Source organism: Nuphar pumila, chromosome 12 (assembly GCF_984573655.1).
Source record: "Nuphar pumila chromosome 12, dmNupPumi1.hap1.1, whole genome shotgun sequence".
Taxonomy (NCBI): Eukaryota; Viridiplantae; Streptophyta; class Magnoliopsida; order Nymphaeales; family Nymphaeaceae; genus Nuphar; species Nuphar pumila.
In genome coordinates, this window is record NC_143260.1 from 4,116,416 (window position 1) to 4,182,463 (window position 66,048).

Genomic DNA, 66,048 nt, shown 5'->3' on the forward strand with positions numbered 1-66,048 from the left:
TTGTTTATTTATTAGTCTTGATGGTGTACATGTTTTGACCAATCGGTTTCTGCAAGTGCACAGTGAATTATCTTGTCTTTTACTGTTATTGGTGGTCGGAGAGATGAATTTCTCTTGTTGGTTTCATTGTTTTAGTTTGAAGGGATGAGTTAAAGTTTTTTTAGCTTCAAACGACGTTGCAATTCTTGATTCATGATGTATGTTGTGTATGGTTTTTTTCTGTCAATTGGGAGGAAAATCAGACGGTGAGCTAAAATTGTTTTCTCTTATGCGCTTGTGATGGATGTTTTGCTTTGTTTCTTGAGCATGGTACTCTCTGCAAAACTTTTCTGTGCTTAGGAGATGGTTGTTCTTGTTCGCTATCATAATTGAGTATTTTGTCATGATGTTGGTGTCTGATTTTCTATATTGGTGTTTCTGTTTTGATAGTCCGATGCTTCCTTGTTCGACTCGTTGAGGAGGCTGCAATTGATGGAGCTCTCTGTTGACACCTTGAAGGTGGACATAGCATAATCTTTTGGTCCTTTTCTTCCTATTAGTTTGCTTTGGCAACCATGATTGAAGTGGAACTTTGGTGAATTCTGTGTCCTTTTCTCAGGCTACAGAGATTGGAAGAGCTGTTAGCAGATTGAAGAAGCATGTGTCTAAGCAGATACGAAATCTAGCAAAGACGCTTATCGGGTAAAACCAGTTATTCTTTTAGTTTGCGATGTTTCGAATTATTCCCACCTCGTTTCTGTGCTGATGCTGGGGATTGAGAAGACCTCCATTCGCTAACAAATCAATCAATTTCTTATTTTTCGTTGTTGCAGTTGTTGGAAGGATATGGTTGATGAGTGGGTTCGAACCGCTTCTACTGTGACAGGTAATTTTTTTTCTTCTTTTGTTCCTAAATTAAGTGTTTGTGAGTTCCAGTAACTCAGTTATGAAACAATCCCTCTTCTTTTGGTTAATCCTAGGTGACTCGCCAGACTCTGTTAATCCTTCCACCTTGGATGAAGAAGAAGGACTACCTTCTCCTCCACTGGATGAAGGATTTTTCCTGGCTACACAGACTACTTCAATTGAGCTCTCTCAGGTAGACTTGATCATTCTCACGCAGCATGTTGGCACTCTTTTTGTTTTCTTCTCTTTCTCCCTTTGTGATTCAAGTCGAATATTTGATTCTTCTTTCTGCTGAATCTGATTTTGCGTCTGTTTTTTGGGTTTTTGATTCTTCAAGTTCTTCGACGGGATGGATGATGATGGAAGTGAGTTCCTCACTTTCATAAAATTCTTAGTTTTTGCCATGTTTTTTGTAGCTTTCTCGGTACTAATATCTTTTTGTATATTATGTTGCAGATCCACGGAATGGTGGCGATCGTGACAAGGTCAAGGAAAATGGGAGAAAATGTGATGTAGAAAACAGTATTCAGAAGAGGAAAGTGAATGTGCCCGAGGGGAACGTTGTCAGGGAAGAAAAGGGGGTGGTTAGAAAAGAAGAGCCCATTGTAGACAACAGGCAAACGAAGGTAGCAAATTCCCATAATCTGGCGAGCAATTCAGCTCCAGGGAGGCCTCCAAAGCCTTTGACAGACAATAAACTCGTTACTAAACTGAAGCTACAGCAAAGGCCAGAGTCTGTCCAAACGACAGCATCGGCCAGCCTTCCCGATGTAAGTAAAATTCAAAATTCAAAATTGTGTTTGTCACCAAATTAGATTTCGAGGATTGAATCGTACTTATCATCTCTGGATTCTAGAATCCCAACTGTTCAGATGACATGTCGGTCAGAGTGAAGCTCGAGGCCGCCAAGAGAAAGCTTCATGAAGGGTACCAACAAGCTGAAAATGGTTCGTTCTTTAATTTCATCCACTTAATAATGTTGTGTCCAAGTTGCAGTTCTGGATTGCATTAACGAGTGCTTTCATAAAATTGCAGTTCAATATATGTAGTTGGCTTTGAGAAAATGATGCCTATTTGCATTAGTCTATTCAAGTTATAGTGGGCGTCTAGATTTATGATCTAGCGTTAGACTTTTGTAGCACCAATCAGATTTATTGAATTGTCGTGCAATTGCTGGTCTTTTTTTGGTGACAGCAAAGAAGCAACGAACAATTCAAGTCATGGAGTTGCATGATCTGCCCAAACAGGGGTTGATACAGAGACATCCCCACGTGAAACCTGGTTTTCACAATCGGCATTGGAACAATGGACGGCGCTAAACAATTGCAGTTGTCTTGAACAGATGTATACTCCAACTGATGGCTTCCATCTTCAAACAAATAATGAAGGGAAGCCTAAACCTGTTTGTCTGCAGCTATGAGATCGACAGATGCATGTCATCCATTACAGTCAAGCTCTGCAATGAAAGTGCAGCTCCTCTTCACCTCACGTGATAGATTTCTATCCAGAGAATGCCCGGACCGCGACCCTTCTTTTTCAAAATCAAGGTTGCAGGAGGTAAAAATCAAAATTACAATAGAATTGTGTATATGGAGAATTAAAATCTTATGACATTTCAATCACAACTATGGAACTGTCTTGAACTCCACATGAGTCGGGACTCAAATTTGTCAGCTCATTTCCGAGATAAATTTATCAGAAAATCCTATTATGCGGCTATTTGTTTCATAACCTGCAAAGAAATGCAATTTTCTCTGTTGCTTGATTTATTTCGAGTTTGGTGTACTTACATTGGCAACTACGAATGCATGGAGCGTATGCATGTCGTTCAACATTTTCTAGGGATCAACACATGGAGGGAAATGATAAAATGGGTTATTCCTAAATCATGGTAGGAGAGGGAATCACTTGTATGATTGTATCATCGGGGAAGGATCATGCTAGGATTTGACCTTTGGGTGAAGATTCTTATTTTCATAGATGAGCTGAAACTGAAATGTAAGGAGTGCCCGCATCAACGAGTGCTGTTTGTAGAATTCTACATTGCGGTTCAAGCATTAGTAATAGTAGCAATGTATTCTCTCTATGTTGGGGGCAGACATCAGCTGCAAAACAAGATATGTAGATTCATTACAAGGTAGAAACACTGAAACAAATATATGTAGAGAAACGGAAAGGGGAAAAGACATGAAATCCTCAATGTGTGGTAAAGTATAAAATGTAAGACAAACATACTGAAGAGCACTTACATCATTGGGATTCCTTTGAGGTCCATTTTCAGAGAGAGAGAGAGAGAGAGATCAATGGCTGATCTCTGTCTGTGTCTTTACTCAGGTCTTTTCTTAATTTGGCTGTTTTATCGTGGGTACAAAATGGTCCAAACGGTGTATGTGTATCTCGTCTATAATTCCACATTTCTAAAGCTTTCTTACAAAGGACTATTGGTGTTAAAACTGTTTAACCCATGGGATTTCCTAATTTTGCTAAAATGTTTTTCTTTTCTTCTTTCATATTCTTTTTTGAGGCAATTCTTCTTTCATAAGTTAAAGGAAAGTGATTCTCTGTTCCAAATTCGATGGGAGGATGAGAGCAGATTCTTTTAGCTGGTTTCATAAATATTTAACTTGTTTCAATCTATATCTAGATATGTTCCAATTGTATTCAGTGCCCAATCTTGTGGAATTTTATCTCAAGTGAAACTATGGTGTTATTGGCCGCTTATATGGTTAGGGCATATGGCTGTCAGCCTGTCCTGTTATTTTCAATAGAGAGATGTAAAGGGCCAAAAAAGTGTCATTCTCAATGTCAAAGGCTCAAAGCTTTCCACAACCACAAAGGCTGGTGGTGGGCACCCGTTTAGGGAAACGTGGGCCACTGTATATATAATAAATGCCAAGGATTTTGGTTGAAGATATTGGACCCATTTTTCAATAAAATAATTTCCATTTGCATATTGGTTGTAGTCCATTCAGTGGGGTCCTGTTTCATGGCCTGTCTGGTTCATTTGGCTAAGAAGAGTTGATCCAGGACAAACCCAAATCTACAACCCTTCTAATCAGGTGTCTTGCACTTGGTTCAGTCCAAGTTCTATCGAGTCTGTCCAAGTGTTGTTGCCCATGTGATCCACGAGCCCATAACTAAACATGGTGCAGTGTCATATACAGATATGTTGCTGCAATTTCTTTTGGACATTTGCATTCCCTAGTCTAAAATCATGGTTTGTTTGAAGAGGATGCAGGAAGGTTTAATATAAATCCTATCCTGCCCCATGAATTCAAGAAATTCATGTCCTCACCCATGTGCTGGTGCCCTAATCAGAAAGAACAAAATTATCATCCCTCTTTATGATTGGTTGCTTGTGTCTTAAAGCCACTTCACATTTTGGAAGAAAAAAAAAACGCTGGAGGATCCTCTTGCCTTGAAAAAAATGAAATCAAGATTCTGCAGAGAAAGAGAGAGAGAGATCCAAAATGCAATATCCCAGTTTATCCCCTTCATCTAGATAAACTTTTGTTTTCCTAGATAAACATGGATATATGGCCTCAGTTGACTCTCAAGATCTTTTAGCTAACAAGGTCAAAATGGTTTAAAGATCAAGGGGCCTAAAACTGGTCATCTTGTTAGGGCCACATTTATGCTGTTGAAGCAACTAATCATATTAATGTTTGGGGGGGGGGGGGGTTGGGTCACTTTGGGGTGTTTGGTGAAGTTGGGTAGTTGACTGACACCAAACCTCTCAAACAAGCGTTGGGCTCACGCGGCTTTGATCCACCCTTCACCCTCTATCCCTCATCGTTGTTGGGTGGGACCCCATGTTTACGTTTTCTCTTCCTTATATTTTAATGTCCCACTATTTTCTCCAATACTTTTTTCCTTTTTCATTTCTTTTATTTTCTAGTGCTTTCTAACGCTCACCCTTTTTGACCAGTGAAAAGGATGAAAAATGCAACGTAGCCTTTTCAATGGAATCAATAAAGATTGAAGGTTTCAATGGAATAAATAAATTCTGTGACAAAAAATAATATTAAATTACATAAGCACCAAGCTCATTTATGTGGAATAAGCCATGATGTAATGGGCATGGATCTTTGAAATACGTATCATTAGTTCTGGACCTGGATTTGGATACCTCTAAACCGTATCCAAATATGTTACCGTCCTATGCTCATCTGATCTGGAGTTACATTTAGAAACTAATAATTTGATCCGGACATCTTCATCGGGTTTGGATTTAAGAGCCCAATCCATCCATTTATGGAATTAGGGCTTACAAGATTAGCTTAAACATTCGAGCCAGTTGGATGCAATTTGATCTAGATATATTAATTGGATTTCGGTTTTAAAAGCCCGATTCGACAAGTTATCCAATTGAGGCTAACGAGGCCTGATTAAATATTTCAGTTCAATGTCCAATCCAAACCCATGTCAGTAGCAACAATATTCCACAGGTGCAGGAAGCTTTTAAAAAGCTCCAAAGCTTGCTTCCTACGAAATCCGCTTCAGGAGTATGAACTAGGGATGCAAACGGGTCGGATTAGAATGAGACCCGGAAGAACTAAAAATTGCAAAACCTCCATCCTGGATCCCACCCATTTGCATCCCTAGTATGAACCACAAGCTTTTTAACATTTTTGAAACTTTGTAAGAAGTTTGCTTTTTTTTATTGAAAAGCTTGCTTCTTTCATTATTAAGTTGAATTTTATTGATATTTGAAAATGCATTGTCTATACTAGGAAAACTACACTCTCATTTAAAAATTTATGTTTTTGTTAAAGCGCTTACAACAATGATGGATGGATTTTTTAATAAAAAAACTAAAAAAGATGCATTTAAGTAAGAGAAAATATATGGTGGTTTTGTACCATAATACTATTATGGTGGCACACACTCTTGTTTGTATAGTTCTATTGACCAAATACTAGATCTAACTTACAGATGCGTTTAACATGGTTTACTCCCAGTGGGCAGGGGTACCTTAAGGGTTTAATTTACCAACCTAGGCCAGCCAACGTGCAATCGGTGATGAGGGTTTTCCCTTGGATAATCTGATTTAGACCTAATTGATCGGTTTCTTTTTCTCATATTGCACCTATTTAGATTAATTATATTGTACCTATTTATATGAGCACATCCAACCTGGCCAATCAACATCATATTGGATCCACTAGGCGGTTGGGTCAAAATTGGATTGGAACTATCATGTATTAATATGTTAATTAAGGCTCACCCCATGAGGATGAGTATCACTCAACTAACCACACTAAATAAAGGCTCTTCAAAACTATTGATGATGATATCCTTCTATCACAGAATATTTAAGGTGAAATAAATGAAGATGGCTAAGCCCATCTTTCTTTCTGATTATATTATTTAGGAAATATTTCAAATATCCCCCAAACATTTGTGTCTAATTCATGTGTCCACACAAACTTTGCTTGTTTGCAAATGCCCACCAAAGTTTTCTTATTTTTTAATCAAATTACCTAATCATAACCTTGGATTGTTTGTGGGTTAACACTAACTCATGTTTTGAAGTTATCATTTTACCTCTATAACTGATGAAATAAAATTATTAGTTTACCCCTATTCTAAAAATATGAACAAAGTAAGTTTGAAAGTAGATGTATAAGGCTGTCAACTAAATTTATTTAATGTAAAAGGTTAATTAATTACATTGATACGTGAACTCTTGACCTCCCTAACAAGAAACAAGACACTAAGCGCTACCTCTGTAACAAATAGCGCGAGATTTATAAAAATCTCGTGATAATATCATGAGAAATTGCCTGAAAGTTTAAAACGGCAATTTCTCCCGAGATTTTCAATCCGTGAAAAATATCACGATATTTACCATTTTAGCAAATATTTATCGCAAGATTTTTATTTTTAATTGCGTTTTATTTATATTTTCTTATAATTTTCTTATAATTTTTTAATATTTTTAATTTTATTTTGTATTGCCGAGATTTTGCCAAAAAATTGCAAGATTTATGAAAAATTTCAAAATCTCCCTAGATTTTGCCCTTTTCAACTTTTGCCACTATGAGCACTACTACACCTCACAACTTGTAGTTGGCAAATTTAAAAAAAAAAAAATTATACAATTCAGTTTAAATTGCAATAAGCCAATCAACCCATAACAAATATTTGATGACTTTCAAAAGAAAAATACCAAAATGTGGCTTATCATACTATCCAATATGTTGTAAACTATGGAACCGCATCTCACAGTAGGGTCATAGCTCATGAATTGATGGGTTACACGGGTTGACTGTTACTATATTTTGACAAGTTGGGTTGTTAGCAAGGACATATAAAGGCCTTCTCTGTCATACTATGTGAAATGATTGTCAAGGTTGGGCAAGATTGGTAAGCAAGTACAGTTTGTTACCTTAAAACTAGGCCTCCTGGTATGAGAGAGAGATGAGAAATGATGCAAAAAAAAAAAAATCTTAAAAACTAGGCTTCCTCATGTGAGAATTAAACTGGAGTGATTATTAGAGGTAATTAAACTGGAGTGATTTGATCAAAGCAGGTAAAAAAATTTGGTGGGCATTTGCAAACTCTCAAACGTTTTGTGTGTGCATGAATTAGACCCAAACGTTTGAGAGGTAATTGAATTTTTTTATTTATTTATTGTCATTATAAACAATCAGTTAATGTGTTTTGTCAGCTAGCCAAGTCAAACGCATATACCATTTAATAGATTTTTTTATTTATCTCCTATTTTTTAACCCTTTATTAAGGTCGCTGACCAAGAATAATGAGGGCTAACTGGGCAATCCGTGTGTGCCAAGGCATAGACCTAAGGGGTATTTCATTATATAAAAGGATTTACTTAGACCTGACCAATCATCACATACTTATATTGGCTGGATGAGGGTGATGCCTTTGAGTCAAATGCATCTTGCATTCAAACAGCCAGAGTTTCTAAGATCCTGCCTTGAGTTTTCTTGTAGGATGGAAATATGGCAGTTGTAAAATGGATTGGATATTTGTGGTCCTGTATCCAGAACCAGGCTGACAAGATCTGGATATGGATGCACATTAACAGCCCAATTCTGGTAAGATCCGGATCAGACTAATAAGATTTATAGGATCCGGACCTTGACACACACATACATATCCCCAATTCATTTATAGTGCATGGAACAAATTAAGAAGAATGACCACCAACTCGATTTAGGTTTAAGCAAAAGCTCTGCAAGGCATGTCTGCTATTCGAATGGATCTAAATAACATAAGATCGAAGAGATTCGGGTTGGGTTTGGTTTGGACCCAGGTGAAACCAAACACGGACCTTATTTGAGATGATGGTATCAGGTATGGAATCGGGTCCAATCGGATCCACCATAAGAGAAACCATGCCCAGATCTTATAAGGATGACATGAACTAGACCGGGACAATATCCGGTAAAAGAATATTTTTTTATCTTTCTACATTGAAAATTTGTGGATCTTAGTTGGAACTCGGTTTGGGCCTGGATCTGGTATGAAATTTCACAAACCATACCCGTCTCCATATATTAATGGGACCCTTCGGTTTTCACCTAGATTTTGAATCGGACCTTCTTATTTGTCACCAAACCCTGCCCTGACCCTATAGGGTATGGTACGGGTCGGGTCCAGGTCAAACCCGACCCATTGACACCCCTAATCACAAGTCATGATCCAAAACTGCCGAATTCGTAGTCATTTATGGCTCTGCAGACAATCAAATGTATCCAACTCAGTATGTCTAGATTCTATGTCACAATGACACCAATAAGAACCGTGACTCGATAAAAGTTCGAGATGCTGCAAATTTTTTCAGAAACGGGACAAGAAGGCAAGGATTTGTCTTTCGTTATTTAATTGCTTAAATATATTTATCATTGTAAATATTACTGAAGATTATCAAAAGTATTAAACATAATAAGATATTGTCCGTGTGCCACGTCGTGTCGTGTCACTAGACACAAGGCCAATAATGGCGTGTCCTGCAACATGGTCCAAAACTAACTTAGGTCCTGTTGGTTTTCAGGTCTTGAGCATATTCACAAATATCGGCCATTTTCTTAAAAAGCTTGCAATTAATTTTATCATGAGATTATGCAATATTCAGAAACTAGGCAAGAAAATAACTTTTTTTTTTCGGGATTATGTCAGTTTTTTAAAATATCGACACGACACTTATATTTATATAGTTAAATGCTTTTATATTTTATATACTTTTTATATACACTTACATTTTGAAGATACCTATATGTTCCTGAGAAAAACGATTTTTTGAATTTCTTAAAATAATTTATTTGATGAGAAAATCTTGAATAACGAGATTTATGATCGTATGTTGTTGATTGGCAAATACCATCATTTGATGGGAGGGTTCACATTTAATCAATGGTGGAAATACATCAAGTACTTTAGCTCATTCAAACAGAAGCCTAGCTAGGTGTTAGTTTAGGCGATGAAATGTGCACAATAAGCTTATTCCATCTAAGACCAGACCAACCCAACTATCTTACTAATTAACTATGTCACCTTGGGTACAACAAAAATCTGGGTAGCTGAGATTGGTGAGTCCTTTTTGATAGATGGGCTTAAAATTTCAACCAAGAACTAACCTGCCATTCAGCATGTTGACCCATGTTTGGTTGGACAGAGGCCTCAAGGCTAGCCTAGGTGATAAAATCATATCCTTAGTTAAGGCATGGGGGGTCATATTTTTAACTTCATTTAAGATACAACCATAAGTTTATTTGTTAACTAACTGCATGAGTGGATGAGAGTCATGTGACTTGTGAGAATGAAAACAATCACACTAAATCAAGTGTCTTGGACTGGTTGTTAGCTGTTTGGTAAGTAGGGATGGGCAACGGGCCCGCCCGGCTCATCATGTTAATGAACCTAGGCTGTTAGGCAGGTGGTCTAGGTTTAAATCTCATGGATGTCACCCCTTGCGCAAGCCAAAGGGTGATGACTCTATGAGGGTAAAGGGTATGCCTACGGAGTTTTACACTGTCATGACAGTGACCGTAAGTACGACCGGCAAAGTCAGCATGGCTAGGTCTCTGATCTTGGGGATGGTTTCTTCGTGTAAATATAAAAAAAAAAAAAAACAGGTCCGGCCCATGGTGGGATGGGCTGGGCTGGCACAGCTCCCACCTCTAATGGTTAAGTGCAATTTAAAAAAATAGTAATAGTATTAAAAAAAAGAAGAAGCTAATATAAGATTTAATTAATCCACATCTTATATATGAAAATCATGCTATGCCAGCACAAGATTGCAACACCAACAGAGACAGCCCTTGTCAGTTTGTTGATTCACACAGCACCTCATCTTATTGAAATAGTTGAAACTTTGGTTTCATTTATTAACTTGTACAATAGGGCCAGTGGCCTTTCATTTCCATCACCTTGAATGGTCTCTTTCAGCCCCACACTATCACGTGCAACATATGGGGTGCTGTTTCTTAGAGTGATATACAATTACTTGACATAATATGAGACAAAAGACAACACAGAACCTGTTAAGCACAAGTATTGCACCTGCCAAGTCAATCATCAAATGGAGAAAGTGGCTTATTTTACAAAGCTAAATTAAAGATCTAACAATACCCTAATGCACTTGGACATGATGCATGTAGGACCAAGGGTACAAAGCAAAATACCTGATAGCAACTTTTTCAAACTAAATTTGACTGCAAAATCTTAAAACGTTTGGAAATTGCTCAGGAAAATGAAATCTGTTTAGAATATTAAACCAAAGATTAGTTGTAATGTAAAACGTTAACACTCAGGTACAGCCTTTGGAAGCAGCGGCAATCCAAACTTTCTGTTTGGATCCGGGTCTTGGATACTGACTAAAGTAATCGACCTCTAACTGGTTATGGTTCACCCCTTCTTTGTTATTATTGAGTAAACAATGGACAAAAGTTTCAAGAGCTTTGCAGACAAACTGAAGGTAATAGTTGCCTTCCCGCTAGGGCAGGTAAACGAGCCAAACTAACCCGACTAGGGATTGTTTAGGCTCAGCTCGTTTACCAGTGGATTGAGCTCATGACTCGGCTTGTGTTCATGTTTAGCTGAGCCAAGCTCGAGCTCGTGCCTAATGTAAAAACATTTCATGTTATTTATATATGAAATATATATATATATATATATATTTTATGCATTCTTTTTATATATCACACTTAAAATATATATTATATATATATTATTTATCAATATGGGCTTTCCCGAGCCAAACACACTGTTCGGGCTCAACTCGTTTAAGCTAAACCAGCTGCTCATGGCTCGGCTTGCCAGTTATAGGAACGAGTTTGTAATGAGCTGAACCAAGATGAGTCACGAGCTGATCGATTCATTTACTTCCCACTCATTGAACATGAATGATGCAGACAAGGATGTAAATGGGTCGGACTGGATTCAGATCTAGGCATTACTGAAGCTTACCTAATAGGATTTGATTTTGAAGTCAGATGGGAAAAGGTATTACTAAATCCAAATCCGATCAAATAATCGGATACATTTTATATGTAATCCAGTTGGATTATCCATCATAACGAGATTTGATGGAAAGCTGCATACTGAATCCAAAGCTGATCACTAACCAGATGGTACCAGATTTACCTAATTTGGCTAATTGGATTCAGATTAGGTCAGATAAGTAACCCAAACCCGATCCATTGCATCTCTAGGTGCAGAAAAGAGCTAAGGAAAGCTCATCTTCAAGATAGAACCAAGCCAGCCTTAACGCTCATCTGAATGAAGATTGAACACCCCATTTTAGGTTGAAGACGTGAACCAGATCAATCTTGTTTGCAAGAGGGTATAAAAAATGGCTACAATTATTAATACAAATCTATTTCATATGGACAAATCAAACTATTTGCTGCAGTCAGGGCTGGGCTACAAAAATGGATAAAAATCTATTTCATATGGAATCAGGGCTGGGCTACAAAAATGGATAAAAATCTATTTCATATGGAATCAGGGCTGGGCTTGGACTGGGCTTTTAAAAAAAAAAAAAAATTAACTGTTTCGGGAGGCAGGACTGGGCTACAGCCCAGTCCTGCCGCCCCCCCCCCCCCCCCCTAGCTACGCCTTTGTTTATAAGCAACTTAGCCATAACATGGAAGAATACAGTGAAAGTAAGGTCATTATCTTAATAGATTAGAAGAGTAACTTGTAATGTTAAGTAGATAACTGACTTACCCCATTCAGCATATAACTCGCATAATTGGACTCTTAAAATTTCTAACTGGATGCATGGGAACATGGTGCCCTTAAAGTCCAATATGCATATATATATTTTTTAAAGCAAGCTGGGGTTAGGCTGACCTCTAGCAGTTATACAACTATACCATTGGGTTTTGAAACTGCAACATCTCAACACAAGGTGTCTTTAAAGTCCACTGTGCATGTATAAGTTACATAGTAATGCATAACCTCAAGTTACAATGAGCATGCATTTGAACTGAAACTAAGATCCTTACATGGTTGATTAAAACTAAGATCAATCAAAGAACCAGGATCCAATTTAAGAACTTCAAAAGTAGGTGATCTGGTGCTGGCCCCAAACATGTTATAACGGGTTTGGGGCAGTCAATCAGGTGTTTGACACTTGCCCAACAAAATATATAAGATTTGCATTCTTAATTAAAGAACAGCTCTTTTTTGGCAAGACTAAAGAACCTAGAGACACAAGCACGTTTGATGTCCATGGAGCCAACACCAGACCCACTCCTCATAATGTGAGGGGGCTGGGGAGGGGCTGCAGAAATTGGAAGCAGATCAGGTCATGCTGAACATGCGCGTTTTTGCTCATGCCGACATCGTGGCCATCCGATTTGCATTTTAAAAAGCTCAAAAGTCAATAAAACCACGTGGCATTAATCCAAAATGCAAACAGACGGCCACGATGTCGGCATGAGCAAAAACGCTCATGTTCAGCATGACCTGATCTGCTTCCCGAAAATTGCCCAAGTCCTAATCTTTACAAACCCTACTCATATATGGAAAATATTGGTTATCCTATGGGTTCATAAAATTAAAGAAAATATTCAGAATCTCAATCATCAACCTTCCTAAAATAATCCCTATAATGAGTATTTATAGAGGAACACAAAAACCTTAAATCTAATTTGGGTTCGAGATGGATCCATTACATTAAAAATATCTAAATATAAATAAAACTCGAGTAAAACCCTTAAACTGGAACTAGATCCAAATGAATCTCTAGACCCGACTGCTCCTGCATCAGGGGTTCAAAAAACTGAGTCGGAAATCCAACTCTTTTGCATCCCTACTAGTTGATGCCTCAACCAAGCAGCTGGGTCCAACATATATTATGGTTTCACAACTTCCATAAGCAGCTAGTTAAGGGTAAAATGGACTGGGTTTGGTAGGTCCAACTCGGAACCATGATATTGTTCTTTCATTTTGGGCTCAAACTAGAATCGGGTTGACCATTCAGATCAGATTTGGACTCTTATGATTAGATCTAATTGGATTTGGGGGTTTAGATTCAGATCAATCTTTGCTCCAGAATTTGTGTTTTGGAGCCAGATTAGATCCATCCTTCCTCTACTTTTCACATAAAAGACCACGTTTTCAACCTTTTTAACTGGATCAAGAACTAACGTACAAAGATTGGATCAAGATCCGGCCTCATATCTTCAAATATTGATCACATCAAGATATATTTGGTTTGCGCCATTCATCTAGGATTGTCAACCAGATATGTATCAACCATTGTCCAGCATAAATCAGATCCATTTTCAGCTTTACCAATATAGTGTATCTATTTTATATTATAGGAACAAAGTCCTATTCATCATGTTTCTAGGATATGGATACTAGACCAGTTTTGCGTTGAAATTGGGTGCCCATGAATCTAACCTTAAACAGATTTGGCCCATCTAAATTGAAATTTATAGCAGATGTGGTTTTGGGCACTCCCCAAGTCTGACCTTTTGAGATCTTACCCCGCACTGGAGACTAGATCCGGATCAAGTTTGGGAACTCTATGCAGATTTGACAAAGCCAAACCTAGACTGACAGGAGCCAACCGATCAACTCAGCTCATATAGGCTCGTTAAAAGTCGCACACAATCTTAACAACGCCATCTTAGGAAGTTGATTGAGTTGTACACTTGAAACTGAATGGATTTGGGTTTGATTCGCACAAACGGGGCTCCGGCTCGAATTTGAGCTCAAGCAGGGCCTGAATCTAGACAAGCCATTCCCAAACAGCTTGAGCTCGGCTCGTTCACCTCATTTAACAGCTCCAATTCAAACCCATGTCATTGGTACATATCCAAACACAGACCTGAACTCAGATCAGATTGCTTAGAGCTGGTTTGGATCTCAGTTTCAATAATCATGAAGCCAACGACCCTCTGCTCTCCCCCACTCCCCAAACCTAATCCAAAGTTTAGAACTGAAAAAGAGAACTCAAACCCCTTCTTTTAGGGGGGATATGTTTTGTGTCCGAGTCCTCTGGATTTCCTGTGGAATTCGTGTTGGGTCTTGGATCCAACGGATCCCAATGACTCCAGTGGACTGCAGGTAATAAAGCCTTCTCTACAAGTTGAATGCTTAACCCACAACCACAAGAACCAATTGGTTCTAATGAAAACTTGATCAAACCGAAGCTAACTAGAACAAGGCTAATCAAAATGAACTTTGTGGTCACCAAATCAAAGACAAAAGGATCCAAACTGACTCTAAAGGTATGTGTGGTGATTTTAGACTTGGTGAATCATTTGTTTCACGGGAGGCCACAGGAAAGCCTTTTCGTGGGAAAGGCAAAAATCTCACTATGTTGCCACGTGGACTGACCACTTTTCCGTGGGACCAGTTTGATTCACATCTCGTGAACAAGGATCATTTTCCCGTGCAATAAATGGGCCCTTAAAGTCCAAACCCATACCTCATCGGTCAGTGGAGCTATTCACTATGCTCAAACTAGATCAAGGCATCTAAATTGGAACTTAAAAAAAACATGCTTTTTTGCCAGGAATATGTATTTTCAATAAAAATAAACGTCTGAAATTGTATGGATCCGGGTTTGAGATTTCATTTTTGTTACCCAACTAAACTCGAACTCAACAATTTGTTATCTGGGTGTGTTCCGGTATACCCGACCCATTGACAACCCTATGCACGCGAGCTAAGCAATGTAAATGCTTAGCAGTTTTATTATGAGACCAGTGATCAGGTCGGACTATCATAACGGAGCGATCTCTGGGATGCCTGGGCCTACTTCTTAGTACAATTCACAAAAATAAAAAAAAACCCAAACACTCGGACAAGAGAATAAGGCAGGATAGCCTACTTTATTTCACAAAAGCAACTAACAATGGGTGGTGCTGCCTAATTTCTGTCACAGGATTCACTAGACCAGGCATAGGGCCTTTTGTTAAGTTGCTTTTGTGTCACAAGATCCATTAACAAGGCGTTTGACGTAGTGGGAGGGAAGCCTTGGCCACTGGACGGGTAGTCAGGATTCCATCCCTGTGGGTAATCAGCCCTTTGCTTATAAGAAAGAGAAAGGGCATTATGTCCTTGCTTGTATTGAAGCGAGGCTATTCCCCAAGTGCAAGGGGTATGACACTGGTTAACACCGCCAGTAAAGCGATCGTAAGGCATGCAAGCTTAGCCAGCGTGATTAAGACTATGATTCAGGAGGTGAAAAATAAAAAACCACCAGACCAGAGATTGTTGTTACATTTAAAGACAACGACTGGTGAATTAAGCTAATGATTATTTTGCACTTACCTGTCACATTCTTGATCATTTGTCAAACTAACTTGTGTTTACAAGAAAAACTGAAATATCTAAACCAGCAAAACATGTAAACTAGTATGAACCCATATTTTCATAAGTTTTTTTGCAAATCTAACCCTGCAGATGCATTCGGCGTTGTCCATTTTACTTGGAATCGATTATTGGATCATCGTAATGGGATAAGAAATGTGATTTTGTATGCTTGAATATTTACAAAAATTTAGTCATTGGTTTTCAAGCCTTAAAAGATCTTTCGTATACATAGTAATGGGATCTAAGAGTCTGTTTTTATAAAATCAAACATCTAGATCTCATTAGTAAGGTAAAATTTTTAGGAAAAAATAAAATAAAATAAAATAATAACCTATAAAAATATGGGTGCATACCAATTTACATATGTTGCTGGTTTTACATATTCCAGTTATCCAATCATATTTTTTTAGATGTTGTAAATCACACTATCCATCTGAAGACGCAATGGATGGTGATGATACTACATGATATGCGGCATGTCAGATATGGATTTTATTTCCCCTTCCAGTTCGATGGGTTAGAGAAGCCGACTATCAGTTGGTATCTCATTGCACTGCCCAGTTCTTTGGCTACCATAACTCGCCCCTTTTTTTTTCTTGAACATCCAGATATGATATGTCTCACCATCATAACCAACGGGTCTCGGTTAGAATCCACGGGTCTGCCCTCAGCTTGACTATATGGGGGAGGAAAAACAAAAATAAAAACTGAATTGAACCGGTAGAACAAGTACGCAATTTTCTAACTATGTGCCCCTTCAGAGGGAGCCTAGTCAGTCGACGTGCTAGGGCGAGGATGTAGGTCGGCCAAGCACGTGCAGCACCGCCGAACGCAGGCCCACATGAATAACCAATTTGGACATACGCACAAAAGGCAGACAATACAAACAAGGCTTACAGTAAAGCCACACGATTAAAAGATTCCAACGGCACGGATGACCCTATAAATAAAAACTTCGGAATTCCAAGTCGACGCACAAAAAATTTAGTCAAAACAACAGAGCACATGAAAGTAATTTGTGATCAAGTTCTTGGTCATACTCTCAATAGGGACGACTGGGTTGACTGAGCTGAGCTAACAGGAATCGAGAGCACTGCAATTCAGAATTGTCAGAACAAGCATCTAAGCCGATGACATCTGCACCAATCATATCGTTCTAACTTCGGTGCTCTCCGGGTGATGACTGGCTCGTGGACTGACCAAATTTTGGAGAAATTTGTCCAAGCCCTCACGCTCAAACAGAGGCTCACACCCCAAAGTTTAAGCAAGTTGGCATCTTGTATGATACATGCAGGCACCCCCATAACCAACCATCAATTCGTCCACCGGACAAACCCTATCGAGTCTGAGTCTGACACTTGTAGACGACAGACTCTCTCTCTCTCTCTCTTTGTAGCCGGAAGACTCTCTCTCTCTCTTTATAGCTGCACCCCCATGTGGCTGTCATATGAGTGAGAGCACAAGTGAATGCGAATACGAACAAAAACTAGAGTCTAATATCCAACCATATATGAATTCCGAATACCAATGCAAGATGATAAACGATATTCTTGTTTAATAATCCCCAATGTATCTTATATACGGCTTAGCAATAGTTCAAACATTTTCAGATACTAACAAAACAACATCGGTACCAGTCTCAGATCTGTAATCTAGAAAATACCACGTCTACCATTCAAACGAAACACACAAAAAGGAAATGCAGATCTACAGAAAGAAAAGGAAATACTGGTTATTGATTCCCCAGTCAGGGCCAGGGAATCTATCACCGCACTGTAGAGTATAATATGATGAACACAAGGTAGAACATAAGATACTATAGGCCTCAACCTTCCCACCCATCATCTCATGCTCGCTTTCCGCTCACATTTCTGCCTCAGCTTCTTCCTCATCTTCATACTCCTCCTCATCGGCAGTGGCATCCTGATACTGCTGGTATTCAGAGACCAAGTCATTCATATTGCTCTCTGCCTCGGTGAACTCCATCTCGTCCATACCCTCGCCAGTGTACCAATGGAGAAAAGCCTTTCTCCGGAACATGGCAGTGAACTGCTCGCTTACCCTCCTGAACATTTCCTGGATTGAAGTCGAATTGCCAATAAAGGTGGAAGACATGGATAAACCTTTAGGTGGAATGTCACAGACGCTAGATTTCACATTGTTGGGAATCCATTCCACAAAGTAGGATGAGTTCTTGTTCTGGACATTGATAATCTGTTCATCCACCTCTTTTGTGCTCATTTTGCCCCTGAACATGGCTGAAGCAGTGAGGTAGCGCCCATGGCGAGGATCAGCTGCACACATCATGTTCTTGGCATCCCACATCTGCTGTGTCAGCTCAGGGACGGTGAGCGCCCTGTACTGCTGTGAGCCCCTTGAGGTAAGGGGAGCAAACCCCACCATGAAGAAATGCAGACGTGGGAAGGGGATGAGGTTCACAGCAAGCTTACGCAGGTCAGAGTTCAGTTGGCCAGGGAACCTCAAGCAGCAGGTCACCCCACTCATTGTGGCAGAGATCAAATGATTTAGATCACCAACTATACAAAAAAAAAAAAACAGAATAGATATCATAAGCAGAAATGAAATAATTTAGATGGACAACTAAAAGAAAAAAAGGAGCTTAGGTACCATAAGGAGTCATATAACATACAAGCATGGCAAATAACTATAAAAAGAAGCGTGAAATTCAAATCTCCAACTTCTTCAACCATTGGAAGATAATACTGCAAGGTTGTAAATACGGTATCGTAACCCATATCAGTCAGGCCCAAAATAAGATACGCATCAAATTGTTTCCCAAAATAAAATAACCATCAAATACTTTCATAAAAAATAGTAAATTTTAAAAAAAATAAAAGATCGGAAAAAATAGCAAAAATTATAAAAAATCATAACACATGAAACAATGACGAAATACACAAAATGTAACCATAAAAATACATATGAAATATGTATATCTCTATAAGATGCATAAGACATCATCAAACATCAATTATCTCACAAGAACAATTATTAAATATCTTACAATTAAGAACATACCATAAGACTCATACCTTCATATTATATGAACAAAAATATTATTACAATAGTTGCACTCGATTTTGAATCAGTTTTCACTCATTACTTGAGGTTCTCATTGCCATGCGGGATCATTTGATGCCATCTTTGTTGTTGAAGTATGAAGCCTGATTTCTACCTTTATATAAATCTTTACAACAACAACAACTACAACTACGCCTTCATCCCAAAACAATTGGGGTCGGCGATATGAACCAACAAAGAAAATCAGTATGGGTCTTCCACATGAATCCTTCTCCTCCATTCATTTCTATCCAATGCCATGTCCTTGGTGAGGTTCAAAGCATTCATATCCTTTCTTATCACCTCCATCCATGTCTTCCTAGGCCTACCCCGACCTCTTTTAACTAATATATTTTCCCATTTCTCCATCCTTCTAACTGGAGCATCATTAGGCCTTCGTCGAATATGTCCAAACCACCGTAAACGATTCTCTCTCATCTTATTTTCAATGGGTGCAACGCCTACCTTCTTACGTATCTCCTCGTTCCGAATCTTATCTTTTATTGTATTTCCACACATCCATCTCAGCATACGCATCTCAGCTACACTCATTAATTTTCGCAAATCCAACTTGGCAAGGTGGTTGTAGGAGGGCAGCGCTCCTCGAGGCATTTTTTTTTTGGAGAGTAGCTTTGTAATTTTACTCATAATAAAGATTTTTTACCATAAACTCATTTTTTTGAGTGAAAAAATTGTAGAAATCCACTTTTTTTTACCTTAACCCACCTTCTTTGAGTGAAAAAAGAGTGGAAATGCATGCTTACTCGATGAAATCACAAATGCCCTCTCTCCGACACAAAGATCAAACCACAAAATAGTCTTACAGCCTGTGGAGTATGTGGGAAGCTCTCCAGAGGGTTTCAGCTCTCAAAAGCTCTTTAAAACTCAAAAACATAAAAACACAATTTTGCATATTTTAAGTCCGCAAGCACCATATCGTACAATACATGGAATACACCTATGATACACGCCCGTATCGAGATAAGGGTATGTATTGTATCGATCTCTTGCATCAATAGATTCAATACCATATGTATCATACCATATCCTACAATACGGTACAATAAGAACAACATTGGACAATAGTCCAACATAGAAAATGACCAAAACCAAAAATAACAGTAAGCAAGTCAAATCTATAAACGAACCAATCATCCCAGTGTCAGAGCCAGTCATTGACAATAAGCATTATCAAGGTGTTGGAAACTTAATTTCAAACAAATGCAAAAGATACCACAGCTCGTTGACTGATTCTGACCTAACTTTCATATGGATAAATAAGCCAGTTTCCGCTTTCAAACATCCAAAATTAGCTCTGCTTTACACTACAGGTAACATGCAATACGCTTGGAGATATAAACCAACTCTAGCTGATAAAAGGTGTCATGGTATCCAATTCAAATGAAGTAAAACACAAATCCAGAGGTACAGCAGAAGATGATAAAAGATCCAAGCAGAAATTAAAGTGCACATAAAGATAAGAAGGATAAAAAAGTGCGGGAGGAGAAGTAGCTTACAGCTAGGAGTTGTTAGCTTCAGAGTCCTGAAGCAGATGTCATAGAGAGCCTCATTGTCCAAAACCATGCACTCATCTGCGTTTTCCACCAACTGGTGAACAGAAAGAGTTGCATTGTAAGGTTCGACCACAGTATCAGAAACCTTTGGTGACGGAAACACAGAGAAAGTGAGCATCATGCGATCGGGATACTCCTCCCTGATCTTCGATATCAACAGGGTCCCCATCCCCGACCCAGTTCCACCACCGAGAGAGTGACAGACCTGAAACCCTGATAATCAAAAAACAAAAACAAAAATCAATATCAAGATCCAAGGAAGAAGATTAAAAGGGTTTACAGTCGAGGCTGCAGCCAGAGAAAACTTAACATCATGAATAAAATCAACAGATTCATGCAGGCTAACAAGACAAAATCTAACAGAATTTGGTCGAGTTTTTTTTCTTAAGGAAAATGGCCCGGAAGATTCATGATAAACGGTATTTTTACAGATATTCCAATCAATGCGTAGGTGAAATTTAGAAAGAAGAAGAATGACAGGAAAACCTAAGCAGAGGAACAGAAGAAGGATATTAAAATACCAAACTAGGGAAATCTTCACCATCTAATCTATAAGATAACACATGCACGAATCCGAGACAAAAAAAAGGAAACGGAACTCACCACCGTCGCAATCAAACTCCAGATCAAACGCAAAAACAAAGCGAAGATGATTATCTTTATTTCACATTCAGGAAACATGGGAAGAAATACCTTAAAATGAAGAAAGGCAGCAAATGTCGGATTTTTCCTTTTCCGATCGAAAAAGCAAATACAAATCTTCATCCGATCATCTCGCAAAACCCCAAGACCAGTGCCGAAACCGCAGATTTGACTCAAAATAACTAAACAAGCGATCTATGTTTTCCGTTGCTTAGGTTACAACCCAGAAATCTCTCAGCAAAGATGGAAAAAACACTAATCCAAAGCCAGAAATGCCAGATCTAATCATTATTACGCATAATCGGAAAAAATTCTCCGTAAATGTAGCCCTAAATCAATAGAGAACAGAGGACTCTAATGCACGATCTACACATACCTTGGAGGCAATCGCAGTTCTCGGCCTCCTTACGCACAACATCAAGCACGGAGTCGATGAGCTCGGCGCCCTCGGTGTAGTGCCCCTTGGCCCAGTTGTTTCCAGCGCCGGACTGACCGAAAACGAAGTTGTCCGGCCGGAAGATCTGGCCGTAGGGGCCAGTGCGGACGGCGTCCATGGTACCCGGCTCAAGGTCCATGAGCACGGCGCGCGGCACGAACCTCCCGCAGGACGCCTCGTTGTAGTAGACATTGACGCGCTCGAGCTGTAGATCGGACGTCCCGATGTAGCGCCCCGTCGGATCGATGCCGTGCTCGTCGCAGACGACCTCCCAGAACTTAGATCCGATCTGGTTCCCGCATTGCCCTCCCTGAATGTGAAGGATTTCCCTCATTTTTCCTCTGGTTTCCCCCCTTTCTTCGGAGATCCAAGGGCGAAGAAGACGCAGAGAGCGAGAGAGGAGAGCGGCTCTCGCGCGGGTTACGGTGAAAATGGAGAGACGGGGAAGACAGAAGGGGGACGAGGATCTTATATATGGTGTTGGGAGAAGATCGGACGGTATAGATCCGTTCCCTCGCTTCTTTTCGATTTGATCGGACGGTGGATTTTGGTTTGGTCCGAAGGTTCAGAATGGAGTTTCTTTCTTGGGATAATATCTAACGGAATTCTTTGGTCACGGACCAAAATGGCGTTCGGTTGTTTAACCTGACCAGAATTAGTCGGTGTGGTTTCTGGCGGGGGCTGGTAGCGTGAGAGCGGTGTTCATGTAGTTTGCATGAGTTGCCTAGACCGCTGTGGGATTCGACGTCATACATCCGCTGGATCGATGAGATCTGACGGTCCGCATTTTTTGGTCGTATGGCATAAATGCTTCCTGAATCCATGTGATAAAAAACGCTGCTTCCGGTTTCGGTTACTTCGGATCTCGGATCCATGGATCTGACTTGACATGGGACACATGGTAATATTCGAAGCAATCAACTGTTGAATTTCACCCTTAATGAGGATACGGTATTCGTATTTTAGTCGAGAACTTGAGATGCACATATCTTAATTCTAAGAGCCGGGAGTACCTATAATTAGGGTTGGCGGGTCGGGTTGGCATGTCAGCATACCTCAACGAGAAACCCGACCCGTTTATTAAATGGGTCGGCTGTGGCAAACACGAACCCGACCCGTTTAATAAACGGGTAACCCGACACGACCCGCCAACCCATTTAATAAATGGGTTGGGTCGGGTAAACGGGTTTTCAGGTTCACGGGTCAGGTTGGCGGGTCGGGCTGACGGATCGGGTTGGCGGGTTGGGTTGACGGGTCGGGTTGGCGGGTTGGCGGGTCGGCAGACGGGTTGGCGGGTTGACCCACCCGCCTAACCCGTTTATTAAACGGGTCAGCCGGGTTGGCGGGTCGGTTGACGGGTTGGCGGGTCGGGTTGGCGGGTCGGCAGACGGGTTGGCGGGTTGACCCACCCGCCTAACCCGTTTATTAAACGGGTCAGCCAGGTTGGCGGGTTGGCATACCCCCAACCCGAACCCGACCTGTTTAATAAATGGGTTACGCGGGTCGACCCGTTTATTAAACGGGTTGGCTTAAGCCCAACCCAAACCCGCCTAAGAGGCGGGTTGGCGGGTCGTGTCAGAAATTGCCACCCCTACCTATAATACATGGATCTCAAATATCAGATCCTTGGATTTGAGATGGGATGATTTCGTTGGGCACTTGATTTAATAACTACGAATGGTGTCTCGTCGAGTTGCATGGAAATATGGATATAGATATATGTAAATAGAGATCTCCAATCCATGGAATATGCATCCAAATCCACAAATCAAACATGATATATAAGCATACCCATATGAGAAATGACACATAATTCGGGGTATTGCCAATGTCCTTTTGGATGCAGCTAACCTAAATTTTGTGTACAAGCTGGTAGTATTATAGGCATTTAGAAATATTATACTACTAACACAGCTTTGTTAGGGTGGATTTTGTTTCACTCAATGTGATCAGTATCGGCATACACGTATCGTATCTCCAAAAAATTGATACGACGAATCTGCTCTTTTTAAATAAATATTAAAAAATCTAAAAAATAAATTTTTAATAGTTTTAACACGTGTCACATTGTAATTAACACGGAATATTTTTTAGTGTCTTTAAGGAGATACAGAACAATTCACTTGAGTATCACTATCGTCCGATACACCTAAGTAGTTGGCCAAACGATTCAGGATCGATACCGATACTAACAACATTGGTTTCACTCAGTAGAAACGCAGCTGCCCGGAGCCTCTTTTTTTTTTTTTTAGAGAAAGCTGGGCTCAAAAAAGTTATGTACAGTGGCACTATGATTTACAACAAAGAAACAGAAAGGTGCCAATCTGGTGGTTTGTCCTTCCCATGGGTCGCCCGAGACCATAAGTCATACGCATAGTTATAAAAGTTAAAAATGGCAAAATATCGGCAGCCAACAACTCGTGGAAATTTGAATCATTTTTTTAATATCACATTTTTTTTGAAAAAAAAAATTGGCAATAAAAATGATTTTTATAAGGAAAACCCCAATTGTTTTGGGATGAAGGCGTAGTTGTTGTTGTTGTATAAGGAAATATACCTGAAAAAATTATTTAAAAATAAAAACCAAACGGTTTTTTCATGATAAATATCTTATAAAAACATAAATAACTCCCACTTCTTTCAAGATAAGACTCGAGTATATAATCCATCATTGTTGTCTATCAATTTCGATTGGGCGTTAAACCCTTTGAGGAAACCATTTAAATTTGAACCTAAACTTTACATGACATGACCTTCATACAACTATTTTCATGACAATCATATTTTCTTGCCATAAAATCAAGCACATAACCTGTGCCCGTACCAACTTTTTTGTCCATGAGTGATTAGAACAAGTATAAGGCATCTATTTATTGATCCACCCTATTATTTTCTTTTACATAGACATTGACATTTGAACATTTTATAGACTAGTATAGCGTGGAACAGCTAGCATACTTGGCCTCTCCAATCACAGTCATGAGCAGGCACTTGTGGACAAAGCATTGATGGCCTACCATAGATTTCACTTGATCATGTACCATATTGGATGCATATTATCTTATTTACAAACACTGCTTTTAGTGGCATCATATGTCAGCATGCCAACCTTGGGAACCATACATCCTGCCAGATGGATGGTGGAGGAACGAGCCCTCCTTTTTTTTACTATAAATAAAATATAAAAACACGAGGATGACTGCCTTGTTTGATGCTCATGAGGGCTCCACTCAATTGGTAGGTCGACTTATAAATGTCACCAAGATAAAACGACCAATGTTATCAATATCAGTGTGAATAGGCAGAAATTCGGTTAGCTGATCAGCTATTTTTTAATAAATATTGAAAAAGAATTCTGTATTATTTTAAATTTATTTTATTGTTTTAACATGTGTCACGTTATCATTTTTTATTATTTTTCAGGCTGATACAAAACAATTCAGTTTACGTATCAGCTCGTGCAGCTGAATCGGTGTCCCAACCATTCAGGGAGATCGAAACCCATGGGTGTGTCTAAGTTGAATATACTTACTGGTGGACAATGGAGACCTAAGCTGACAACATTGGAAAGGACACTGTCAGATTGAAACCCATGGGTGAATAGACTTACTGGTGGACAATGGAGACCTGAGATTTTTACACCAATCAAGTCGAGCATGCTTGAGGTGGAGGTGGTTTTAGCCAATTATCAAAAGAAAAATGATGGCTAGAGAGTTATAGAGAGAGAATGGTAGGTATCAGACACTCATCATGGCAAGCATGGCGGTTGTGAGGGTGATGAGACGAAGGCAATGTTGAAAAAAAATTGGCTTTTCTACAAGTGTGAATCGATGGAGGCAATACAACAATGACAGTAGAAGAAAGGTAAATCATCAACGAAAACAAAAATAGCACACAAAGATTTACGTGGTTTCTTCTCAAACTGAGGTATGTCCACGATAACTAATAGGTCAACATCTTCCACTATTTTCAAACAGAGTTTACAAAGTGGCCAAATGACATAAGTACTTACAAACACACGAAGGTATAACAAAATAAACAAATATAATATACATCACTGAAGAACAAAGAACGAATACTCTGAAGAACCAGCCTCACGAAGCTGTCCTGAAAAAAGTGTAACAACACTTCTTGCCTTTTTTCACAACACACTCTTTTGGTGCCCTAAAAGTGTTTCTCACACTTTCTTCATGTTTTTTCAACTCTCACTTTCTCTCTCTCATACATCCCTTAAATAAAGGATGGGACTCACATTTAATGTGTAAGACTAAATGTCTTGCACAACTTATAATGCGCTTGAATTGCCTTATCACAAATCATTATCAAACGAGTACTGAAACAAATCGCTATCCAGCGAATAATACAAATTGCTATGCAGATTAAAGTACTAACCATAAATCGTCATCGACAAATTGTGGATCCTCAAAACTCTGAATAGTTGAATCGTCATTTAGCTGCGAGGACTTCTACAAATCATTATTCAGCGAATACTCCAAAACGTTTTCGAGAAGTTCAAGCATCGTGCTTGAGAATTCTACCGCGATAATCAATATGCATCAAACTACTGATGATGTCATAAATGGTCAGTTATCAGACAATCTATTTTCAAGATAGATGGGTCCCATAAGGAAGGAAACCCAAGAGACAACAGATCAAGCACCGTTGGTGTAAGGGTGTGTCTTTAACTTTCAAAGGTGAACCATTTATGGTCACGGGGCTCCACCTAGGGTTTTCATCGCTCCGACGAGCGTTCTTCGTCATAAAAAAAAATTGTCAACATGGGTGATGAGGAAACACTTTTTTTTCTTGAAAGTTGTTTGATTGAAACATCATTTTATCTGATATTCCATGTCATCTACCAACCATTTCTAAATTTTATATGCCGATAAACGCAACGATTCCCCAAAACTGTCAAATAAGAATTTTGAGTTAACTTCCATTGAACAAAACAGTAGGAATCAGGTCTTGGTACATTCAATTTTGACATCTGTAGGTTTTTATAAGGTTTGAAAATTTTAGTGCTCAACATCTTCATAGATTTTTGAAGTGCCAAATGTCAATTTTTTCATAAAACACCTGGATTCTGTGGGGCTAGAATTGTGAAAAAAAACACCTAAAACTCGTTTAACATATTTCATTTAACATGTTTAATCGTTATTATATAGACAAACTCTAGCTTTTTAATCATCTAACCCCATAGATGTAATCTACACACACCAAAGTAGGTTGTTCCAACGATTGAAGAAAAAAAATCAATGTCATAAATGTATCAAAATTTCTTAACTTAGAAAAATGCATTTTTTATTTGGTCGACAAATACAATCCAAAGGTAGATCCCTACTAAATCAAGCATGCTGAACCCATCTACAATATCAAATTAATTCAAGACATTTTACATCACCAAATTTTTAGGGCAATGCAATATTTTTGACGATGAAGGAACCCTCACTGAAAAAAACGATTCACTTAATAAGCTAGCCTCCCTTGGATGTAAAACTCCAGGTTGAGGACACGACCACGCAGCCTTACGTACCACAACCGTATTAAAGCAACACCCCATGTGCCAGTGAGATTCGATCCTGAGTCTTAGGGCAATGCAATATTGTTTTTTTGAAAAGGCAAAAGATACGTGTGGTGCCCCAGTATGAGGCTGTATTGGGCACCTTATCATTCAGGGATATGTGAAGGAATAAAAAAAAGCCTTATCAGGCTGTCACCTCGCCCTTTGTGAATCAGAGAGCTGGGGTCACGTAAGACTGCATGGTCCCACGTAAGGGTGTCAACGAGCCTGGTTTACCCAGACCTCGATCAGACCCGAACCAAACCCTATAAGTTCTGGGTATGGTGATAAATAAGAAGACCCAGGTCCGGACCCAAAAGTCTGATTAATATATGAACCCAGGTATAGTTTGTGAAAGTTTATACCAGACCTGGACCCAACTTGAGTTCCAATCAAGATCCACAAAATTTTAATGTAAAAATGATAAAAAATATGGTTTTATCGGGTATGGTTCATGTAGTCCTTAACAGGTTTGGGTATTTTTTTTTATAGTTGACATGATTAGACCTGGGTCCGAACCTGATACAATACCTGAAAATTTGGTCCAAGTTTGGTTTCACCTGGGTCCAAACGAAACCCGACCCGTTGACACCCTTAGTCTGGCGTGACCAGCCTGCGGCATCAAGTGTAAAGCCTTTGCTGATGCATATGTTTTTGCACTGGGAGCTTCCGTTGCTTATATATAAATCTTTTATTAAATTTTTGTGCTTTTGGGATAGGACCTAGGCTGCTAATTCAGGTGGTCTAGGTTCAAACCGCACGAGTGTCACCCCTTGTGCAAGCTGAAGGGTGGCGACTCTCTAGGAGAAAGGGGTAAGCCTACTTAGTTTTACGTTGCCATGACAACGATTGTAAGTATGGCAGACAAAGTCAACATGGCTAGGTCTCCGATCTTGTGAATGGGTTATTTGTGTAAATACAAAAAAATAAATAAAAATAAAAGATTCGAGTGGTCACCCATGATTATTGCATAAAACTATCATAGCATAACTGATTATGTGTATTAAATGCTGTTTATGTGAAGACTTTATTAGGAACAGCAAATGAGAAGCTCATTAGTTTGTCTTAAACTTATAATCAAGTAGTAATGGTTGCATTGCATTAGTTTTAGTTTATGTATAATATTCTGGTTAAAAGCTAACACACACACACACACATATATATATATATATATATATATATATATATATATATATATATATATATATATATATATATATATATATATATATATATATATATATATGCTCAGGTGCTCCCGGAGCACTTACTCCCACATGATAGAAGCTTCAAGTTTTGTATATTTTTGAGTTTTTTTTTGTTGATTAGAGTTTATAGATTTGTTCTACAATTATTATTTAGTGGAAAACAGGTTTTGGATCACTTGATGATGGCATACATGTAGTTTTTTTAAGATCTTTAAAAATAGCTAGCTCACGATGTACCAAAATGTCACGACTTAATAAATCCTATTTTTATGTCCAAAAAATATTATCCAAAGCATGATTCCTGTAAAATAAACTATGTTGTTTGATTGAGAACATGGAACCCACAAGTATAATTTATAATAGGTGGGAGTTGGTGTTCCTGGAGCACCTAAGCGTTACTAATGTGTATATATATAGCAATAAAGTGTTTGATGATACGTCGGACACACGTGCGATGCCTGTTTTTTTAAAAGTGCGTGCATCAATAATAAAAAAGACTTCTAAATTTTCTTTTTCTGCCCAGGGCATTAGCAGAGTAGAAAACCGCTGCTAATGCCTGCTTTTTTACAAACATCAACGAACTAGCAACATTTGACGCCTTCATGTATCTTGATCGCTGGAATCCGACTCGGTCCTGCACTCCTGTTCTGATAAGGCATGGAACCAGACCCATTCAAGTGCGTTCCAGTGGGCACATATAGTTTAGGACCCACTGTCCACCTTTTCATTGGACTTGGGTCTTGGGTAAACAACACCTTACCCGCCAGGTTCGACCCAGATCCGAATATCTGAAGTAGATATTTCTGTAATTTCCGCTTGCTTGCCTTCTTTTTCTTATGCCCTAAAACCCTCGCGACAAAAACCCGCGCTTTTCCGTCGCCTTCCTCAATTTTTAGGGTTTTGGAGTTCTTCGGTGAGGGAACTCCTCAAATCGTGAGGGATTTTTTTGGGGGTTTTTACCGTTGGGATAGGGAGGATGCTGAGGCGAAACATCCGGCTGAGGAGGGAATACCTCTACAGGAAGAGTTTGGAGGGAAAGGAGAGGCTGCTCTACGAGAAGAAGCGCAAGATCAAGGAAGCTCTAGAAGGTGCCCTCTCTAAATTGTTCATATTCCCTCTTAATTCATTTCTTCTTCTCGATTGTTTCGAGACCTCAAATTCTATCGATTCTGTAGGTTTCTGGTTGTTTCCTGGCTTTGAAGTCGCGTTTCTTGTGTCGTGGACGCCGATCGCATTCTTTTTTCTTTTGGTGGTTATCTTTTCTCTTTCATGTCTATTCTTGTGTTTCTGGTGGATGAGGAAGTTTTATGTCGGGAGAGAATGACGGTGAGTGAACATACTTGTAAGGGTCTAGTATGCTGTATGGACGAATCAAGGGAAAAACATCTGTTTTTTCTCCCCGTCGGACATAGAAAGTGAGTAGGAATTGCAATTCTCTTGGATAATTTGAGGAAAATGGTGAAAAGAACATGCGTTTGCTATTATTATGTTGTGGAAAGATTCAAGGAGGGGAAAATCATGGCCTTTGTTGGTGCGGCTCCTTGAGAGAAGAATGGATTTGGCGCAGTGAAGAAATTGGTTGAGCGGTTTATGATGCCGCGGATATAAACCTTTTCTACTGCTGCCTTTTTTCTGTGTCAATGAGAGGAACATATAGTGGGGAAATGCAAATTTGGGGATAGGGTCGAAAATGAAAGGGAAACGTTAGTGAATTGCACGGAATTTCTGTCATCTAAAAATTTGAGTTTATAGTTTTTCTTGTAGATGACGGTGATGGGAGAACGGAAGTTGACTTTGCAGCACTATCATGTGTTTGTTATACGATAAATAGCTGTGGTTTTTTGCAGTGGAATGTGTTGAAAATGATGGGATATAACGGGACATTTGAAGTTGTTGGTTATTCAGATTCATCATACGAAGAATCCTTTTTATTCCCCCTCATGTAGTAGTTGGTGGTATCCTTCATGTTTGTTCTTGATGATTTTCCACCAGGTTGGAAATCACGGGGGAACAATAGAATCATATCGCTGCATGGTTTTAGCTTTGGCCCATACATGGAGAAACAGGTCCTATCGTCAATTGTTTAATTAAGAATACAATTAAGGGTTGAAAATTGCCCATTACGGAAGATATTGGAAGGCCAAAAACAAGTGAAGAATAAAAATTTGTATTCAGATAACTCACGAACTGTGTTACATGTAAGGTATCTGTTGGGAATAAATAATTAATAATTAAAATCTGTTTGGTAGAAAAGTGTTCTTTTGAAAATTTGTCATCTATCTGTTTTTTTTCCTATTCAGCAGTTAAATGTAGTAGGTGTTCAATAATGAAAATTATATATATGACAAGTTTTACTTTCAAAACTTGAAAACCTTTCTTGCTTTGGATTTCTTTCCATTTCCTCTGAAAGACTTCTTCAGTTTTTTATTATTTATTTATTTTTTTAAATTTGTCCTTGTTGCAGAGGGAAAGTCAATCCCAACAGAGCTTCGGAACGAAGAAGCTGCATTGCGTCAAGAAATTGATCTTGAAGATGAACAGACTGCAGGTTTCTCTCTCTTCCTCTCAGCTTTTTACCTGTTACTGTTGGCTAAGAATGATCATTGCTAATCTTCATAAATGGAAGTTTATCACTTGAACGGTGTTTCTTTAGGGGATCTATCGATGATTTAGTACAAGATACTTGTCCTTTTCATTCAAAATAAAGAATGTATCCCTTTTTGTTACTTCGATTAAGATATCAATGCAATTTATGTAAGTGATTTTCATTGTTCATCATGATGTCTGTAGTTTATAGTTTTGTGCTTTGGTCCGTTAACATTTTGGGGTCCTTGATTCAAGTGAATACACTACTCTTTTGTATGATGAGTTTATTAGCAAATAAGAAAACAGTGAACACATAATCACCTTGAAATGGCTTTTATAGGTGTTTAAGTAAACTTTTTCTATGGTTGGTTCATTGAACTCCATACATGGATTTGACTGCAGATGTATAAATGGTCCATCTGGTGATACACCACATTGTCGGAATAAATATGCATGTCAATAGGTGTGGAACTATTCCACGTAACAACTGCACAACCTGTTGGGATTCAAAACTTAATTTTCTTATCTATTTGATAGGTTGCTTGTAAAGTTCATTTTTTTATGCTTCGTGCGATTTTAAGTCAAGATAAAGTAAAACCCTATTTAACAAATATATCTTCTGTTTGAATATGTAGTATTTTCTTGGTGATAAATTTAAAGATGGAGATTTTCCAATATCATGCTTTCATTTCAAGATAAGAGATGAAGTTTTATTTGCTGCAAATTTTTTGTTTTTCTATTTGCTTGTTTGTCATAGGAAGAGGCCTCTTTTATGATCCCACAAAACTCAGCTGATGAGTAATCTGTCAGGGAAAAGTATATCCACATGCACATGTCCACAAAATGTATATATGCTCATGCAAAGGCGAGCACAAACATTTCTCCTTACAAATAGATGCTTTTATATGCTTGTCATGATACTTTTCACATGCTTCTCTGAAAGTTCGTTCAATGGCATTTATATTTTGGATGATCCATGCTTCCTCTTTCAGTTGTTGATGAACAATTTTGATCCTGTGTCAATTAGCTCTTTACCCTTTTCAGTTTGTTCTTTGTATCTATTGAGAAGCTGTCACCGTATATATACATATGCATTATGGGTAGTTTTCTAACTATTTAATAGGCCGATTCTCTCTTGTTTATTTTATTTGGAGCAAAGGGTATTATTGTAAATAATTTATTCTTGTCTAATCTCTATTTAAGAGAGATTAGACCTAATGTGAATTAACAATTCCTACTTTGCTGACTTCAACATGGTATCAGAGCAGGACACAACTTTTTGCGTCTGATCTGATTGATCCTCTCTTCCTCCTTCAACACAAATGCAGATCGGGTTGCTCACAGCCTCTACAACGACTAGGTTTGCGTGTGGGAGCAGGGTTATTCCTGATTTTCTATCTGACGTCAGACCCAAGCTGTGGATCATGTCTTCTTCATGATGACCAGACTGTCTTGGATCTGACATCAGATCCTGTCGATGGTGGTAGTGTGAACGTCGAAGAGGCCTGAAGTTTTCCTCATGGTGCAGTCGAGTCACGATCTTGGTAGCCTACAAGGTTGCAGCCATGGATTAGATTAGATCTGATATTGGGTGTTGCGGTTGTGGAATACAATTTGTCAAAACCTTGGATGTTTTCAGGTGTGGTCCTATTCAAGTTAGATTTGCAAGATTGGGATCTGAGCAACGTGCCTAAAATCTAGTTAGATTTACAGTCGTTGGTTGTGTATATCAGATTTGATCAGTGTGATTAAAATCTGGTCAGATTCATAGTCGGTTTCATAGTCAGTGGTTGGTGTGCACATCAGATCTGAGTTTTCAGTAGGCTGTGTTTGCGTGTGGTAGTGCCTGCGTTTTGAAACAGATCCATTATCTAATCTCATAGCTGAAACGCAGAAGTCAGACCTGAAGACTGAAACTTGAAATGAAATGGGGATCTTCGAAACACGAGCTTAGATTAACAAGGGCAAATGTCAAGAATGACACTAAAGCATAACCCTTAAAAAGGGTATAACTGGAAACAAAATAAAAATAAAAATGTATTCTTTATTGATATGAAAAACCAATTGCTTAAGAAGCATTGGAATAAAATACAAGAGGGGCTGCACCCCTTTATATACACAGCTGAAAGAAGACTCAATAGAGCTGTTGGACACAGTCCAACAGCTCTATTAAGAGCTGTAATAGAGCTGTTGGACTGTGTCAGTCCAACAGCTCTATTGCTAGTCAAGTCTGGACAGGACTTGACTAGCAACAGTTATTCTAGTTCAAACTGAACTAGATGACATAAAGACAAAAAATAAAAATAAAGGAAAAAAATTACAGAAAAGAAAGAAATGAAAAATGTATTTATATATATATAATAATATAATATTATTATATATACATATGTGTACAGTTTTACATTTTAACACTCCCCCTCAAACTTACGGTACAATGAGCGAAAGTTTGTCTAAGAGAAAGTGAAATCGGGGAGCAGCGAGAGGCTTTGTAAAGAAGTCTGCTAACTGATATTCTGAAGTGACATATGGCAGATCAATTATCCCGTGTAGATATTCCTCTCTGACGTAGTGACAATCCATTTCGATGTGTTTGGTGCGTTCGTGGAATGTTCTGTTACTGGCAATGTAGATCGCACTTTTATTGTCACAACACATTTGTGAAGCCTTTGTTGCTTCAGCTCCCATGTCAGCAAGCAGTCGTCAGAGCCAAACTATTTCCATGGTCGTGGTTGCCATGGCTCTGTATTCAGCTTCGGTGGATGAGAGAGATACCTTCTGCTGTTTTTTACACCTCCACGAGATCAATGATTCCCCTAAAAAGACACAAAAGCCAGTGGTTGAGTGTCTGTTATTGGGATCACCTCCCCAATCAACATCAGTATATGCAATTAAATCAAGAGAAGAGAAGGAAGATAAGAAAAGTCCTCGTGAAAGAGAGGACTTGATGTATCTGATAATACGCATGACTGCTCCCATATGAACAGAAGTAAGAGCATGTTGAAATTGACTTGCTGTATGAACAACATGTGCTATATCTGGTCTGATAATGGATAGATAGGAAAGTGCTCCGACAAGCTGTCTGTAAGGAGTAGGGTCTGCAAGAAGTTCCCCATCATCAATCTTCATTTTAACATTAACAACTTCTGGAGTATCAACTTTCTTATCATCAGTAATACCAGACCTGAAAACAATATCAAAAGCAAATTTAGTCTGAGATAATAAATATCCTCTAGGAGAATAAGCAACTTCAATGCCTAAAAAATATCTCAACAAGCCCAAATCAGTCATTTCAAAATGAGATTTAAGAAGTGTTTTGATTGTTTCAACTCCCTGTTTATCGCTTTCGGTGATGATCATATCATCCACATAGAGAAGAAGCACAATGATCCCTGCATCAGAATTCTTAATAAACAAAGCAGTGTCAGTTAAACATAATTGAAAACCAATATCAATCATAACACGACTAAACCTATCATACCAAGCTTTTGGTGCTTGTTTAAGTCCATAAAGAGCTTTTTCTAAGCGAAGGACTTTACCCTTAGGAATACTTAGACCAGGAGGGGGTTCCATGTATACTTCTTCAACTAGCTTTCCATTTAAAAAAGCATTTTTGACATCCATTTGAAAAATAGACCATTTTTTGATAGAATCTAAGGCAATTAAGGTTCGGACAGTAATCATACGAGCCACCGGAGCAAAGGTTTCTTCATAATCAATCCCATATTCTTGGGCATAACCTTTGGCTACTAAACGGGCTTTATATCTTTCAAGAGTACCATCACTCTTGGTTTTAATTTTATAAACCCATCGACATCCTATAGTTTTCTTCCCTGAAGGAAGATCTTGAATATTCCATGTAGAAGCCTTTTCAAGTGCATCTAATTCAGCTTTCATGGCTTCTATCCATTTGATATCATTTTTTGCTTGAAAATATGTGGATGGTTCTTCATATGAGTGAATTAATGCAATAACTGCCCTATATGTGGGTGAGAAAGGCTCGTATGATACAAACTTTCCTGGAGGCCTCGAGATTCGGGATGATTGTCTAGTTGGAATGTTAGAATATTTTCAAGTGCACATGGAGGATTAGACTCTTGTCGCCTGGAATATTGAATACTAGTATCTCTATGAACTTCTTCATTTTCAACATTAAGATCAATAATTCTTTGATCATCATCAAAGTTACAATCAAGGTCATATTCATCAGATGTTGATATTAGATCTAGCAAAAAGGAGTACTCAGTGACGTCTTTTAATTTTCTAATATTAAAGAAGCTCTCCTTTTCAAGAAAGAAAACATTTCTAGACACATATAGTTATTATTTTTGAAGTCAAAACATCTATAACCTTTCTGATTTTCAGCATATCCTAAAAAGGCACAGGGAATCACACAAGGGGAAATTTTATCATTTTTGTCAGTAAATATGAAACATTTGCACCCAAATATTCTTAGTCTAGAGTAGTCTGGAGAAATGTTCATAAGTTTTTCAATGGAAGTGATATTTTGTAACGAAGAAGATGGCATCCTATTAATGAGATAGGTGGCAGTTAAGGCAGCTTCTGCCCAAAAGTCTTTCGGGACTTGATTTGTTATTAATAAAGTCCTAGTGGTTTCTATAATATGGCGATGTTTTCGTTCTGCCAGTCCATTTTGTTGAGGTGTATAAGGACAAGATCTTTGATGTGTGATGCCATGCAATTTAAGATAATTTTGAAAATCTGTGGATAAAAACTCTCCCCCTGAATCTGTGCGAAAAATAGTAATATCATTTTGAAACTTGTTTTTAACCATATTATGAAAAGTTTGAAAGTATGAAAATACTTCAGACTTATGTTTGAGAAAGTACATCCACATATGTCGGGAGAAATCATCGACAAAAATAACATAGTAAACAAATCCTACTTTAGAAATTACTGGTGCAGGACCCCAAACATCCGAGTGTATTAATTCAAGTGGTCTTGAAGATATAAAGGTTTTATTCTGAAATGGTAATCTTTTCATTTTGCCGAGAATACAATCTTTACAATCAAATGATTCAGAGTTACAAAATTTTCCTAGATTTGGAAAATGTTGGATTTTGGCTATATGTGGGTGACCAAGTCTCTTATGCCACAGTTACAACTCTATTTTTTGAATATTATAACAAAAAGCTTTCTTCGGCATTTCCAAAAAATCCATGTAATAGAGTCCTCCTTCTCTATGGCCTTCCTCAATCAGCTTGCCTGACTGACGATCCTGTACCCAACAACCATGAGAAGAAAAAGAAATATTACACCCATAATCAGAAATTTGAGATACAGATAAAAGATTTAAATTTAATTTGGGAACATGTCTAATTTCTGGAATAATTTTTTTTTTGTTTTATAAATTTTTTCAAAATTTCCTATTCCTTCTATTTCAAGAGAAGTCCCATCAGCAGTAAAGACCTTTGACACACTTGTTTTATTTTTAACACATTTGGATAGACTTTGATTATTTGGGGTCATATGAAAAGATGCACCAGAGTCAAGAAGCCAAGAAATTTTACCTAGATCAGAAAAAGATGAGGCTGCTGCGCTGGTTGAAGCTTCAGATGAGGAAGATGCACCTTTGATGAGAGGCTGAAGAATCTTCATTAGTTGGGCCAGGGAAACTGGTGCATCCTGATCTTTAGGCTCCGATCCAGCAATTGCAACTCCTTTTTCTCTCATCTCCTTAAGTTTGGGACATTGTGGCCTGTAGTGTCCCGGTTCATGACAGTGATGACAAATAACTTTCTTCTTATCATAGTCACCATTTTGTCGGTTAAAGTGAGGAGGCCTATATGATCAAACATGATTCCTTGGTCTAGACACGGCTAAAACGGAATCATCTTCAATTTTTAAAGAACCTTTCCGGAGATGATTTTCTTCCATTGTTAACTCTTCAATAGTTTCAACAATAGAAGGAATTTTTCCCCGGTGAAGTAGGGCCGATTTAGTGGTTTCAAATTTCGGCCTTAATCTAGTGATAAACTGGTAAAAATGTTCAGCATCGAGTTGTTTCTGACGAAGCTCGATGTCTTCGGCACAATGCCACGTTGGTTCTAAAAGGGAAAGTTCTTCCCAAAGTTCGGACAACCCATTGTAATATTCACGAATAGTTTTGTCTCCTTGTGTCATCATTCGAACTTTTTCTTGGAGGTTGCACACGTGTGCAATATCTTTAAGGGAATACATATTCTTAAGGTATTCCCATGCCTTATCGGCATGATCAAATTTGGCAAGACTTGAGCATTTTTTAATGTCAACGCTATTGATAAGCCATGACATTATCTTCGCATGAGATATTCTTCATTCTTTCCATTTCTTCTCGTACGAGGCAATAGCCTTGATTTTTTCTTCTTCCGATAGAGGGACCTCTTTATCTCCCTCCTTTTTAGTAAGAGATAGCTTAGGTTCCGAATCGGAACCATCCACAATCCCCCATAAGCCTTTTCCCCATATATGGTGCTTCATGATTGAAGCCCATGTTACATAGTTCGTATCGCTTAGTTTCATAGGCATGATGGTGACTTTATCATTGTCATCCATCAATTAGAAGAAGAGAAAGAATAGGGATAGAAGAGAAATAAGAAGGAAAATGAAAAAGAAAGAAGGAAAAAAACAATACAACAAGATGTGAAATCTTCTCTAATGAAGTGATAAAACACTTCTCTTCAAGTGGCGAACACTTTTGCAAACGGGCACGAAAACCGAGGCAGCTTTTCCTCAAGATTTAGTACTTTCGCGGCTCTGATACCATGAAATGAAATGGGGATCTTCGAAACACGAGCTTAGATTAACAAGGGCAAGTGTCAAGAATGACTCTAAAGCATAACCCTTAAAAAGGGTATAACTGGAAACAAAATAAAAATAAAAATGTATTCTTTATTGATATGAAAAACCAATTGCTTAAGAAGCATTGGAATAAAATACAAGAGGGGCTGCACCCCTTTATATACACAGCTGAAAGAAGACTCAATAGAGCTGTCCAACAACTCTATTTAGAGTTGTTGGAATGTGTCAGTCCAACCGCTCTATTAAGAGTTGTTGGACTGTGTCAGTCCAACAGCTCTATTGCTAGTCAAGTCTGGACAGGACTTGACTAGCAACAGTCATTCTAGTTCAAACTGAACTAGATGACATAAAGACAAAAAATAAAAATAAAGGAAAAAAATACAGAAAAGAAAGAAATGAAAAATGTATTTATATATATATATAATATTATTATATATACATATGTGTACAGTTTTACATTTTAACAAAACTGTGGCTGATTATAAAGCCTTTGCAAATCCTTTTCATATGGATCATCCGTAAAGCTGGACGAGGCCAACTATGCTAGATGGTCTCGTACATTCATGATGTCTGTCTCGGGGCATCATAGAAAGCATATTTTGTTGGAAAGTGAGCCTAAAGACAAAACTGAAAAGTATGCTACATGAAAAGAGAACAATGATATCGTCATGTTCTGGATTATGAATAGTGTTCAACCTCACATAGCTGATGGGCTTATATATTACACGACTGCAAAACAAATATGGGGCAATTTGCAAGATACTTACTCACAAGAAACTAATGTAAGTTGTATTCTTCAAGTGGAGCACGAGATCTATCAGTTGCAACATTGAGAGCAAACTCTAGCCCAGTATTATGCCTCTGTGAAAGCAACTTTTGAGAGACTAAATGCACATCGATCATTGTATTGTGATAAGCAGAAACTTCACCAGGAGCACACTATGGTCGCGCGGTTCCTTCCTGGCTTGTTAGCTGAATTCTCAGTTGCCAAAGTTCAGATGTTGACGGACTCAGATGTTCCCACTCTTGCTGAGGCATATAATCGATTGAGCAGGCTTGCCATGCCCTATCCTTCATCCCAATCAGAATCACAAACCTCGGCTCTATCTGTTTCCTATGGTCGAGGCCGAGGTTTTACTCCTAATACACGAGGTCGTGGACATGGTCGAGGCATAGGAGGAAGAGGCAAGCTCCGGTATACCTACTGCGGGAGACTTGTGCATTTAGAAGATAGATGCTTTGACAAGCATGGACGACCTCCCGCATCTTCAGCTAAAGTTGTTCCTACGGCACAAGTTGCCAAACCTGAGTCTCTCTCTGCTCCTCTTAGTGATTCAGTTACACTTACTCGTGCTGAGTACGATGAGTTGCTGGCCCATCGTCCATCTAGTTCCCCTGTGGCTTTCTGCAGGTGATGGATTATCTTGTCAAGGTAGTAGGTGGATTATTGATTCAGGGGCATCTAAACATTTGTGTAGAAATTCGTGTGATTTTTCAAATTTGAATAGTGTTGCCAACCATAAAAAAGTAGTTCTTATCGATGGAAGTTCCTCTCCCATTGTTGGCCAGGGAAATATTTCTATCTCCCCTACTCTTCAGCTATCAAATGTTCTTCATGCCCCTTTATTTCCTCAAAATTTGTTGTCTGTTAGTCGTGTTGCCAAAGAATTGAATTGTAGAGTAATATTTGATCCTGCCTGTTGTACTTTTCAGGACTTGCTGACGGGAAAGAGGATTGGTGGAGGCTATGAGGAAGGCGGAGTTTATTATCTACACCAACTGGTTGGATCTCTTCATTCGGTAGTTGAGTCCGCTGCCTTGGCATCATCGTCTTGGTCATCTCACGTTATTTAAACTGTGTAGAGTCATTCTTTATATCTCTCCTTCCAGTACCTTGCTGTGTGAAGCATGTCAGCTTGGAAAACATTACAAGATTTCATTTTCGTCTAGTCAGAGTCCTTCGAGTCAAAATTTCTTTGTTCTTCATGTTGATGTTTGAGGTCCAAATAGAATTCCTAGTTGTTCTAAGTGTCGTTATTATTTAGCAGTGTTTTAAAACTCGCCGAGTCAACTCATTGACTCGGCTGACTCGGCTCGACAGCGAGTCAACCCGGCAAGGCAAACTCGGTTTGCCAAAACTCGGCCTTGACTCGGCCTGACTCGGCTTGACTCGGCCTGACTCGGGCGAGTTTTGGGATGTTTGAAATTTGTTTTTTGAGTTTCAAATTACAGTTTCGAAATATATAAGTACATATATTTTAACAAGGGTTACGCCCAAATTTTGTATAAAAAAGAAAATAAAAATCATTTAAAGATAAAAAAGCATTTAAATCCATAAAATAAAATCGCCATGTTGTTCGAATTACTGTTCACCCTGTGTTATCAACTTATTCTAGCAAAATATTTTAAAGAAATGATTCTCACTATATATGGAGGGTGAACTGTGCCTATGGGAAGTCACATTTAGGTTTCATCATCCATTTGTTATATGAACAAGCATTGTACATATTCAAATATTAGTAGTCTTTTTATAGTTGTGCCATTAATATATTTCCTGCATAGTTTTATACATGAGAAAATTGCTTATTTATGTTGATATTGGGCATTTTGTAAACTTTCAATATGCACATATATCCCTATTTTACATTTATGGATTTGTTAGAGAGGGAATCAAAACTTTTAAAACAAGCTAGCATATATGATTGGCCATTTTAGGAACCTTAGGTAGTAGCAGACTGAACTCATGGTGACCAAATCCTCTAATTCAAGTCATGAATTAGTCAAAGTGCTTGTATAGATATCAAATTCAATTATTCAAGCAAACCTCTATAGCTCTTTGCCGTTGTTTTTATATTCTTACAGACATTTGGAGACTATGTTTACTCAAAAACATGGTTTCAGACAAATTATATATTGTTTTTCTTTTAAAATCAAAAGTTAACAAAACCCGGTCCGAGTCACCGAGTTGACCCGCCGAGTCACGAGTCAATAAAGAACGAGTCGAGTTCCGAGTCACGGGTTTTAAAACCTTGTTATTTAGTCATTGTAGATGATTTTTCCAGATTATCTTGGGTGTTCTTGTTAAAAGAAATGACTGAAGCCCCCATTATTCTCAAATCCTTGATTATTGAAATAAAAACTCAGTTTAATTCTTGTGTCAAAGATGTTCGCACTAACAATGCTCTTGAATTCAAATCTTCTGAATTACTTCAATTTTACAAAAATCTTGGAATTCAAACTCAGACTTCTTGTCCTCGTACCTCGCAACAGAATGGAGTAGCTGAGCGCAGGCATAGACAAATTCTAAATGTTGCCCATTGCCTCATGATCCAGTCTAATATGTGTGCGTCCTACTGGGGAGATGCGGTCCTAACTGTGGGATATTTAATAAACCGTATGCCTTCAACCTTTGTAGGTGATCACATTCCCATTCAAATTCTCAGTCCTGAAGCTCCTCTTTTTTCCATCTCCTCAAGGGTATTTGGCTGCATGTGCTTTGTTCATAAACTGGGTCTCAACTGAGATAAATTGTCCCCTTAGTCTATAAAATGCGTTTTTGTTGGGTATCCTAAGCACCAAAAAGGATATTGTTGTGATGATCTCATATCTCAGAGAGAGTATGCCACTGCGAATGTTTCTTTTTTTGAGTCCTTCCCTTATTTTTCTAGTACGTCTCCTCGATTACATGCTAGTCAAGGTGATTCCTTCCCTCTTTTTGTTCCTCCCTTTCCATTGGAGTCAGTCTCTCTTCTGTTCCATGTCTGACTGAGTCCTGTTACAAAAATTCTTCCGTGGTGTACACACATCGAACTCCACCTAACTCTATGCCTTTGCCATCAACTTCTCTAGAGGTGAGTGTTCCTGATCCTACTGAAGAGTCTATTGTTGATGGTGATTTACCTATTGTTCTTCGGAAGGGAAAAACCAGTGTATGCTTCACCTTATTTCTCAGTTTTTTTTGGAGGCAAGACTTGGTGTTAATATGAAGAATTTTGTATTAGCATTATATGCTACATCAGTTCCTCTCAATTATCATCAAGCCCTTTTGGACTCCAGATGGGCGAAGGCCATACATGATGAAATGGATGCACTACTCTCTAGGGAAACTTGGGACTTAGTTGACCCATCGCATGAGGCTGATATTGTTGGTTGTAAATGCGTCTATACTATTAAGTATAATTCAGATGGATCGATTGAAAGGTTTAAAGCCCGCTTGGTTGCGTTGAGGTGTAGCGAGGCACTCCACCAAAATCTGAGGCAAGGCGTAAGCCTCGAGGCGCAAATCGTAAGCCTCAAAATTTTTTTAAAACTTAAAAAAACTATAAAAATTATCTAAAATTATAAATAAATAAGAAATGCTTTATTGATGAAGCACCAACCAACACGAAATAAAAAATCTCAAATAAATACGGAAAAAATATGAGATAATTAGTATAAAGAAAAATAATGTCTATATTTTTTTATAGAAAGAAAAATTTAGACAAAACCTTAGCGTATATTAGTATCTTTTCTGGGGTACATTAATTCACGGGAAACAAAACCCTTATGGTAGTCTTTTCATGATGCACGCCAACAAGAATGCTAATTTTTTCATGATCTTGTAAACTAGGAATGAAGTTTTTTTTCAAGAAGAAAAGAAAAAGAAAAAACGAATACAGAGATCAGGATCACAAATTGACCTGAAGGTAGACTTGGTATATGAGATCATCGTAGCTCCCATCCATCCTTCCTTCAGCATTCTCAAAGGGGAAGAAGTCGTAGGGAAGTGAGTAATTCAGGAACTTCAATACTGCCTTGAACACATCTATGGAGTATCCTTCTACCTTGATCTCATTAGTTACTTTATCCCTTATCACTTCCACAAACCGAACTTGATAGGGGATTTGGGCATCTAATGGAGCAATGATTCTCCCAAGAACAGAGCAGAATTCCCAATTCTCCCCATTCTAAGTGGACAGGGGATTTGGGCATCTAAATCGAGCAAGCAATAATATTATCAAAGAACAGAGTAGACTACCCAATTCCCCTCAAATCAGCGATCAAAAATCATCCTAGTTCCTTGAACCTCTCAAATCCAAATGCAACCTAGAATACATACTTCTGGTTTCTCTAAAATCTCATATTTTCGCCAAGACTCTAACCTAAGCTCTTGATTTTAGAGAGAGAAAGAGAGAAAAGGGGGGCGCACCGTTCTCGTTTGCGCACTGGGCAGCTATATCAAACGCAGTTTTGTGAGCACCAACGACAGCCACCCTTTTGCCTTCTATGAGCTCCAGCGCGTCGGGCTCGTCCAACGCCAAGTATTCCTTGGAGTGCATCACCTTCCCTTTGAACACATCCGGCCCTTTGTTTGGTAGGAAAACATGCATTTTCAGTGTGTTGTTGAACTTCCCAATGCACACGATCATGAAGTCAACCTCATAAACCTGCTCACAAACATCCCTAGTGAGTTTGTGATGATCCAGACATAGTCTTCACTCATCATGCCATTGTTATTAACTAAAGTGAAGAACTTGGCACCAAGAGACGAAGGCAAGTGCACAACAAAGACCCGGGTCTGCATTGAAGCAAGCCGGTTGAGTTCCTCCTTGATGAAGTCATTGGTGGCTGAAGGTGGAAGAAGAGACCTGTAAGGAACTGCAACACCAATCTGCTCAAGCGCATCGGTTAAGAACGGGATCATCCCCATCCCGAAATTCAAGTCTTCGTAGACGGGTACCACTTGTCGCCATCCATACGCTTTAATCGTTGCGACGATTGCATCTACTTGGGACGAATCAATCTCCACAGTCCCTACGAAGTAAGGAGTCTTAGTTGTTGACAACGAAGGGCTTGTAGCAGAGAAGGAAATGATGGGAACTTGAGTGCTATCTCCCAATCGAGCGACGAACTCTGCATCTCCCGATCTCTGTGGTCCTATGATGGCTTCCACCTCCACATTCTTCAATAGATCGATAGCTAACATAGAGTAAAAAAAGAGGATTAAAGAGGGAGAGGGGCTGCGAGAGAGAGGGAGAGAGAGAGATTGTGAGAAATAGGAAATGGGCTGCGAGAGAGGGAGAGAGGCTGCGAGAGAGAGGGAGAGATTGTGAGAGACGAGAGAGAGAGAGGGGCTGCGAGAGACTATTTAGGGCCCCGACCCTCGTTAGGGTCGGGGGCAAGATTTTAATTATGGTCAAATGAGGCCTTTGACCCTCATTTGACCATAATCATAAGGCGTGCGCGCCTCACCCTGAGGCGCGCCTCGCCTCGAGGCGTACGCCTCAAGGCCTCTGAGGCGTACGCTTCTGTGTATTTGCGCCTCAAGCCTGCGCCTCAAGGCACAAAGGCCCTCGCCTTGAGGCGAGGCACGCTTTTTGCGCCTTGAGGCGCGTTTTTAATAACACTGGGCTATACTCAAACCTATGGAGTGGACTTCTTTGAGACATTCTCTCCTGTTGCAACCTCTGGGGTTTGAAGTTTAGGGGGAGTGTCTGAAGGTATGCAAGTTGAACAAGACAATCTATGGTCTTAAATAGAGTCCTCGTGCGTGGTTCTCCAAGCTAGCTGAGGTAATGTCGACCTTTAGGTTTGCCCGATCAACCTCTGATCACTCCCTTTTTGTTAAAAAGACTTGTGCAAGGATTGTGGTTATGATAGTATATGTTGATGACATTATAGTCACAAGAAGCAGTGAAAAAGACATCTCTGAGACAAAGTCTCATCTTCAGAAACACTTTGTGACTAAGGATCTGGGACCACTCAAATATTTTTTAATCATAAGGGTTGCAAGGAGTAGAGAATGATTGGTTTTGTCATAGCGGAAATATGCCTTTGGTCTTCCGAAGGAGATAGGTTTGTTAGAGGCCAAAAGGCTCATCTGTTTGATAAAAAATTAGAGTATGTGGACAGTAGCAGCTATCGCTCCTTTGTTGGTAAGCTATTATATGTGACTGTGACTAGACCTAACATATCTTTAGCCGTGAGCAAGGTAAGTCAGTTTATGAACAAGCCTACAAAGGCTCACTAGGTGGCCGCAATGATGATTCTCAAATATTTAAACTTCTCCCCTGGTAAAGGACTATGGTTTAAACAAAATCCTTTTTTAGATATTACTGCCTATTAAGATGCAGATTATGCAGGGTATGTTGATGATAGAAGTCGACAACTGGATTCTGTGTGTTTGTTGGAGGGAACTTGGTTACTTGGAGAAGTAAGAAACAAACTTTTGTTGCCAGGTCGAGCGTTGAGTCAGAGTATCGGGCTATGGCTCAAACTGCTACGGAGATGATGTGGATTAAATCTGTGTTGACTGATCTCCAAGTGAAAGTTTTGTTACCTATGATGATGATATGTGATAATAGAGCTGCTACTTATATTGCTAATAACCCAGTGTTTCATGAAAGAACAAAGCATATCAAGGTGGATTGTCACTATGTACGTGACCTGGTACAAACTGGGTACATTTGTACCAAGCACATATCCTCAGAAAATCAAATTGCTGATGTCTTCACCAAGGGCCTAGCTAGTTCTAATTTTTCAAGATGTTGTGACAAGCTGAACATTATTGATATTTATGCTCCAGCTTGATGGGGAGTGTTGAGAAGCTGTCACCCTATATATACATATGCATCAAGGGTAGTTTTGTAACTATTTAATAGGCTGGGTCTCTCTTGTTTATTTTATTTGGAGCAAAGGGTATTATTGTAAATAATATTTTCTTGTCTAATCTTTATTTAAGAGAGATTAGACCTAATGTGAATTAACGATTCCTATTTTGCCGACTTCAACAGTATCTTTTAAACTACTTTATCACTTGAGTTTGTCCTCATTTGCGTTTTAGGCTGTGTTTGGGAGCCATGCATTTGAAGCTGTGTCACGGAAACCGTGATGCACAGGTTTGTTTGGGAGTTGTCTTACCAGAACAATGGCAATGAGGATGGTGTTGACACCTCCAACACCTTCCCCAATGCATAAATCCACCTGCTGAGGTGGGTTTTGTCGAATCCAACAATGAATACCATCCTTATTGTGTTGCCTACCCCAATGCCTCACTAACCCAACAATGACACAATATATGGATGCATGATTACCTATGTCACATGGGTGCGGGTGCGGCACTTCCAAAAAACCCGGGTGCGGGAGTGCGGCAAAAATATTATATATATATATATATATATATATATATATATATATATATATATATATATATATATATATATATAAAGTCCAAAAGTTGGACATAAATGACCCTGGGTGCGTTGACTGTACCCAGGGTTAGGTTGACCGCATCGGGTGCGGCACCTAGTTGGAGAATCACTGTGACATATATTAAAAAAAAATTTCTTGGCAAAAATATTTTTTTTAAGTCTGAAAATTTGGACCATAATGACCCTGGGTGCGTTGACCGTACCCAGGGTCGGGTTGACCGCACCCGTGTCGCATCGACGCGGGTGCAGCACCCTGCTAGCCGAATCCCTGTGACATAGATGAATACTTATGCATGCATGAAATATACATGACGAATATACATGCATCAGACTATATTCACTGCCAAATGCATGCACAAAATATATGTGTCAAATATACATGCATTGACACATTCACAAACAAATATACACACATGGAGATATATTCATGGGCAAATACATGTATGGGCATATATACATGGACACGTGCATGGACGACAAATACATGCAATATCATGAATGGATACATGCATGAACAAATATATGCAAATACATGCATGGACACATACATGAAAACACACATGTCTATCCATGCCATGCATATGTGGCCATGCATGACCGCATATAGAAAATAAATGCAAATATATGCATGGGCAAATACATGCAAATACACATATGCATGAACAAATACATGCATGAACACATATGCATTGACATGCATGAACAACTGTGCAAATACATGCATGGATAAATACGTGCGAATACTTTGGACTGCTTTGACTCAAAAAAGGTACGCTTGTTTGGGAGTCAAAACCAGTTCCTTGAAATGCTAAAACCGTATGAAAACCAAAAGGAGCTCCCAAACAGCTTGTGGTATTCGCGGATTACTATTGTAGCGTTGGAGATGTTGCATAATATTAAATAATACCTGTATGCTGCAGTCTGTTCATCCTGTGGGCTGCCTGTGTTTTTATTCTGAAATTTGTGTTTGTGGATATTAATTTGAACTGTTGTACTTTCATTACTGGAATCAGTGCCAAGAACTCACATTGATGATGAGTATGCTAATGCTTCTGAAAGGGATCCAAAGATTTTGTTGACGACTTCTCGTGATCCCAGTAGTCGCCTTGTTCAGTTTGTAAAGGTTAGTCTCTGTTTCTTGATGTTTACTCTGTTTGAATCAGAGCGCTTAATGGGTCATATTAATTATGATTTTGTCATTATTATTGCCGCAGGAGCTTAAATTCGTCTTTCCTAATGCACAAAGAATAAACCGTGGCAGTCAGGTTAGTTTTGAACTTTTGCATGTTTTGAAGTCTATACTTGTAAGAATCAGTTTTAACAATCTTATAGTTGGCCTTTCTGAAATTGTTGTATATCCTGTGGATTTAAAGAGTTTCTGCAAATATGGATTATGGACTGATTTTCTTTATTCATATCATATGGTTTAATAAAATGTGGTTCATGCTATCATAGTCAAAGACTCAAAACACTTACTATCCGGCTACATGCTGGTGGTGCACTTCTGCAAGTTCTGTGCCTCATGTAGCTTATTTGCTCTAGGTGGCATCATATGATTGCTCCTTTTGTAATTGCTCTTGGATGTCTTGGATTCCACATTTTGCATGTATTTGCTAGGTCAATATGTATGTAATTAAATCAGTTTATGTTTGACAATCCCAACCCCCACAATCTGTGACTTCTTGTTTGGTTTTATTTCCATCTTGTGCATTTCTTTGTATCGTAGTGTCATCTTGCCATTTAGATTATAATAGTACCTTGTTGCACTAAATACATCATTTAAAAAAGAAGCTTGTGTAAGAGGTCATGCAATTGGGGAAAGGTTTTTAGATAAGAATAAGTTCACATGGTGAACAAATGTATGTTTAGCAGGAAAAGATGGAGCTTGTTAGTTATCAACTGAAAGATTAGCAGGAAAAGATGTATGTTTAGCAGGAAAAATACAGGCCCTCCTACCAATCTCTCTCTCTGTATATGTATATATATATATATATACACACACACAAGCACACATATTTGTGTATCATTATTTGTTAGTTATCTATATACCTTTGACTTGCTGTAGATTTAACAGTCTATAACTTCATATGTACAACATTTTGTAAATTATAGCATAATCGTTCACATTTATGTACACATACCTATCTTTTTGGATGTTTCCATGTCATATCCCGTGCAGCGCCTGTACCTATGTGACATAGGCTGCTACATGCGATCATATGACCTTTGATTTCATGCATAACATGTATTGTTTTAATGGATTCAAATGTTAGATTTCCTTTATCATGTTTGTGGTTTGTTTTCCTTTCCCTATACAAATTTGATCATCTGTAGTAGATATTATAACAATCAGTTAAATCATGGTTTTCTTATGAGACCATCTCGTATACTGAATCTGAATGGATTGAGCCCAAAAATCTGGATCTATGAAGTATGAGAAATATGTTTTGAAATATGTTCTGTAGGTTGAAATATGTTTTGAAAATTCATTCTTCTGTAGGTTGTGTCAGAAATTGTTCAGACTTGTCGTGCGTATGATTTTACAGACATCATTATGGTGCATGAACATCGTGGTGAGCCAGATGGTCTTGTTGTATGCCATTTGCCTTTCGGTCCCACCGCATACTTTGGATTACTCAATGTGGTATGGTAAGCTGTCTTTAATTTTTCATGTGTCAATATTGCCGCTTGCTGGTTTTAATGTCTTGTGAAGTAAAGTATATCCTGCATGTTGAATTTCACCTCTAGATGATTTTCAGGTAACAAGACATGATATTAAAGACAAGAAATCTATGGGAACAATGTCTGAGGCTTTTCCCCATCTGATTCTTCATAACTTCTCAACTAAGGTACAAAACGTGGCCCTACTGCAAAAAATTGCCCCCATCAAAATCTTCAAATTAGTCATCTGTTCTTTGAAAAGTTTCAAGAACCTCTGTTTCTCAGCTTTAATTTTTGTTGTTTTGATTATTTCACATTTAACTACATTCTTTTTTAGCTACACCTTTTTAGGGGGTCTAAGCTTTTCAATAATGGCATGTTGGATTTGATGCATGGATTTTCTGTGAAGTATACATGCTTTCTTTTGTTTGCTTAATCTAGTTTGTACAGTTTGATTACGACTCCCAAAGGAATGGAAGATATGCTTAACTGAGCTAAAGTTATTATCAGTAAATGGGATAAGAATGGTTGAATATGTTGTATTGGTTACATCTTTGCATGATAGTAATATACTAGGAGAGTATTGTGTTAGTTTTCTCTTTCTTAGTTTTCAGTAAGGGAACATTCTAGAGATCCTTGGATCTCTCTCTCCCTTTATATGAGAGATCTTGGATCTCTGATCTGAGGTCTAGTGTTTGAGATGCCCTGGATCTTGCCGGTGTCACAACAGATAATCTGAGATCTGAGGCTCTCAAATGCCCTCTAGATGCTTGAAACCATCTCGGTACGTGCCATGAAATATTTTTGCTTCTACCTTTTCCTTATTGAAATCCTAGTTTTTATGTACATGACATGTTTTTCCTTTTCGTGATATGTTAGATTAGAAGCTATCTAAGATTCTAAATGGCTGATTTTTTATGATAATATAAATCAATTAGGAGCCTTATTTTTCCTCAGAATAACTACAAATAGCTTCCGTCATAGACCTTTACAAATACATGTGCTAGGGGTTTATATTTAAATTCTGCACTAGATTTAGACACCACAGTTTCTTACTCTTGCTGCCATTGCCCTGTATTCGGCCTCTGTGCTTGAGCGGGCTACAGTCTTTTGCTTTCTGCTAGCCCAAGACACCATATGTGGCCCCAAAAAGACTGCATACCCCGTGACTGATCTCCTAGTGGATGGATCGTTGGCCCAGTCTTGCATCTGAGTACACAAGCACAACCAGCTCCATGCCGACAAAATTTCTTGCCTTTCCGCTGTTTATTCTTTTTCTTCTATATTTTTGCAAGAGGATGGGTAAGGGGAGAAGAAGGGGAAGGGAATGGGGGTTTGTTAAGATTGAGGCTTCACAAAAGAGTTCAAAAGAAGATAATGGACTTCCTCATATGAGTACTGTCTAACTTGGTTTAATCTTCTCTTCAGCCATAGGTTGAAAAAAAAATCCTGCGTTTTGTTGGATTAAGGTGGCTGCTTATATTTCTCTCTTAGAGCTGCAAGAACATTTGCATTATGTTAGTAGTTAGTACCAAGTAGAAACAACTGAAACTAGTGCACTTCTGATAGGTGTATTTTTTCCCATGAGTTTGGGTCCTTTTTCTTCTTGGTCGTCTCTTTGATGCTTCTTGTAGACATTGATGTCTTTGCTTTGTATTCGGGTGGTAGACGACTTGTAACAGTGATTTTGTCATGATTTATTGGATTGAACCAGCTTGGTGAGAGGACTGCAAACATTTTAAAGCACTTGTTTCCAGCTCCGAAACCAGACTCAAAGCGCATCATGACCTTTGCAAACCAATCTGACTATATCTCATTCAGGTATTGTATCTTTTAATTTATTTGTACCTTTTGGTGTACTTTTCCCACTAGAAAATAGTAAAACATTAACCTTTCGGAGGCTACTGTTTTGTTAGAAGCTGAATGGATGATCTGTTTCTTTTTTCCCAACTGTCTGGCGAAAGCTAATCCATTTGTTGGGATGTAAGGGATGGATTCTCACAAACTGTGAGATTTATTGCATCACTGTTATTTATTGTGTGAAGCCTTCTTCTAGACTTCTAGTAGATATGCTAGATCTTGCGGCAGAATAATGATTAAGTACATTTATATCCCAATAATCATTAATCTTTAACTCACCGATTAAACATATTGTCTACCATCAAAACTAACCATGATTAAACTCCATGGTTGGATACCGAGCTTGCATGCTTCTAACAAGACACATTCACAAATGTACAAATACAGGCATTCTCTCAGGTACGCCTGCATGTTTTATGCATTTTCATGGCATATAGTGAATAGGACCAAGTTCACAAAGTTCTACATCCGGCATGTCTTGAAATGCCTTGTAATCTTGTTTTGATACACATAGTAAGTTTAATAAGTAATTTAGTATATTAGTTACTTTTGGAGAAAGAATTTCAGTAGTTTTGCTTATTTATTATAATCTATGTCACATGGGTGCGGGTGCGACACGGGTGCGGCGCAATTCCAAAAAATTTGGACACGGGGACTCGGCTATATATATATATTATAAATATATATATTTTAAATATATATAATTATATATATAACAATAAATTAACACATAAAGATTGTAAATTTTAAAGCAAAAATAAAAAAGCAATTCTTAACAACACAAACTTACCAAAATATAACACATAAAGAAGCTTGTGAGTGTGATAAACAACAAAACTTATCATAAATCTGCCTCATCGTCTGAATTAGAGGGAAGAACAGGATCGAGGTAGTCCATGTTGAGAGTATGTAAATTATGTTCTCCCTCCAAGTCAAAATCTTCTGGATTTACATCTCAATTCTTGGATGGTCCACAACTGCATCAAAAAATGACTATATTAGTATCTAACTTAAAACTTTGAATGCAAATATTTAAATACAAACTTTGAATACAAAAAAAAGTACCTATACTCTTCTTTGGTGCGGTGAGAAATTAATCGTAGATTTGAGTGAACATAAACCAAATCCTCTGCTCTTTTACTAGTGAGTTTGTTTCTTTTAATGGTGTGAATTTGTGCATATGTACTCCAATTTCTTTCACAACAAGATGATGTATCTGGTTGGGATAACAACTTCATTGCAAGACGTTGCAGATTTGGTGTCTCTGATCCATATGTTGCCCACCAATTAAGGGATCTTCCTCATCCCTTGCCACAAGTGCTGCTAAAGAATCAAATCTCCCAGTAGAAAACTTGCCAAACTCACTATTTATAACCTTAAACATGTGAGGATCATTAAAAAGTCTTTCCAAATATATCATTCTATTTTTTGATATCTCAGGATCTTCATTTGGAGAAACACGACCAACACCTGCTGTCAACTATTTTTTTGCGTATTATTTTGGATTGAGAGAGTGTGCCATGCAATGCAAAGGTGTATTGTTTTTATCCCATCTTCTCACTAAAACTTAATGTACATGATTATAAAATTCTGAATCATCAAGTGCAATATCTTTTTTCTCATGTTTAAAAATGATACTTTGAACTTTTTCAATCATATTGTCCCACATTTCATAAATTCTATGAAGCATGGGTACATCTCTGTCAACTTCTCTCAACATTTCCCAAATAGGCTCTGTAAATTCAACAAAATATGTAATTTTATCCCACCAAAAATCATCACAGATGCATTTTTTGATAGCTTGAGCCTTGACATCATCTTCAGTACGATAAAAGTCCAATCTTGATCAGCCACCATCATCATCAATGCATTCTTGAGTTGCATAATTCTTTTTATCATAACAATGAGAGAAGCAAAACGAGTTTCAGCAATTTTCCGTAACTTGAGATCAGAATGCGTATTAAATATAGAAAGGGCATGATGATGGTTTACAACAAGATTTCTAATATTTCGAACATCATGTTTTATTTCCTCAATCCATAAGCACATTTCATGTGCATGTGCATCATCTTTTGATGGATTGCATATACTCTTAAGTGCTAAATTTAAACTGTGTGCTGCACAAGGACTCCAAAAAATATGTGAATATGTATCTTCACTTGCCAAATTCATTCCTGCACGACTGCAAACTGGAGCATTGTCAGTAATGATTTGCACCACACTTTCTTCACCTACTTCTTTTATCACTTCGACAAATAATCTCTTTAAATATTCACCATCTTTATACTCTCCAGATGCATCAACAGTCTTCAAAAAGATTGACCCATTAAGTGAGTAAGCAATGAAGTTTATCAGTGGTCGCCTTTGTATATCAGTCCACCCATCAGAAACAATCGACACTCCATGTCGTTTCCATGCAAATTTTTGAGTCTCTAACAAGTCTTCAATTCTATTTTTTTCCTCTGCAAGAATGACTGTTCTTAGTTTTTCTGAACTAGGAGGCACATAACCACTCAAATTGCAATTAGCCAAAGATGTAATCATATCTTTCCAGTATGGACTTCTAGCTACATTAAAAGGAATTGAGCTTGAGTAAAAGAATCGACCAATCTTTTTATCAATTTCTGCTCTTGCCATGTTTTTGAATGATACTTGTAATGTTTTATTGCTTTCCATCTTTCTTTTCTTTAAAAGCTCTTCTTTTATATCAGTAGCAGTAGGAAAAGACAAATTAATCGAATCGCTTCTCATCTCTGCAATTTTCTTCTTTTCAGCTTCCTCTTGTTCTTTTTTTAATTGCTTTAACATGTCTTTGTCAATCCCAGAACATGCCCTAATTCCTTGACCACGAATATGCAAAAGATGTGCTTTCACACGCTTATAAGAACCTGTGAAAACAGTCTTACATAGATTACAATGAAACTGCACATTCCCACCACCACTACTACTAGCTTTTACCCCTTTTGTCACAAGCCTCCAAAGTGGTTGAGAAACTTCTAATTCAGGGTTAGAACTTGAACCAAATGTATTGACACTACCGCTAAAACTCGCCATTATATCTGAAAACTGAAAAGAAAATAAGTAAATAAAATAAAGTTAATAAACACTTCAAAATAATAGTAATAAGAGCTACCCCTATCTAACACAAAAAATGAGGGGCAAGGCAAGCCCCTGCTGAACCTTATCCGTGCTAGGGGCTTCGCCCTTGCCAAAAAGCCAAAGGCAGCAGGGGAAACGAGGAGGGGCCGAGCCTCTCCTCTTTTTTCTTTTGTTCGACAGGGGTAAGGAGTGGGGGAAGGAGGGGGCTCGGCTGACAGGCCGAGCCTTGCCACGCCGGACAGAAGGGAAATTAGGGGCCGAGCCCCTCTTCTGTGAATCGAAGGCAAAGGGAGGGACTCAACCCCTCTTCTGCGAGCAGAGGGTGCAGGGAGGGGGACAGAAGTGGGGCTCGGCCCCTCGTTTCCCTTCTGTCTGGCGTGGCAAGGCTCGGCCTGTCAGCCGAGCCCCCTCCTTCCCCCACTCCTTCTTACCCCTGCTGAACAAAAGGAAAACGAGAAGGGGCTCGGCCCCTCCTCATTTCCTCTGTTGTTCGGCGTGGCAAGGCTCGGCCTGTCAGTCGAGCCCCCTCCTTCCCCCACTCCTACTTCTTACCCCTGTAATAAAAGGGAAACGAGGAGGGTCTGAGCCCCTCCTCTATGAGTTAGACGTACAGGGAGGGGCCGAGCCCCTCTTCTGCGAGCAGAGGGTGTAGGGAGGGGGGGGGGAGCCCCTCTTCTGTGAGCAGAGGGTACGGGGGGAGGGGCCTGCCTGACATAAGCGAAACGAGGAGGGGCCAAGCCCCACCTTTGTGAATAGGAGGCACAGAGAGGGGCCGAGCCCCTCTTCTGCGAGCAGAAGGTGCAAGGGAGGCTGCGAGCAGAGGGAGGGTTGATCGACATACCTGTTGACGGAGGGGGAGACGGTGGCTGCCTGTGCGTACCGTCGCCGGAGTCTGGATCGCCGCCGTGGGTGTAGGAGAAAGCTGCAGGGGCTGAAGGGGAGAAGCAAAATCAAGAGAGTAAGCCCCTCCCCCTATCGATAAATCCCTTTTAGGGTTTGGCTGCAAAAGAAAATTGGATCTGGGTCGGGTCCGGACCCGACCCGACCCAGATCCAAAATGTAATTTAAAAGTCGAAATGGACATTTTTGGACTCGGTCAAAGTTGACCGAGTCCAAAATGTGGACGGACTCGGCCTGAACTCGTTGACCGAGTCCGACTCGGCGTTGACCGAGTCTGCGCCGAGTCCTAATCCGCACCCGAGTCCGCACCCGTGTCGGGGCGTGTCGACTCGGGTGCACCACCTCCTTAGCCGAGTCCGTGTGACAGATTATAATTTATATGCTACACTGGCACAGACAGCTTTAAGGATTGATTTCTGTCTCAGACAAAGAATTTCAGTAGTCTTTAAGTAATTTAGTATATTAGTTACTTTTTATATGGTTTGATACATCTGTGCCTTGTACATGCATGGCTTTTGGAATCCTCAATTATTTAACTATGTTTATTTTTTTCCAATTGATTGCTGTTATTGGTTCATTTTTGGCATTGTTGGAATGATCTAGTTAAGCTAAATTATGATAATGGCTGCATTTCTTTCGCAAGTAAGACAAATTACGTGTATTGTTCAGTGCCATGGCTGGTCTATCGTTAAGATACAATTTCTGTACATATTTTTTTCAGCGTGCATCTTGCTGTTCATTCACATGGGTCTAGAATCTAGATTCTAGGTTTGGTCAACATTGTTCTGTTGGATGCATGAGGAGGTATTCTCCCTCTGAGTTTTTGTTTTTGTTTGACATGCAGGCATCACATCTATGAAAAATCTGGTGGTCCCAAGTCAATTGAGCTGAGGGAAATTGGACCTCGGTTTGAGCTGCGGCTTTATCAGGTCAGTAGTTTGTTATTCTGATACGCCATCCTTCGAAACCTCCATTCCGTGTGTTTCTCTGCAATTATTGTAATATCATTGTGTTTGGTTTTATTGCATACTCAAACGTTTCTAAAGTGCTTGTTGCTCTCTGCAACTTTGGCATTTAAATTGATAAGACAAATGGTCGAATAAGATAGCTGGACTGGGTTAAGTTGCACAATTTGGGTTGTGTAGTGTTTTCCATAAGCTGAATGTTGCAGATGCTTAGTTGAAAAACATTATTTTGATCTATGCGGGCCACAAGGCTGGTACCAAATCAAGAACTCGAATTCTAGATATGACCAAAGCAGAAAAACAGGTTCAAGGTTAGCCAGAGAGACTGCGAGAATGTGAGACAATGGGGGATGATAGTGGAGTGTTGGACTGTGATTTGCTGAAACTGGTAGGGTAAGAATTAGAAGTTATCCGGTGGATGGCTGACACAATGATGCTATACCCTGCTGGCTTACACTTGAGCTTGACAATTTGGATGTTACATGTATTTGTCATCAAGTCAATATTCTAGTCAAGGGGATTGGAACCATAATAATTAATCAAAGCCTTTTCCATATATATATCCACCCACTAAATGACCCACCCCTTGCCCTCCCCTTCAAAATCTCTTATGTTATGTGTGTGTTTTGGCAAATCTGACCGTATGGATGTTATCTCCGTGGTTGAAAACATATGAATAGAATCTTTGGATCAAACTTTTTTGATGTGTAGATAAGATTTTATAACATAGAAAATTTTAGAAATTTCAAAACCATTGATTTTTGTATCCTTGTAAAATCCTAGTTACACAATTTTTTTAACCAAGGGTCTATTCATATGCTTTAAATCATGGAGATCACATCCGTATGGTCAGATTTGCCAAAATTCATATTTAACATACAGATTTTAAAGTGGAAGACAGGGTATATGCTTATTGTTTTTTTCTTCTGATCTTTTCTCTTTTTTGGCAGATCAAATTGGGAACCGTTGATCAGAGTGAAGCCCAAAATGAATGGATTATCAGGCCATATATGAATGCTGCAAAGAAGCAGAAAGTTCTTGGGTAGTGAAATGCATCAAATTTTGCTAACGGTGTTTGAAAGTTTCTTTTTTCTCTTTAGGTTAAAAAATTATTCTATGTATGCTCGGTATAACGGATCACAGATGAGCACACTCACAAAGGAAATTATTTGATTTCTTGTTCCTTGCGAAATTAGCTGGATTAGTCTGGAGGAAAATATGCTAACAGGCATGAGCTTCGGTTCCTAAATGTGAAAACCAGGCCGCTAATACTAATAGTGTCTTTGATATGTGCGGACTTTAAAATGTTGTTCTCCCTGTTAATTTTTGCAATCATCGGAATGATATCAATTGGGTCAAAAAATTAGCTGGACTGGTTAAAAGTTCTTATTTATTTATAACCTGAAGAAACTGCACCCATCACAAAGCCCTGGTTGTGCTGGCTCAGCCTACCATACTTACGGTCGTAGTGCTGATGGAAATTAGGACCCCTGCTCCCTGGGCTTATACCAGGTATCGGTTGTGCATAGCGGTGATGCCCATGGGAATTGAACGATGGCCTGTTTAACTGCCAACGCCCCCACTCTACTGTGCGAACCCCTATTGGGGGTTGTTAAAAGACCCATTTTAAAAATCGTGAAATAAGACTCAGAACTTGGTAATTAACAAGTAAAAATTATGTGCACAGTAAAGCTTAAAATAAAGTCTTTAAAATCATTATTATTTTTAAATAATCTAGCTGGGTTTAGGCAGAACCTACCATTTATACAACCATACTATTGGGATTTGCTCTTACCACGTCTGAAGGTGACGTGCACAAACTTCTCCTACCAGTCAAGCGTCATAATCTTTTGTATAACAGTAAATTAAATATATGATGTTCAAAAAAGGCAAAATTTCACGATTGAACTTATTTCGAATATCAAAATGATTATACCCAAATCTGAATCAATATCTTTAATTATACTCTTTTTGAGATTTGATAGATTTAATGGATTAGATGAGTTCTCATCCATCCTAATCTTATTTAGGTTATATTTTATATTTGTTGTTGATTTTATCTGGGCCAACGCGGGCTCCGCTTATCTGGCAGGAGCAGTTAGTGTTGGAACATTGCAAGTTCCAACCCCAAATGGTATGGTTGTATAACTGGTTGGGGTCTGCCTAACTCCAGCTTTCTCTGTCCAAAAAAAGTTTCTTTATCTGAATAGAAAGAAAGAGGGTTTCTGGGCTTTTTCCTGTGGACGTAGGCCTTTGGTTGAACCACATAAATGTCTTGTTATTTTACTTTCTTTGTTTTTATTTTCCTTTTATTCAAGCCATCTTTTATTTTTTCACAAGGTAGAACTCAAGTTTTCTGGGAAAACCATCACCTTCGACACTAACAAATGTCAATACACCTAGCAATAGTTCAATCCTGCATATGGATAACGCTCTTGATACCAAATCAAAGGAGGAAAAACAAAGTATATGTACAATCGCGCATCGAATACATTGGAAGTGTTATAGCAAACAAAACAGCAAATATACCGGCTAATTAGAAATAAGACTGCACTGTGTTCCTTGATACAAAAGCATATAGATGTTATAGCAAACAAAACAGGAAAAATACCTGCTAATTAGAAATAAGACTGCACTAAAAGCATATAGATGTTATGGTAAACAAAACGTTGTTATATCCACCAACGGGGGCTCCGCATGGTTGGTAGGAGCTGTCAGTGCACGTCTCCCTGTGGTGGTACGTTGCAGGTTCAAAACCCCAGTGGTACGTTGCACAATAACTGGTGGGGGTCTGCCTAACCCCAGCTTGCCTTTAAAAAAAAAAACGTTGTTATATCCATAGTAATATGTTTACAATCTTACATTCGAGTACACTGGAACATTGTTCTAGCAAACAAAACTGGAAAAATACTGGATAATTAGAAATAAGACTACACCATGTTCCTTCATACAAAGCATCATCAATACAAACATTAGACCATGTAGATCTATGAGGTTATATTTGATCAAGACAACTTGCACCCAGGAGACCCAAGATGGGGCATGGGGCGATAACTGATAACTGCAGGACCCTGAGCTGAAGCACCTGCGCCCTTCTTGAGAACCACCACCACAATCAATGGGAAGACGGACGCCAATGTTATAGTGGACATGGATAGCAGTGCGAGCTGGACCATGCTGTGGCAACAAGAATCCATGAGGTAAACAAGCATAGAGCTTAGGAAAGCCACCAGCATTCCAACAGCAAAGCTAACATATTCCTCACTAATGAGGTTGGGAGGTGTCTTGAGTAGAGCAAGGCTGCCTCCAAAGGCAAGCATCAGGTTGAGATGAGCCCATAAGGTGTAGTCGACCTTTTGGCTTCCGGCGTCTCCTGTTGTCAAGGGACTTAGGCCATTGGCATGAGTTGGGAGATTTTAGTCACAGGACAACAAAAAAGGTCGTGGGCATGCTGTAAACCGAGAGAGCTCCATTTACAAGAAAACTGCCCACACTACAAATTATTTAAGAAAGACAAAAAATAGATCTAAAAATGTGAGAAAATGCAGAAATTTAATGCAAAGCAGAGAATAAATTAAAATAACTAAAAATATTAAATTCAATCTCAAATTTGAATCCTTAATTTTTAGTGTCTCTAACCCTAGATCCTTCCTATATATTTAATATATAGGAGAAGAATTCTAATCCTATTAGATTTCCATATCTCTAAAAGATAAAACTTATCATAATCTAATAAAACCTAAATTCTGGATCTAAGATCCATTACAATGCTTCAAATACTAAAATAACCAACCTAAATATCATGAATCTCAAATGATCTAATGAAGGATGTGAGCTCAAATATATATAGCTCCGCTCCTACATCATTCTCTCTAGGTTGGAGAAAGATTTGACCTTAAGTCTTGATTCCGCTTACGCTTCTTCCAATTTCGTTCAACTTCTATGAACCCCAAAAGTGATGAAGTCTCTATCGATTGTGGATAAAAAAAAACTTATAGTAGTAAGATCCATTTTGCTGCTGATTCAAATAGAGGAAACATTGTACCATGTCCTTGGTGGCTGATGCAAAATAACTCCAAATGGATGTGCTTGCAACATATGAGCCAGTGTAGAAATTCTTAACTTTAGGTATTCCGCCCAATGACAGGATCAGATCCAAGTATGTTTTGCCTGGGTCAAATGGATATGGTATGCTAAGAATATGGGTTAGGTTCAAGATGTTCACTTTTGGGTCTAGATCAAATAAAATACCAAAGGGAGTAAACTGGGTCTGGTTTAATTGGTTTTGGATTTGATCCAAATGAAAATGTGAACCAAACCTAGCTGAATTTGGTTTAACATAAACTGGGTTCGGGTTCAAGAGTAGTGGGAACAGGGTCCAGATGCAGGAACCAGTTTGAAAAGGCTTAGAACCAGTCAGATAAACAAATTGAACCAGTCTTGAACGAACTCTGAACCGGTGGAAAAGTGACCGGAATCAGGTTCTCTCCGAGTTACCGAGACAAACCGTTTTTTCAAGCCGGTTTTATCGTTGTTCTCCTTTTTCTGCTCAGGTCGTCGGTGGAGGCACCCTCTGTTAAGTGTAAGAAGGAAGGCAAAAGAGAATTCAAATATGAAACGTGGGTTGTTTTCCTTCTTTGTGGAAAAAGTGGTTTTGATGAGGTGGAATAGTCTCATATTGATTGTGTTTGAGTTTGTTGTGGGCTTTATAACCCACATGTAAACTCTTACATTTGTTTCTGAGAACAAGAAGTTGGGATGACTACCACACGCGTGTGCGCGCCCGCCCGCCGTGCCGAGCCGGTTCGGGTTTGGGTAATTGGCCTTTTAGGGTTATAACCAATCAAGACCAAAATACCTTTTTGCCTAAAGTTTTTGTGGATATTTGGATTCTTTAACGGGTTATGAGAAATGATAACGGGTCATGACTTTTCGTAGTCCATGCCCGTTATGACTTTTCAGATTTCTTTAACGAATCTCGAATCTTCGATTTTCGTTAACGAGTCACATCTCCTCAGATTCCGTAATGGGTTCCTTCCATGCTTTGTAACCGTTCGTGGGTTATAAAAGCGTGGTTAGGGCTGAGGTTACGACGGATCCTAGACGTACTGATAACTGAAGAAGAGCTTTGCGGGTTTTTCTTTCCCTGTTGCTTTCTCTTTTTCCTTAGTTATCTTGGGGGAAGGACGTCGAACCCTGTTTGCTGGGTATGTGGAGGCGAATCTTCTTTAAGGAGAGTACTTTCGTACGCGTTTATACATGATTCTGTTATTTATATTATGCATATGTTCGTTCATTTGCATCTGTCTAGATTTTGGTATATGGTGGAACCCGACATGTTTGCTTCGTCTAGTGTGATTCTAAAATCGATCCAACACCTTCCACCACCCCCAATGACATCCACTCTAGCGTCTCCTCCAGTAGACAGGGGGCACTGGTGGCCTAGATCCGACGAGATCATCCCATCGGCGACGGTTCCTTTGTTGCTCCCCTGTTGCAACCCGATGTTGGAGGCACTGGCCACTGCTCCCACTAGTGTTGCCCTCGGCAGGCTGGGGGTGCCGGATAGCTGGATCCTGCCGGCGGTCGAGCACTGGCCAAGATCTGCCCCCCAGCAGTCGAGCGCCTGCCAGGATCTGCCCCCAGTGTGAGTCCTCATTCTGGACGGTTGTTGGCTGACGGTAGGACCCCGATCGTTTGGCTCCCTCACCCATCCTGCAATGGGTGGGGCGGTGATCCCAGGCACCTCACTGGCCACTGTGGGGTTGGTCCCCATCGGCCTGCCACGTTTGGCGATAACTTGATGAACAGGGACTGATCATCAAGGGGAACTCCCACGAACAGTGGCTCCTATCCACCGTTGTCCGCACCTTGATAGGCAAAGGAGGCCCCTCATTGGCCTGCCCCGCCGTCCAACAGGTCCTCGGTGGGTCGACCCTGCCAGCAGGAAAAACAGAGGGAAGTAGAGGCTCGGGTACCCTCCACCTATGGGTCGGTCCTGTCCGGCGTGCACTCGCCGGGTGGCGTCCTGTCGGAGTGTGGGCTTTGCCTTGCCGGAAAAGAGGGAGGAGGAATGGCAGACCGCAAGGAGGGGTTCCTAGCGTGTTCGACTACGGCTGATTGATCCGACCGACACAAGCTCGCTGATGGTGCGGTGCTGTTGCGTTAGTTACTAGAGACTCGAGAGAGAGAGAAGAAGCGAAAAAATGCCCTTTCACCCTCTTAGTGTGCTATTTCACGTCTTACTTTGCTGATTTGTGGGCGGCTTTTCGTGCAATACAGTTTCATTGTATTTTTATTAGCATATTTCTCGTATCATCGTATTCTAGTAGCTTCATGAGAAGAACTGTTGGCTGTAATTTTTATCTTTTGGAATATATATATATATTATGTATATATTTTTGCCGCACCCCGCACCCATGTGACATAGATTTGTACTTTTACTCAAACTTTTGGTTGAGTGGGTTTTACAATTAATTGAAATTAATCCTTCCATCCTTTTTTCTTCTCTTTTTCCCTCCTCTATTTGCTTTCACTTGGGGATGCTTAATGGACTCCAGTGGAATGGAACTTAATGCCTTAACCGGAAGCTCTTCGCTTCAATCCAACACTTGATAGCAGATCAAAAGTTCAGTGCTGAACATCTATGATGCAATTTATATTTTGTTTCTTTGATATATTGCATGTTTGCTGGCACTTCTGCCCTTTTCTCACTCTTGTCTTGGTAATTCGCAGGACTGGTGGTGTTACTAAAGTAGTATCTTAGCCCCATCAGAGGAATCATTTCCTAAAAAGTTTAGATGAGGAACAAATAAGTTTTAGAAGGTTTTAAAATATAAAAGTAACAAAAGATAGAAAATGTATGCTAAAAATATTAAAAAATGAGTTTTTCCCAAAAATATCATGATATTTTGAAAATGTCATGATAAATTGCAGATAATATTGGCTGACTTGATATCACCAATACCATCCTGATATTTTCAAAATATCGGCGATATAGGTGACAGTGTTTCTAACCCATTGGCTTCGACTTATTCTTTTTCTAGGCAAAATGTTTTCTAAATGCATTGCTATTTGTATGATCTCCTTCATTTCATGGTTTGAAGGGAAGGAAAGTGATTAGTTTTCCACTAAAGATAAAGTTCAATGCCAAAAAGTCCAAACACATGACTTGCCAAATTATGAATAAGTTGTCCCTGTGAGTAGATTATTTCACCATTTGACAATGCCATGTTTTCAGCTCATGTTCCCCAGAATTGGTTTTTGCTTTTGACTAGTTTCCAAGCACTGGAATTGGTGAACTAAGTCCCGTCCTGTCCCTTATAGCATCTTTTGTGCTTACTCTTTGGTATCCATGCAGGGTTTTCAATTTATCGTTGATGACTCGGGTGGCTTTTCCAGTGTTGCTGAATTTTTCTTAGAGGACATTGTTGACCAGTACGCAGACACACCAGTATTGCTTTATTCTGCCAGAGCTCCAGGAAGCTATACAAATATCTCAAGAGCTCTCCATGATTCCATCTCCTTTTCAAGACTTCCCTATGCACATTGATGGTGCCAATTGGATTACCTTCTTTTTTGTAGGAGTTTGCATCCCTGTTATTTTATACTTAGTCTTGATAGCTTATCTCCTCTTGAAGTTTTTTTCTCATAATGGGATGGTCATTGCAATTTGTATTGCTGAATCTCTTTGTTCATTCTTGAATGCTGCCTCATGTCTAAAGTTGAAAACCTTACCATGTATTGATGTGCATGCAAGCAAGCATCTCTCTCTCTCTCTCGTTGCAATTTGTATATATATATATATATATATATATATATATATAGAGAGAGAGAGAGAGAGAGAGTAATGCGCTCCTTAGGCCCCCTTTTTTTGTTAGGTCTCGTTAGGTCCCTTTAAAAAACATAGTTTTAAGTGTTTTATGATAGATTTGAACCGTCAGATGTGTTTATCATTGTTTATTCAATAGAAAACATGATTTTGCTTAAACATCTTTATGTTTAGACGTGTATTTTAAAGAGGCAAAAATAAATGGTTGATATTATACTAAAATTTGATGATAAGATATTCACATTTTTACATCAAATCAATCTAAAACAAGGCTTGTTTCTTAATTAATAAAGCAATGATAAACACATCCAATGGTTCAGATCTAGCTTAAAACACTTAAAACTGTGATTTTTGAAGGGGCCTAACGAGACCTAATGAAAAAAGGGCCCTAATATTTTCAGATCTCATATATATATATATATATATATATAGTTGTTTGTACATGCAATTTAGTAGTAAACACCATTTTTTTCACATTTCCCACCTTTTTGTACATCTAACCTTATGGATGTGAGCTATATGGTTTTATTAGAAAACAGATTTTGGATCATGTTTTTGTAAAATGTTAGTTTTCCAAGGGCTTCAAAAATCAAATGACGACTCAAAAAAACCATATTTTTACATAAAAAAAAGATGATCCAAAGTGCAATCTCAAGCAAACAAACCATGCTAAACACATCTATGAGGTCAGATTGAGTGGATACAAATTGGACTTACAATTTTCCAACTAGATTGTACATACAGTAAACAATAGCAATATATGTGTGTGTACAGGCTGGCTTGCCTAGTGTATGCCTTTCTGTTAAACTGCTTTCTTTTCCCTAACGTTGTATTTCTTACCTTCTTTTCTCGCTTGTGTAGGTACCCTATCTGCCTATCTATGCGTTGAAGAGCAAACACTTTTCCATTCTAGTGCGGTTTATGCTGCTGGTGTTCATTCCATATCACTTCCATTTAGGATGTCTCCTCTAGGACCAACAACTCAGTCAGATTCTATCTCTGGAGCTTTGGACAATGCTACACTTGCACAAATGCTATCATATCAACCTAGTCAAAACATAATATCGATTTTGGACATAGCAATGCCTGCTCCTCCTCTGCCGCGGGAAGTTTCGATATGGATTTGTAACATATTGAATGCTTTTTCTTCAATTAAGCATTCTGGTCGAGGTGGCCAAAGCCATGGATTTATACAGAGGAGCATGCATTCATTGACACCTTAAGTCGTGGAGGACGCTCATGACACTCAAGGAGTTGAATCAACTATTATTCATGGTGCCCTTCGTCAAGGTGACTGGTTATTTTTCTATAATAATATACTAATTCATACAACAACAACAACTATGCCTTCATCCCAAAACAATTGGGGTCGGCGATATGAACCAAAAAAGAAAATCATTCTGGGTCTTCCACATGAATCCTTCTCCTTCAATCATTTCTATCCAATGCCATGTCCTCGGTGAGGTTCAAAGCATTCGTATCCTTTCCTATCATCTCCATGCAAGTCTTCCTAGGCCTACCCCGACCTCTTTTAACTAATATATTTTCTCATTTCTCCATCCTTCTAATTGGAGCATCATTAGGCCTTCGCCGAATATGTCCAAACCACCGTAAAGGATTCTCTCTCATCTTATTTTCAATGGGTGCAATGCCTACCTTCTTATGTATCTCTTCGTTGTGAACCGTATCTTTTATTGTATTTTCACACATCCATCTAAGCATACGCATCTCAGCTACACTCATTTTTTGAATATAATGTCTCTTGACAGCCCAACATTCTCTACCATATAGTAAAGCATGCCTAATAGTCATCCTATAAAACTTTTCCTTCAACCGCAATGGCATTTTACGATCGCACAACACTCCAGTTGCATTTTTCCATTTCAACCACCTAACCTTTATCCTATGATTTACATCTCCATCAATTTCTCCATACTTTTGAATGATAGATCCCAAATATTTGAAACAATCATCCACCGGTATTTCTTGCTCACCAAGCTTCACTACACTCCCATCACTACTTCGTTGCTTACTAAACCGACATTCCATATATTATGTCTTACTCTTACTCAACTTAAAATCTCTTGCTTCCAATGTATGTCTCCATAATTCTAACTTAGCATTAACCTCAGCTCTGGACTCATCAATCAAAACAATATCATCAGCAAACGACATACACCACGACATATTTTTTTGAATTGATCTCGTAAGCTCATCTATCACTATAGCAAATAGGAAAGAGCTTAAAGCAGATCCTTGATGTAACCCAACCGTTATAGGAAAATTGGTTGTCACCCCTCCACAAGTGCGGACATTGGTTACTACTCCTTCATACATATCTTTAATTATACTAATGTACTTGAGAGAAACACCTTTCTTCATCATTGTCCACCAGAGAACGTCCCTAGGTACTCTATCGTATGCCTTCTCCAAATCAATAAAAACCATATGCAAATCTTTGTTCCTCTCTCTATATCTCTCAATAAGTTGTCTAAGAAGATGTTTAGCTTCCATAGTTGATCTTCTAGGCAAAAACCAAATTGATTCTCCGATATCATGACAACCTTCTTCAACCTAGATTCAATCACCCTCTCCCAAAGTTTCATAGTATGACTCATGAGTTTTATACCATGATAATTTGTGCAATCTTGTATATCACCCTTATTCTTATATAGAGGCACCAAAGTACTCTTCCTCCACTCATTAGACATCTTATTTGTCCACCAAATCTTGTTAAAAAGATTTGTCAACTATTCTAAACCTTTCTCTCCCAAGCATTTTCAAGCCTCGATAGGTATACCGTCTGGGTCAACTGCCCTTCTTGATTTCATGTTACGAGAAAAAAGAATTATTTGACCAGTTGCTTTATAGCTCCTGAGCATGCAATGACTTGACGAATGAGGACTACGAGTATATTATATGGGATTCCATTCACTAAGCCTTGTCCGGTTGTGGTCATTTGGGC

The 66,048-nt window shown here is 38.9% G+C and overlaps 3 protein-coding genes across 3 annotated transcripts in view; 2 read left to right on the forward strand and 1 right to left on the reverse strand.

Annotated features, from left to right (window-relative positions):
* LOC149819707 (putative mediator of RNA polymerase II transcription subunit 26b) overlaps positions 1 to 2,602 on the forward strand; it is a 3,833-nt gene extending 1,231 nt beyond the window's left edge. The window contains exons 2-9 of the mRNA XM_089983711.1: positions 430 to 498; positions 599 to 681; positions 813 to 865; positions 960 to 1,078; positions 1,223 to 1,250; positions 1,342 to 1,655; positions 1,742 to 1,832; positions 2,080 to 2,602. Coding sequence (XP_089839837.1) covers positions 430 to 498; positions 599 to 681; positions 813 to 865; positions 960 to 1,078; positions 1,223 to 1,250; positions 1,342 to 1,655; positions 1,742 to 1,832; positions 2,080 to 2,204 — 882 coding nt within the window. The 3' untranslated portion in view covers positions 2,205 to 2,602. The remainder of the gene's footprint in view (positions 1 to 429; positions 499 to 598; positions 682 to 812; positions 866 to 959; positions 1,079 to 1,222; positions 1,251 to 1,341; positions 1,656 to 1,741; positions 1,833 to 2,079) is intronic.
* Positions 2,603 to 17,231: 14,629 nt separating this feature from the next.
* On the reverse strand, positions 17,232 to 21,863 carry LOC149819708 (tubulin beta-6 chain). Its single transcript, XM_089983943.1, has 3 exons — positions 21,367 to 21,863; positions 20,292 to 20,561; positions 17,232 to 18,230 (listed from the first exon to the last, which is right to left on the reverse strand). The coding sequence occupies exons 1-3, from the start codon at positions 21,758 to 21,760 to the stop codon at positions 17,557 to 17,559; spliced, it is 1,338 nt and encodes a 445-aa protein (XP_089840069.1). The 5' UTR covers positions 21,761 to 21,863; the 3' UTR covers positions 17,232 to 17,556.
* Positions 21,864 to 29,074: 7,211 nt separating this feature from the next.
* LOC149819709 (uncharacterized) lies at positions 29,075 to 56,615 on the forward strand. The gene is made up of 9 exons (XM_089982955.1): positions 29,075 to 29,282; positions 30,659 to 30,742; positions 46,781 to 46,890; positions 46,982 to 47,032; positions 48,268 to 48,411; positions 48,527 to 48,616; positions 50,143 to 50,249; positions 55,132 to 55,216; positions 56,203 to 56,615. The coding sequence occupies exons 1-9, from the start codon at positions 29,171 to 29,173 to the stop codon at positions 56,296 to 56,298; spliced, it is 879 nt and encodes a 292-aa protein (XP_089839081.1). The 5' UTR covers positions 29,075 to 29,170; the 3' UTR covers positions 56,299 to 56,615.
* Positions 56,616 to 66,048: the final 9,433 nt, after the last annotated feature.

Bases quoted from the DNA above. Each gene is read 5' to 3' on its own strand.
- LOC149819708 (XM_089983943.1), bottom strand. From the start codon at position 21,760: ATGAGGGAAATCCTTCACATTCAGGGAGGGCAATGCGGGAACCAGATC. The intron at 20,562-21,366 runs GTATGTGTAGAT...TTTGATTATCAG, and splicing joins GAACTGCGATTGCCTCCAAG to GGTTTCAGGTCTGTCACTCT. The intron at 18,231-20,291 runs GTAAGCTACTTC...TTTTTTGTATAG, and splicing joins GAAGCTAACAACTCCTAGCT to TTGGTGATCTAAATCATTTG.
- LOC149819709 (XM_089982955.1), top strand. From the start codon at position 29,171: ATGCTGAGGCGAAACATCCGGCTGAGGAGGGAATACCTCTACAGGAAG. The intron at 29,283-30,658 runs GTGCCCTCTCTA...TCCTTGTTGCAG, and splicing joins GATCAAGGAAGCTCTAGAAG to AGGGAAAGTCAATCCCAACA. The intron at 55,217-56,202 runs GTCAGTAGTTTG...CTTTTTTGGCAG, and splicing joins TTGAGCTGCGGCTTTATCAG to ATCAAATTGGGAACCGTTGA.